Here is a 72,089-nt window from a genome sequence, read left to right as displayed (position 1 = left end):
CTGTCCAAATATTTCTATCTGGTCTCTGATCCATGTTTTTCCCCCAGTACTCCTTTGTAACATTCCTATCTGAACTCAATACACTCAAGTATTGTTCTCTTTGTTGTTCTTGTGCTTGGAACAAGCTGGGCTTTCTTCTTTTGCAAGGTGAGAGCACAGAGCTCCTGGGTCCTTTTTAGGTCTTTTTGTCTGGATATCCTAAGAATTCATGGGGCATTTTCTCTGTCCTCCTTCTCTGAAAAAAGAATATAAAAATTGTCCAAAATATAAGCCTGCATTATAAAAGATGCCAGGGAGCAGTAGTTCACTGTTGGATGCTATGGTGTAAATACTGTACAGTTATTGTCAGATAAAATCAATATGAAATGGTGTCAGGAGTTTTCAAAGACGAAACTGCATTGACTGACTCACAGCATGTAAATTGGTGGGGAAAATTCTAATTCGACATTGAACCATGTAAGAATATACAAGATGTGACCATGGAAAGAATGGTTGTATTTGTAAATGAATGGCTGTTGTAGTCTCTGATCTACAGCAGCTTAGGAGAAAGAGACTTGGAAGAGAATGTGTTCAACTCTAATAAAAACTACAGGAAATCAGGCTAGAGAGATAACTCAGAAGGTAAAAGAACTTGCTGTCCCAGCACAAGGGTGTAAGTTTGGATAACTGTGAAAAGCTGGAAATGACTGTGCATATACCTGTAACCCCAGAGCTGTGGTATACGGAGATAAATGAATCTCTGGGTTTTGCTGGGTTGATGCTATTTGAGTTTAAGATTCCAAAGAGATAAGACACCAACATGAAAGGAAGCATGACAATAAGCCACAAGCTTGGGGACAGAAGCTGGAAACTCAGGGCTCATATCTTTATATTTAAGCAGGAATCAGAGAAGGAGAACTGGAAGTGACACAAGGTTTGATCTCTCTCAGTGATATACCTCCTTCAACAAAGCCATACTTCCTAAACTATCCCAAACAGTGCTACCAACTGTCATTCAAACCACTACAGTTTTGGAAGAGTGTTATAGTTTGGATCTTGAATGAGGCCTGAGTCCAGTGCAAGGTTCACAGGTAGTTGGATCATGAGAGTTTTATCCAAATCTATAGGTTAATCCACTGGAAGATTCCTAACTACCTGGATTCCTAAATCCAATAATGAACTATTGAGAGCTGGTGAGAACTTTGGGAGGTAGAACCTAGTTAGAGAAAGTAGGTGATTGCAGGGGTGTTATTTTGTCCTCCACCCTCCTAGCTTTCTCTTTGCCTCCTGGCTATCATGAGATGAATAATTTTTCTCTACCTCGTGCTCTCTGTATACTTATAATACTTTCAGGTCAGTTTTTCTTCTGTTTAAAGAATTATGTTTTTACTTATTTAAAGAGAAAAAGAACTTGTTATTTTTTAATGAGCACTAGTTTAATGAAACTCAATGTTGCAAAGCCATTTAACGCTTATCTTTAAACTATTTACAAAGCAAATACAGAAATCTGCTCAAAAGCATGTGTTATAAGAATCTATATCTTCAAAGGGAAAATCTAATTTACTTTACTTGCTGAGTGATTTTTTTGATAGGTAAGAGACTCATAGGTGTTATTGATTCTGAAGTCACTGTGTGGTGGACACTTGCTGCTCACAAATAAGCATTTCAGGGACTTAGTGAGAGGAATAATTTTTTTTTCCTGTAAGTAACAGGACACTGTCAGGGCTGAGCTAAGTGCCTGCCCATCTCAGAAATAGCTAACAGCTTTATAGGATAATAAAGAGAGAGCCCAGAGTAAAACAGGAGGTGAATCAACAGTGGCAGAAAGGTAGCCTGAATAATATAGTGTGTGAATGAAAGACCCACAACGTGAGGACTCCCCCACGTTCTGACTCAGGAGAGGCGACACCCCAAAATCACCAACGAGAAAACGGTCTTGTTGCAAATTGCAAGAGGATTTTTATTCAAGAGCGCTCTCGGGCCCACGGTCATACACCATGCAGGGGTAGAGGACTGTGGCGCCCCGAGTAGCTGAGTAAGGGGGTATTTAAAGGAGAAAAACCACAACTCAAGGAGGTGGGAAGGGCGTTGTTGGAAAATACCAAAAAATACCAGATAAGAGTCACAAGGAAGTACAAAGTCACAGGTGTCACAAGGAATACCTGGTAATTGTTAACTCTCAAGACAGTTTCTAAGAGCCCCTAACAATAGCACATTTGCATTGCAGCTTCCGGTAATGGCCAGGGTGACTTTCTTTGAATGAATACTCCTTGAACTCAGGAAGTGGGTGGGTGGAGGAATGTCACTATCTGTTTTATGATTAGCATACCTTGGAGCACTGAGTTTACTACTCTTTCATGAACTGAATCTGTTGGTTAATGGATGATATTTATCTTTCAACTTATTTATTATGCTGGGGGCCTCACTCAGGACCTTGGACATGATAGGCAATGGTTCTTTCAGGACATCACTGACTTCAAAGAATGACTGCTTGTTTTTGGAGATGCTCCCAGGTACAAACTTCCATTTATGTACAATTATGGGGCCATCACAGTCTTTTCAGATTGCTTTCTTCAGGCTGAAAGCTGCCTTGGTTAACAGTCTAGCCTTAACATATTCAACAGGATAAGTTAATGACAAAACTTAGTACTACTCAGCTATTAAAAACGATGAATTCATAAAATTCTTAGTCAAATGGATGAAACTAGAAAATATCATCCTGAGTGAGATAACCCAATCACAAAGGAATACACATGGTATGCACTCACTGATAAGTGGACATTAGCCCAAAAGCTCCAAATAACCAAGATCCAATTCACAGATCACATGAAACTCAAGAAGGAAGAACAAAGTGTGGGTGCTTCAGTCCTTCTTAGAAAGAAGAACAAAATACCCATGGGAGCAAATATGGAGACAAAGTGCAGAACAAAGACTGAAGGAAAGGTCATCGAGAGACTGTCCCACCTGGGGATTTATCCCAGATACAGTCACCAAACTCCAACACTATTGTGGATGCTAATAAATGCTTGCTGAAAGGACCCTGATACAACTGTCCCCTGAGAGGCCCTGCCAGAGCCTTACAAATACAGAGTCAGATGCTCACAGCCAACCATTGCACTGAGTAAGGTGTTCCAAATGAAGGAGTTAGAGAAAGAACTGAAGGAGCTGAAGGGGTTTGCAACCCCATAGGAAGAACAACAATATCAACCAACCAGACCCTCCAGAGCTCCTAGGGACTAAGCCACCAACCAAGGAGTACACATGGCTCCAGCTGCATATGTGGCAGAGGATGGCCTTGTCAGGTGTCAATGGGAGGAGAGGTCCTTGGTCCTATGAAAGCTCCATAGATGCTCCAATGTAGGGGAATCAAGGGTGGGGAGGCAGAAGTGGGTGGGTGGGTGGAGGAACACCCTCATAGAAGAAGGGAGAGGGGGAGGGGATAGGGAGTTTTGGGAAAGGGGGAAACTGGGTGCGGATAACACTTGAAAGATAAATAAATTGAATAAATAAATAAAATATAGGGAGCTTTTATGAAGGAGATAAAGGAAAATTCAGAGAACAAGTGCTATGAAACATACTCTTTTATTTTAATTATTTGATCTACTTGCATTCTATAAGTTGCCCCCCCTTCCTGGTACCCCTTCCCTGAGTTCATCATCCCATCCCCCTGTCCCCTCCCCCACTCCTGCCTCTGAGAGGATGCACACCCCAACCCCCATCTTACTTCCACCAACAGCTCTCTTCCCTGGGGGATCCAGTTTCAACCGGATTAAAAGCTTCCTCTCCCACTGAGGCCAGATCAAGGGGCAGTGGGGGGTGGGAGTAGGGGGATTGGGAGTGGGGTAACATAGATGATGACAGTTTCTGGGAGATCTGAGGAGTCCAGGTTAGTTGACACTGTTGTTGTTCCTATGGAGTAGCCATCTCCTTCATCTCCTTCAGTCCTTCTCCTAACTTTTCCATAGGAATTCCCTACCTCAATTTAATGATTGGCTCTAAGTATCTGCATCTGTCTCAGTCAGTTGCTGGTAGAGCCTTTCAAAGGACAGCCATGCTAGGCTCCTGTCTACAAGCACAATATGGTATCAGTAACAGTGTCAGGGTTTGGTATACAAGCATGGAATGGATCCCAAGTTGGGATGGTCACTGGGTGGTCTTTCTTTCAGTCTCTGCTCCATTTTTGTCTATGCCTTTCCTTAAGACTGAAACAATTCTGGGTTAAAAATTTTAAACATGGGTGTGTGGTCCCCTGCCTTAACTAGGGGCCATATCTATCTACTGGAGGTGATTTTTTTCACATTCCATCTCCCTACTGTTGGTCATTTTGGCTAATGTCATCACCATTGAGTACTGGTAGCATCTTCTGTCCCCAGGTCTCCGAGCTTTTCTAGAGATTCTCTTTGTCTCCCACTCCACACTGCTGATATTTCAATTCATTCTCCTGGCCCCCCTGGACATCTCTCCTGTCTCTTCCCATAACTGATTCTGCCCTGTTCCCCCTCCCCCTCTCCTCTTCCCTCTCCCCTCTTCTACCCAGGTTCCTCCCTCACTATGCCTTCCATGATAATTTTGTTCCACCTTCTGAGTGGGTTTGAGTTAGTTATTCACACTTGGGCCTTCATTCTTGTTAAGCTTCCTATGGCCTGTGAGTTGTATCATGGGTATTGTCTTAGTCAGGGTTTCTGTTCCTGCACAAACATCATGATCAAGATGCAAATTGGGGAGGAAAGGGTTTATTCAGCTTACACTTTCATACTGCTGTTCATCACCAAGGAAGTCAGAACTGGAACTCAAGCAGGTCAGAAAGCAGGAGCTGATGCAGAGGCCATGGAGGGATGTTCTTTACTGGCTTGCTTCCCCTGGCTTGCTCAGTCTGCTCTCTTATAGAACCAAGACTACCAGCCCAGAGATGGTCCCACCCACAAGGGGTCTTTCCCCCTTTATCATCACTAATTGAGAAAATGCCTTACAGTTGGATCTCATGGAGGCATTTCCTCAACTGAAGCTCCTTTCTCTGTGATAACTCCAGCTGTGTAAAGTTGACACAAAACTAGCCAGTACAGGTATTCTGACTTTTTTTGGCTAATATCCACTTATCAGTGACTACATACCACCCCTTCTCTTCCTAACCCTCTGTCCCTCCCTCCTTCTACCTCCCTCCCTCACTATCAGGATCTAACAGCACCTCATGCACCTCTGAACTAGAAATAAAGAATAAATAAATACTCCAGTCAATAAATGGGCAGATGAACCTAACAGATACGTTTTAATGGAGTCCATGGGTGGAGAAGTGGTTCACTGGTTGAGTGCATGTGCTGCTCTTGCAGAGGACCCAAGTTCAATTCCCAGTGTCCAGCTTGCAACCACCTGTAACTTCAGCTCTAGAGGATCCAATGCTAAATTCTAGATTATGCGGGTATTTGCATTCACGTGAACTTACACACACACACACACACACACACACACACACACACACACACACAAACACACTTTTAAAAACAGTAAAATAAATCTTTTAAAAAGATGGAGTAAAAGTGGCTAATAAATACATCAGCAGAATCTATGTTCATATACTTGTCACTGAAGAATAAAAGATAGATAGATAGATAGATAGATAGATAGATAGATAGATAGATAGATAGATAGATAGAATGAGTAGATACATACAAAGAATTAGTGTCAACTTCACAGTACCCTAGGACATTTTTGAAGGTACCACTTGGGTTCATTTTACTCTTGGTTTTTAAAACTAGATGAATTCTCCCCAACCCTGGGTTTCCAAGCCTTCTTCCTTTTGTTCTTTGTAGGCTGTTGTAACTCATCCTCCAGATTTCAACTTAAATATCAACATGCCCAGGAACATTTCCTGAGTTTCCCATCTGGAAAGTTAATGGTTTGTAATTATATATATTTTTGTTTGCTTATTTGCTTTTTATCCCATTAATGATAGATCAATTAATATGCTCTGGACATTGCAAAAAAAATGCCACACAGATTATTTATTTACTCACAGTTCTGAAAGTTAGAAGATGGAGAGCAAATTATGGGGTTTGTTCCCTCCCAGGCTTGTCTTCTTAACTTGCAAATGGTCAACTTCTTTCTGCATCTTCACATTGTCTCTAAGTATATGTTTCTGAGTCCAAATTTGTCCTTTTAATAAAATGACCAGTCATATGGGATTAGGGCCTACCCTTATTTTCTCATTGTAAGTTAATTACCCATATAAAGACCCTGTCTCCAAGTACAGGAACATTCTGAAGTTCTAAGGGTTAGGATGTCAACATACAAATTTTAAAAAGATACATAAGGAATATTGAAAAATTCTCACTGCCCAGTTCAGAGCCCAGTTCAGAACCTAAAACAGTGTATGGCATACAATAGTTTATTTTTTTCTTCTATTTTTTTTTATACAATAGCTTCTTAACAATGGTTAGTAATATGGAAGAATCGTTTGTCATAATTAGGGTTTTACTACTGTGAATAGATACCGTGACTGAGGCAACTCTTATAAGGACAACATTTAGTTGGGGCTGGCTTAGAGATTCAGAGGTTCAGTCTATTATTGTTAAGGCAATTGCATGACAGCATCCAGGTAGGCATGGTGTAGGAGGATCTGAGAGTTCAGCATCTTCATCTGATGGCTGCTAGAAGACTGGCTTCCAGGCAGCTATTATGAAGGTATTAAAGCCCATGCCCACAGTGACACACTTCCTCCAACAAGGCCACATGCACTCCAACAAGGCCACACTTCTTTTTTTTTTTAATTTTTTAAAAGATTTATTTATTATTATATCTAAGTACACTGTAGTTGTGTTCAGATGCACCAGAAGAGGGCGTCAGATCTCATTACGGATGGTTGTAAGCCACCATGTGGTTGCTGGGATTTGAACTCAGGACCTTTGGAAGATCAGTTGGTGTTCCTAACCACTGAGCCATCTCTCCAGGCCACACTTCTTAATAGTGCAACTCCGTGAGCCAACTTTATTCAAACCATCACACTATTCTTCCCAAATTGTGGTTCTTACATGCTGGGAAATTCTTATTCTTTCACATTTATTCTCTGCACATTGACCACTTGTGAGTTTCTGCATTAATCACCATGTAGTACTGCTCAAAGAAAATTTTCCAATAGGTCTGAGAGCTGCACCAATAAATAAGTTTAAAGATACAAATTTAAAGAACACTTTATACTATGATCATTTAGCAAAACCATAATAGTAGGCATACACATTACTTTTCGCATATCACAGCCTTCCTGAAAATCTCAGGTTGGCATATTAGATTATCCAAATTACAAGATAATGGGGTTTTAAAATGGAACAGCGCTTGGGATATACTTTAGTAGCCGAGTAATGCTATAGCCTGTGTGAGGCCATCTTCAGCACTGAAAGACAAAGGTGATAGAGGAATTTAAAAAATCGACTTAAAATTTGAATTTAAAATTTTTTGAAATGCAAGTTACCAATTTTCTGTATAAAATGTATACTCTAGACAATTGCATTTAATAATACTAGGTGCTTTCACATTTACCGACACTTAGACAACTTTATTGAATTCTTGTCAGTTTGATATGTAAAAGGTAATGAATATGCCATCCTCACTTTTGCCTATGCTTTATTACTAAAGAAGTTAAGCTATGTGTAAAAACTATTAATATAACAATCTTGTGAGTTACCGTTCCATGATATTTACTAGTTTTCATTTTGTTACATATATTTAATATAATATTTTTATTAATTTTTGATAATTTCATACTATGTGTTTTTGTTGTATTCACCACAGACTCTTTACCTAACCACTTCCAGATCTATGTCTCAGCCTGTTCCAAGTTCATATCCTCTGTTTTTATAGTATAGTCCACTGATTCCAATTTGTACTGCTCATATATTCATGAGTATGAGGCCATCCCCTGGAGGTTGGTAGGTCTTGCAGTGGTCACGCTCTAATTTATTCATATTCTGTGACCAAAGTATATGGTATTTTCAGCAAGAGAGTCTTACTATCTAGTAATAATGGACATACAAGAATGATGTCAGAAGTCTATATTGTTTGGAGGGTCGCCAGGATAATGTTGAACAGTTGGACTTTATTTTGAATATACTGGTATCAATTTGACTTCTCTATAATCATTTAACCACATTATATAATAATTATGTTTTCCTCAGTAAGGGAGTAGAGCCTGAAGATCATTTTCACCATCTATGCCCAGATATTTGCTTTTTTGATCTTATACAGATCTTATGCCAGTAACCACAGCTGCTGTGTGGATAGTCATGTAATATCCAGAAGGCATCATTTCACAGCACACATTCCCATTCTCCGGCTCTTCTGCTGTTCCTACCTTCTTTTCTGTGATGCCCCCTTATCTTGGTGGTAGTGGTGATTAATATAGATGTCCTGCTTAGGACTGAGTACCCAATCTCTTATTCTCAGCATTTTGACTAGTTCTGCATCTTTCCCTTGACTCTTTCTCACAACATAAAGAAACGTTTGTGACCAAGGTCAAAAGCAACTCAGATCTGTGTATATAAATACAGGAATTTAGGAGGTGCTTTGATTGCTATAACCATGGATATATCTCTTATTCTTCACTAGTCAGTCCCACACTTATTTACTTATAGGTAGCATTAACTATCTAGATATAACATGCCCCCCCCAAAAAAAAAACAGAAAGAAAGACATGAAATGGTAAGGGAAGTGTGTTTGAGAAGTTATGAAAAAAATTTGAGAGAGGTAGATATGATCATATTTTTGTATACATGTATGAATGTCTCAAAAATAAAGAAAAATTCAACATAAATAAGTATAATTTTAAATGCCACACCTATCATAGAGTAAATTCTTCTCATCTTTGCCCCTGGAAAGTCTGTTCTGAACTTTTACTTTGTTACTGATTTGTTGATTTAGTTCTGCACTGGTCACATTACTATGTCTTTATGATATATTTTTATTAATTTATTTTACTGATTTGTCTATTTAGTTCTGCTTTGCTCACATTATGTCTTTAGGATATATTTTAGCACTTGGCTTCAAAACCCTTCTCATTCCTCTTTCAAACAGTTTGTTTCCTTTGCCTTACAGAAGCTTTGCAATATTATCAGGTCCCATTTGCTGATTTTAGAGCATAAGCCATTGGTGTTCTGTTCAGGAAAATTTCCCCTGTGACCATGTGTTTGAGGCTCTTCCCTCACTTTCTCTTCTATTAGAGTCAGTGTATCTGGTCTACATGGAAGTGCTTGATCCACTTGGACTTGATCTTTGTACAAGGAGATAAGAATGGATCAATTTGCATTCTTCTACATGTTAACAGCCAGTTGAATCAGCACCATTTGTTACAAATGCTGTCTTTTTTTTTTCCACTAGATGGTTTTAGCTCCCTTGTCAAAGACCAAGTAACCATAGGTGTGTGGGTACATTTCTGTATCTTCAATTCTATTCTATTGATCTACCTGCCTGCCACTGTACCAATTCCATGCAGTTTTTTTTTTTTTCACTATTGCTCTGTAGTACATCTTTAGGTAAGCGATGGTGATTCCCCCAGACGTTCTTTTATTGTTGACAATAGTTTTCGCTATCCTGGGTTTTTTGTTATTCCAGATGAATTTGAGAGTTGTTCTTTCTAACTCTATGAAGAATTGGGTTGGAATTTTGATGGGGATTACATTGAATCTGTAGATTGCTATTGACAATATAGCCATTTTTACTATAATTATCTTGCTAATCCACTAGCATAGGAGATCTTTCCATCTTCTGAGGTCTTCTTCGATTTATTTCTTCAGAGACTTAAAGTTCTTGTCCTACATATCTTTCACATGCTTGGTTAAAGTCACACCAAGATATTTTATATTGTTTGTGACTTATTGTGAAGGGTGCCGTTTCCCTAATTTCTTTCTCAGCCCATTTATCCTTTGAGTGTAGGAAGGCTACTGATTTGTTTGAGTTAATTATATATCCAACCAATTTGTTGAAGTTGTTTATCAACTGTAGGAGTTCTCTGGTGGAATTTTTGGGGTCATTTAAGTATAGTATCATATCATCTGCAAATAGTGATATTTTGGCTTCTTCTTTTCCAATGTGTAACCCTTTGAGCTCTTTTTTGTTGTCTAATTGCTCTCGCTAGGACTTCAAGTCCTATATTGAATATATATGTGTGTGTGTGTGTGTGTGTGTGTGTGTGTGTGTGTGTGTGTGTGTGTATAGAGAGAGAGTGGGGGGCAGCCTTGTCTAGTCCCTGATTTTAGTGGGATTGCTTCTTCAAGTTTCTCTCCATTTAGTTTGATGTAGGCTACTGGTTTGCTGTATATTGCTTTTACTATGTTTAGGTATGGGCCTTGAATTCCTGATCTTTCCATGACTTTTATCATGAAGGGATGTTGGATTTTGTCAAATGCTTTTTCAGCATCTAATGAGATGATAATGTGTTTTTTTGAGTTAGTTTCTGAAGTGAATTACATTGATAGATTTCTGTATATTGAACCATCCCTGCATCCCTGGGATGAAGCCTACTTGAACGGTGAATGATTGTTTTTATGTGTTCTTGGATTCATTTTCTGAGAATTTTATTGAGCATTTTGAGTCTATATTCATAACAGAAATTGGTGGCAACCAACAGATCGGAAAAAGATCTTTACCAATCCCACATCTCATAGAGGGCTAATATCCAATATATACAAATAACTCAAGAAGTTCGACTCCAGAGAACCAAATAACCCTATTTTAAAAAATGGAAAACAGAGCTAAACAGAGAATTCTGAACTAAGGAAACTTGAATGGCTGAGAAGCACCAAAAGAAGTGTTCAACATCCTTAGTCATCAGGGAAATGCAAATCAAAACAAACCTGAAATTCCACCTCACACCAGGCACAATGGCTAAGATCAACAACTCAGGTGACAGCAGATACTGGTGAGGATGTGGAGAAAGAGGAACATTCCTCCATTGCTGGTGTGATTGCAAGCTGGTACAACCACTCTGGAAATCAGTCTAGCTGTTCCTCAGAAAATTGGACATAGTACTACCAGAAGATCCAGCAATACCTCTCCTGGGCATATACCCAGAAGAAGTTCCAACCAGTAATAAGAACACATACTCCACATTGTTCATAGAAGATTTATTTACAATCACCAGAAGCTGGAAATAACCCCTGAAAATAACCCAGATGTCCCTCCACAGAGGAACTGATACAGAAAATGTGGAACATTTACACAATGGAATACTTCTCAGCTATTAAAAACAATGACTTCATAAAATTTGCACACAAATAGATGGAACTTGAAAATATCATCCTCAATGAGGTAACTCAGTCACAAAAGACCGAACATGACATGTACTCACTTAAAAGTGGATATTCGCCATCCCAAACCGGAACGGTATTGTGGATGCTGGGAAGTGCTTTCTGACTAGAGCCTGATATGACTGTCTCCTGAGAGGCTCTGCTAGAGCCTGACAAATACAGAGGAAGATGCTTGCAGCCAGCCATTGGACTGAGCATGGGTTTCCTGATGGAGGAGTTGGAGAAGGAACTGAAGGAGCTGAGGGGGCTTCCAGGCCCATGAAGGGAGCAGCAGTGTCAACAGGTCAGACCCTCCCCCACACAACCCCGGTCTTCCAGGGACTGGACTACCAACCAAAGAGACTACACATGGAGGGACCCATGGTTCTGGCTGAATATGTGGCAGAGAATGGCCTTGTTGGCATCAGTGGAAGGAGAGGCCCTTGGGCCTGAGGGTGTTCAATGCCCCAGGGTAGGGTAATGTAGGGCAGAAAGAGGTAGTGGGTGGGTGGGAGGGGAACCTCCCTCATAGGGGCAGGGGTGGGATAAGATAGGGGGTTTCTGGAAGGGAGACATGGAAAGGGGAAAACAATAGAAATGTAAATAAAGAAAATATCTAATTAAAACCAAACCAAACCAAAAAAAAAAAAAAAGAATAAAAAAATCCAGTTTGTTTCTTCCTGTGTATTTACTCTTTTTGATAAGCTTTAATAAAATTTTTAATCATTTTATCAAGTTGAACATTAAGTATTTGGTTTTAATCTAGAATAGAAATGTACTATATTTATAAGACAAACTAGAAAGAATTAACACTTTACTAATCATAGGCTTTTGTAATAAGTTGTATGTCTATAAACGTTTTGGATTTAGCACTGCTTTTTGTTTGTTTGTTTGTTTGTTGTACATTTTGCCCTTTTCTTAAGATCATTGGTAAATATGGTAGTTTGTGTTCATTCTGTGAATTAACTGATACTTGTTTTATTATGAGTGTATATTAATTGTTTAAAATAATGGAGTTCATTGTGATAGCTATACACATGTATAGAAAGTACTTTTATCTTATCCACTCCTTGTTATCATTCTGTATTCCATATCCTCCATCCCTTTCATCTTTCCTAATATTCCCTATTCTACTTTCATGTTTGTATTTTACAGACTCCACATGTAAGAGTAATTGTATTTCTGAACATTGCTTATATTTTAAAACTCTCTCTCTCTCTCTCTCTCTCTCTCTCTCTCTCTCTCTCTCTCTCCCTCTCTCTGCCTCCCTCCCTCCCTCCCTTCCTCCCTTCCTCCCTCACTCCATTTGTGTGTGTGTGTGTACCATTGTACGCACATTACAGTCAAAGGTCAGATTAAGTCAGTTGTCTCCTTCCACCTTTACATGGTGTAGTAGCTAATCTTGTTTGTCAACTTAACTGGCTCTGGGATCAACTAAAAAATGCAACCAGACGGGCGTGGCGGCACACGCCTTTAATCCCAGAACTCGGGAGGCAGAGGCAGGCAGATTTCTGAGTTCGAGGCCAGCCTGGTCTACAAAGTGAGTACCAGGACAGGAAGGGCTACACAGAGAAACCCTGTCTCAGAAAAACAAAACAAACAAGCAAACAAACAAAATAACAACAAAAAAATGCAACCTACTGATCCTTCTCAAGAAAGACTTTGTTTGCTTGTTTCAGACAGGGTGTGAAAGTATGTGGCATTGATTAGTCTAGAACTTCCTATGTAGAAATCTGCCTGCCTCTACCTCCTGAGTACTATATTATACTTGGAAGTTTTAAATTTAATTGTATATGTAAATCTCTGTATATTCAGTATTGGTACTGGTCAGAGGCATCATAGATATCCTTGGAGCTAGAATTACAGGTAGTTGTGAGCCAACATGTGTTCTGGGAACCAAACTTAGGTCCTCTGCATATGTAATACATGCTCTTTCTACCCCGCCCTTTATTGGATATTTTCTTTATTTACATTTCAAATGTTGTCTGTTTCCAGGTCTCCCCTCCAGAGAACCCCTATCCCATCTCCTCTCCCACTGCCTCTATGAGGGTGCTGCCCCACTAACCCACCCATGCCAGCCTTCCCACTCCGGCATTTCCCTACACTGGGAAATCAAACACCCACAGGCCCAAGGACCTCTCCTCCCACTTATGTCTAACAAGGCCATTCTCTGCCACATATGCTGCCTGAGCCATGGGTCCCTCCAACTGTGTTCTTTTGTTGTTGATCCAGTCACTGAGAGCTCTGGGGGGGTCTGGCCAGTTGACACTGCTGCTCCCCCCATGGGGCTGCAAAGCCCCACCACTCCTTTAGTCCCTTTTCCAACTCCTCCATTAGGGACCCCACGCTCAGTCAAATGGTTGGCTACAAGCATTCGCCTTTGTACTTGTGAAGCTCTGTCAGAGCCTCTCAGGAGACAGCTATATCAGGCTGTTATGCCCTTGGGGACATCCTTGGTCAGATTATTTGAAGTATAAAGGCCTACCCTAAATATCCTTTTTGCCAATTTTCCTTCAGTTTTGCTGGAAAGTTCATCTATCCTGTTGTTGCTGTGTTCCTTCAATAATATTAGAACTTCCCTGAGCTTCCCATGCAGACTGAATGCCAGCAGCTCTCTAGGAATCCTCCAGATCTTTAGTTCTAGAATAGGACTGCTAAGACATTCATCCTAGAGGACTGAACAACTGTAGGGTCTTTTGTCTCTTCAGTGTGAGACAGACATTGTTGAAATACCAATACAATGTTATATCAGTCATTGTAATAAAAAATGTTAACATATACATTCATAATATAAATTCTGTTTCTTCAGAGAATCCTGGTTAATACACATGGGTTCCAGTAATCTAAGTCAGGCTTTCAGGCTTGCACAGCAAGTGCTTCTGTGGGGGTGGGATGTATAGCAAAGCTCTCAGATCAATTTATATTAACATCGTGATAGGAAAATCCTTTGGCTTTGGCATTTCTGAATAGAACCTTGATATGCTTCATGTGAATCAGCTTTGCTTCCCATATTATTCTGTTTGAGTTTACACTGTAGAAAAGCCCACTGCTATGGCTTTTCTATAGTGAGAACTTTTATGTTACTTTGTAGAATTGGAAGCTATCTTGATTCATGAATTGCAGTTAAAAGCCTGTTGAAACTAGGTCTAAATTTGTTGTAGCTTTGTCTTTTAAGAAGGATAAATTACACCTTGGTTTCTCCTGACTTGGGATGAGGGAACTATGCTTTATTGTCCTATACCCATCCATCATTGTCTGAGAATTGTAAGGTCTAATGGTGTGGTATTGGTGAGGTTAACCCCCTGTTACTTCCTGCTCCAGCACCTGTGAGCAAAGTGGCTCTTATACACTTTAGTCAGCTTCGCCTAATACAGCTATAGAATTTAGCATGGGTTCATGTTGCTAAAGGAAATCCAAGAGGTCCTGAGCAGAGCAATGGCATTACTGAGTTCAAGGTGGATTCTCTAGTTGTTAAGTCACCTTCTCTAATGGACTTTCTTTCAGGAAGACACTAAATTAAAACAAACAAACAAGCCAGGTTTCAGAATTTTAGAGATTACTCTCTCAAAATGACTTGTAACAATTAATTCACCAGTCCTAGAATGTTTTGGTAGGTGGTAAGTAGCTTAGTGATAGGGTTGGCATCCTTTTTTGAAAACCAAGAAGCCACCTAACAAGGTGCATGTCTGAACACAAACAATCATATTATTTTTGCTTTGAGCTGAGGTCTGAGAAAATGATGGGTGAGAATAAGATTTGCTCAAAATGATTTTTCTTCTGTATTGGATAGATATGAGAGAAATGAAAAGCTTAAATTTTCTCTATGTAACAGATTCAGAATGGCTTTTGCCTAGGAGTTTTCAAGGCTTTGATCACTAAAAATAACTCAATAAAGGACACAAAATACATTGTTTCAAACAATATCAGAAAATGCAATAAAGTAATAGGTGTGTAAATTAGCTATATGCTAAAATATAATTTAAAGAAAGTCTCCAAATCCAGAAGACTTTAATTCTAATAAAGCTTATTCATATTTCCTGTTTCATTCAACACATACATACTAAAGAATTATTATTTTATTCTCATCTCCATAGTGAGGAAGCACTCATTTGTCTTGTTCAAACATAGTATATAACCTTAAGAAACAAATTACACATTTAGGATGTAGCAGATCGAATTTTCAAAGAAGACTGCATATATTGACCTCCTCTTATTTTGAGACAAGGTTAAGCCAGGTTCACCTTAAACTGCTACATAGCTGAGGATGAATTTGAATATATGAACCTCTTGCTTCCACCTCCCAAGTATTAGAAATATAGACATGTGCCACCATGTTGATTCTTCATGCTTTTCTTACAGTATGATGTTGACAGTTCTCTACTGAGTGGTAGCATCTGTTTCCTTCTCTTAAACCTAGGTGGACTTCGGTAACTGCTTTAATTGATAGAATATGTTTAAAGTACTACTGTGTGACTTCTGAAGTCACAAATGTCTCCGTATAACACACAAGCTCTCTCTCTCTCTCTCTCTCCCTCTCTCTTGCACACACACACACACACACACACACACACACACACACACACACACAGCATTTATATTTAAAACTGAGCCACCATGTTGCAAGGGTATCAAGATTATGTAGAAGCCACATGGATATATTTCAGCTGATGTTCTCTGGAAGAACTACTTAGCCGATATATGAATGGACAAATCTTCTAAAGAATTCCAGCCTCAAGCCGTTGTTCTATCCTAGATGAAACCTAGGCATCATTGTGTGGATGCCATCTGTTTATAGTGTGTTCTTTGTGAGTTCCTGACCCATAGAATCTACAAGTGACACTAAATTGCCATTGTCATTTTGAACACTAGATTAGTGGCCAACTTCCTGAGATGTGTATTAGTAATTCATTGTTCCTTGTTGATTTAAAACATAATTACCATATACTAGATTTCCAAATACACAACGGGTCTATTTATGAACCCATTTATATTTCATCATCTTGTTTTATAGTATCTATTGAATAATTATTGCTTCATTTTTTACTATTGTATACTCTATAGAGTATGCCCATGCACCTTAAAGACAAATAGTCAAAGATAGACCAAATATATGACAGTGGTTCCACAACATAGTTTCACATCATGACACTGTGGTTATCTTAGTTTTTTGTATGTTCATGCTGCACAAAGTCCAAATCACCTAATGAGACAGGCCTCACAATATGTTAAATGCTATTAAGTACTTCAATACTGTGATAGTAGATAAATAGCTAATGCTACAATAAAAAACTCAAGTTTCTGTTGTTTTGTGCAACAAAGACTTATTTCACTTGTACATGAGGGCCACCGGTGGGTCACTCTTTTCTACAGGTAATTATATTCTTCCACATGGAGATTCAGTGGTCTAGGCTGCTTCCATGTTGTGGTGCCACTATCCTCATGTATAGCTTCCAAATTACCCAAGGAGTTTGTGCTCAGGTTGTTGAACAATTTCATCTGGAAGTGACACCTTTTCTGCCCAATGGCAGAATTAGTTATATTGTCTCATCAATAATGAAAACAGATGGTTATTGAGTGAGTGACATTATGTTTTTCACAAATTACATAGATATTCTTCTCATCCATATATTGGTCCTGAGAGATTTTAAAATTTAATATATTGAATTTTGGGGTCTTTTTTCTATAAAAAATGGGATTTTAGGGAGACATAATAGTGAATTTCTGTAGTCTTTGCACTTAAGAAATGGAGGCAGGAGAATATGGAGTTCAATGGCAACATCATCTACAGAGGGCGCTGAGCAAACCTAAGATAGCGACCTTGTTGCTAAAATCAAAACAAAGAAACCATAGAGTATTTTTCATTGGCACAGGTGTGGGAACTAAAACAAGGAGGGACCTAAATGGTTCCCTACTTAATAAAATTAATTACTTTATCTATCTAGGTAATTATTTTGGAGCTTGAGCCTTGCACATAGTAAAAATGAGTTCTACCACTGAGCTGTTCTCCCAAGCACGCAAGTTTCTATTTTATACTGTTAGAAGTTTTCATTTAATTCCTACTCACCAATACTTTGTAGTTCTTAATGCTGTTTTGTGAATAATTATTTAATATTTATTTCATTTAGCATAGGCTACAACCAATTCCTAAGCTTATACCCCAAAACTAACAGTGCTTTCAAATTTCCTTATGGTTCTCCTCTCACAGTCATTGCTCAGTTTCTGAAGTACTAGTCTGAGAATATTTGACTTGAAGCAGAAAGTAAAGCACATGATGTGAAGTTCTCAATAATTTAACAGTTCTTTGGCTTCAGAAGAGTAAAAGATAGCTCTATGGAAGATAAGATAAAATACATCATTAAATAAGGAGCTTCTCTCCAAAAAGCTTTGGAATGGTTACATAATTTTATTTGGAATCTCTGAAACAGTAAGCAATATATGGACTTTTATCAATTTCTTTCTGATCTGGCATACAGTTCTCCTTAGTGGAGGGAGGGAGAAACTTGTGCTTTTAATATTTATGTGCCCATCATCGCTGATATATGAGAGTATAGAAATATCCCTCCATTGCCTTGGGACATGACTCTCATTCAGTAAATCAGGTATTCTGAGGTTACATGGTGCTTGCATGTTTCTTTCATTCTGCCTGTAATGGAAGTAGACCTTAGTACTGTGCAAGACTATTAAATATTAATTGACACAATCTGGAATGAGGCCAATTTGTGTCCCTTTTCTCTTTTATAGTTGCTCTTGAAATGATCTACTTTCAGAGCTCCCAAAGGCATCTACCAGGTTGAGGATGCCCACATAGGTATCTGCAGCTTAGTCTCACCACTAAATCCCTAAGTTCCATCCACTCCTCCACTTGAGTATGTGGTGGGCATTTATTCTTCTTTTTTTTTTTTTCTTGATTGAGTTGAGTCTTGTATGTAGCCTGGGCTAGTTTTGAACTTACTGCCAATGCTACATAGCCCAGGTTTGCTGTGAATTTATAACTCACTTGCCTCCAGCTCCCAATTTCTGAGATTACAGGTGTACACGACAATGCCTGCCCTTTAACAATTATTGATTTCGCCTCCATCCTTGTGACAAATGCCTTTACTTTTTCTTATTTCTCTAGATAGAAATGTGATTCAGTCCTTTGTTTTGAATAAAAGCCTGTAGATTCCAGATTCCCCATTTCCTCCTCATGTATCATAAAGCTAGCCCATTTGCAAGTTCTTCATAAAATTTACATTCAGAATCTTTCCAGAATCCAACAACATTTCACCACTCCACCACTACTAGCCTAATCCAAGTTTTCACTAAGAGGTAAGTATTAATTTGTCCATGAATTATCCCATGCAGAGATGGAATTGGCCTCCTGCTAATCTCCATAGAAACTGGCCCAGGCCCATACTTAAGGCAATCAATCTTGGTCAGCCCTGAGACTTGGATCTCAGCTTTCCAAGCACAGCAGCTGGGATAGGGGTTGGTGCTTCTCCAGTGATAATCACTGATGTGGTAAATCCTGTTGTCAGCTCCTCTCCTAGCTTCTACAGCATTGGAAAAGGAACTGTTGGAATTGAGTAGAATAAGGCTCTGATATATTATAACATTATTATATTCAATTCCCTAATTAAGCCAGAGAAAAGACTGGCAAATTAGGAATGCAGTCCAGTATCACTGAATCATATTCCTTATTTTCTTCTGTGATTCTGGAGATTCAAGCATTCTGCTACTGAGTTATACTCTTTGCTCTCAGAGTCATATTCCTATAACATACTGGCCTCTTATCACATCAGGGAAGAAATTTCCCCTAATAATTCAGCACAAAAGTCCTGTGTCACCAAATTTTCAATACTCTTTCAATCTGGAATCTAATGTAAAAAATGTAAAGCTTCTTCTGAGTGGCAGAAGCAATGGAGAGCTCACATGGATGCTGTGAGCACCAATTCAGTGACCTGATCTATTAGCCATCTAAACATCTGTCTGCATTGTACAATATATGAATAAGTTGTCAAAATCAGAGCTCTTGGCTCTGTTGCCTACATATAGTTCATTGCACTCACATTTTTTTTTTTTTTTTGGTTTTTGGTTTTTGGTTTTTGGTTTTTGGTTTTTGGTTTTTGGTTTTTGGTTTTTGGTTTTTGGTTTTTGGTTTTTTGAGACAGGGATCCTCTGTGTAGCCCTGGCTGTCCTGGAACTCACCGTGTAGACCAGGCTGGCCTCACTCATATTCTAATTGGTCCTATTTTCATTAAATGGAACCACTATTTGTTCAAACCAAAAAGCTAACTGCAATCTCCACTATCTCTTCTCCTAATTCAAAAATTCAATCTATCAGCAACTTCTACAACTTTTCTCACTTTTGAAATATAGCCAAAATTTTACCACATTGTATTGCATTGACCTTCAAAGCATAGTGCCTGTTTATACAAAGGGCCTAAAGTCATTGTCAGTGTGAATCATGTCATCCTCTAGTTCACTTTCCCCAAGGGCTTCTAATCACAGGACTGATTCTCCAAATGACCATAGGTTTATCCATCTCTTGATTTTTCCCCTTGCTTTTATTCACTTTGTTTTAGCCACAGTAGTCTGCATTCTTGATCTTGAATCTGCTAAGCTTTCTGACCTTCCAAGATAGCTTCCTCTGCCTGGAATTGTCTCCTCACTTTTATAAGAGCTCTCTTGTGTCACCCATGTGTCCACTCAAATATCGCTTCCTTTTGTGTAAGTGCCCATGCATCCCAACTGATTAAATCAAACTTCTGTATCATTAAAACATTCTGAAATAAGTTATCTTTACAAAATTCTAGAGCTCCATTGGTCTTTTTAGTCTTGGGCAATTTTGACGTAGCTGAATTAAGGATGCAAACAATACATGGATCCCTATGAAAGAAACAGATAATATTCAACTTCATACACCAGTAAGAGGTATCAATAGAATATTTAAATTAAGATTTCTTGAAGGTAAGTAGAAATTATTATTATAAACTTCTATTGAGTTAACCAATATTTGAAGCATGAATTAGAAAAAAATCACTCATTTGAATATTAGTAGAGAAGAGAACTAAGGTGTTGAAAAAATGGGATGACAGAATTAGAATGGGTAAGCATATGAAGACTAAGAGAAGAAATCTCATAGATTGAGGAATAAGACCATAATAAAATGGACATGACAGTGTCTAAATACTAACATGGAGCTTATCAGCAGTAGAGCAGAGTCCTATGCTTGACTTTATTTCTCACTTAAATAAATAAGGACTAATTTTATAACTGTAATATAACAAAATAGCATACATTGTTGGAGGACCTGTTTTCTCCTTAACAATATATAAAATATATTTATACAAAAATATAAGTCCCCCTTTCCCCTCAAATGTTCTTTGGACTACCTTGAATCCTAGGATTTTAGTTATGTGTATAAAGTTATTCATGATCTTTCAGGTCTATTTCTGAAAAATCTATTGAGAAAAAGAAGGATTAGATAAAACTCTTGATGTTTCTTTCATGCTAACAATGTTGTTCTTTAAGCAATTTCTACAAAGGTCAAAAGATGCTTAAATTTAGAGCCCAAAGTCATTTTCCTTTCGATATCATTTTTTAAGTCAAAATACTGATTTATGCCTTTGATGAGATGTGCAGTATGTTGTAAGAAAAAGAGTCTTCTAGGGACTTTGATGGAGCTCATAAAATGGTAGAGAAGATGCCAAGAGATATTATTCATTAAAATTTGTGCATACCTAGTAATTTGTTAGTTCAAATGAGTGCTCTAAGTTTGTTTACTGAATTTATGGACTGAGTACATTTATAATGGCTAATATCTGCTCTTTGGAACAACCTGAATCGTTGTTTTGTTTTCTTGAGTCAGTCTCCATAGTATAGTAACCTTAGGAGTGATAGAAGATGTGCATGCTTTGTTATGTTCTTAGGTTATTGTTATTATTTTTTATATACCATATTTTTAGACCAATTTTTAATTTACAGAAAAACCTAGTGGCAGCTAAAGAGAGTTCTCATATGCTACCTACAAATCAGTACTGTAGTGACAAATGATTTGCTGTTGTTACAAATGATCACCCAACAGTGATATATTATCACCCAGAGTATACAGTTTACTTTAGGTTTTGTTATTGATGTTGTCCATCCCATGGAGCTAGACAGATTCACTCACCATTACACTCAGGTGCATAATGATGGATATCTATAGTATCACACAGAGTAGGCTCCCTGGTCTGAATCTCCTCTGCATTCCATCTATTTAGCCTCCCCTCCCTACAACAGTCGTGGAAGCCACAGTTGTTTTCATTGTCTCTACTGTTTTGCCTTTTCTGGATGGCATGGGATTAGACGTACACACTATGGAGCTTTTTCAGAAAGACACCTTTTACTTAGTAATACACATTCAAGGTTTTCAATATCTTTCAAGGTTTGATACATTTCATAGTGAACTACCAAATGTGATACCTGATAGGTTCCTGATACCTAGTAAGAGTTTTAACCTAAAGCATTATATTTCTTCCAGGAGAGGCCTTTTTTTAAAAAAAATTCTATGATCAAAAATCAAATGCAACAAAAATAGTTCCTGAATTAACTAGTTTACTGTAAGGCATGAGAAAGAACAAACAAAAGATAAACAGGCAAAAGTATGTTCATGAAAACACACAGAGGGGGAGGGGAAGAGGGAGAGGGAAAGGGGGAGGGGAAGAGGGAGAGGAGTACCAGTTGATCAATCAAGCACCATCAAGGCATGGCAGCAATTGTCCAGGTCAAGGCAACATTATAATATATGTTAATTGTTAGCACCAACCAAGTGAAGGACTTCTTCACTCCCACAGGCCTTTAGTGGCCAATCCAGTTAGGAGTTAATATTCAGAGAGTGCAATTAGTGAGATGTATTCACAATGTACTGGAATTTATACTCCCAGAAATTAAGTGGAGTTTTAGGTGTCAATTTTGGCACTAACAGTCTCATGTACACATTGGTACATAGTTGTCAGTGGGTTGTCAGCCAATTGTCATGGTGACTATCAGCCAGCCATGTGACCCAGTAACAACTTGTTTCACAAAAGAAAACTCAGAATGGAGTAAGTGCCTTTATAAAGAAGCATCATATTACTTATAATTGAAGTACCAATTTACTTAGATTTGCTACAATCACAACATGGGAAAATGCACCTTACTACAATTACTCATTCCTTTCTAGTGTTAACTTGTAGCATATGGATATACTATAGTTTATCCATTTAACCCTGAAGGATGTTTGATTGCATTCAAGTTTGACAATTACAAATAACACTGTTATGAGCATCTGGGGATAGGTTTTGTGTCCGAAGTCTTTAGATCATTTGATGAATATCAAGAAGTGTGACTGCTGGATTGCCCAGTAAAACTATGTTTAGTTTTGGAGAAGACTACCAAACTATCTTCAAAAGTGCCTGTACCAGTGAATGAGAGCTCATGATGCTCCAGAGCTGCTCTAATATTTGGTGATGCATTGTTGTCAATGCCTTAGTTTTGTTTTTTTTTATTTTTAATCATTTAATAATATGTATCATGTTATTATTGATGTGCCTTTCTTTTTGTATTTTTCTTCCTTCTTTATATATCCACAAGGTATGTAAGTCCTTAGAACTCAACTGTTCACCATTGACCTATATTCCCCAGCCCTCTCATTGCCATTTTCATTTGCAGTGTTCTAACAACATATTATGTAGATCGTTTTTCATATTATTAGTATCTATCTAAGTATATACTTGGCTATGATATCTAGTCAGGTAGTTGGCTACTTTTTGATTATTGTTAATTTTTTGTTGCTTAATTTAAGATATATATATATTCCTTTATAAGATGTGTCTTTTATAAATATTTCTTCTCAGTATGTGTCTTTTCTTCTCAATTCTCCTATCAGTCTTTTTTAAAAACAGAGTGTTTCAATTTTAATGAGGTCCAACTATGAATGAGTCAAGATATTAGTATAATGAGAGGAGTATAAAAGAAACTCACATTTCTGGGCACAGTTGTATATGCCTGTAATCCCAGTGCTATGGAGGAATTACTGAAGGACTGTCATGTGTTTGAGTCCATCCTATTCTATTTAGAATGACACTATCTCAAGGAAAAGGAGGTGAGGGGGAATGTTAACCTTAACCAAGAGTAATGATGTATGAAAAGGCCACATAGAAACCCACTGATTTATAAGCAAGCTACAGATACAATTAAAAAAACAGAGAGAGAGAAAAAGAAAGAAACAAGGAAGGAAGGAAGGAAGGAAGGAAGGAAGGAAGGAAGGAAGGAAGGAAGGAAGGAAGGAAGGAAGGAAGGAAATATACTTAGTTTCTACCCTCCACAAATTGTTTTAATTATTGTGGATTACAATCTCAACATCAGAATTTTCAAAGCTCTCCATTCAACTCTGAGGTTCCCAAGCACAGATCTAAATCCACAGAAACATTTGTCTAGTTTCAAGCAACAGCATTTTATGATTAAAAACAAAAACAGCCCTGGAGAGATGGCTCAGCACTTAAGAATGCATGCTGTTCTTACAGAGGACTTGAATTCAGTTCCAAGCAGACACTTCCAATGGCTAACAGCCACCTGTAACTCTGCCTGTAGATATTTTGATACCCTTTTCTGGGATCCTTAGGCACTTGTATTCAGTTGTATATGTACACACACACACACACACACACACACACACCTAAACTCATTTTTTTTCTTGAAAACATAACTTTCTCCCTTCATTTTCCCTCTCTATCTTTGGCCTTTTCTTTTCAGTGTTATAGAATGGAGTTCTAGTGTTCTTCCCTAAATTCACACCCTTCCCTTGATGGGATTCTTCCTTTTTGGAGGTGAACCCCATCAGCCACTTGATTTAAATGTTTTTTTTTTCTAGGTACACAAGCTGGCAATGCACAGTTTCAGCTCTGAAGTAGTACCTGAAAAAAATCACTCTTGAATATCAAACCATCATCTCTATGTTCTACATTTCAGTTTCTGTGTCCTTGAAGAATGTCAAGTCGAGCCTGTTCTGAACTAAATAATGATTTCAACTCTATACTCACTAATTCTGTATTTCTTTCAGTATACACTATGGGGTAGGAATCACCCTTGAAGCTTCTTTAAAAAAAATCACCACAAACATCCAAATCAGAAACTAGTTTTCTGCATTCTCCTTCCAAAACATGTTTAAAATCTGACTATTTCACTCTGGTTTTAATGCTTCAACTTTGATAAAAGGCCATTACCTAAATTTGACTGGGAGACTTCAATGGCCTCTCCCTACTCACTCCTTCTTTCTCCCTCCCACTGTATCTTCTCATGACTCATCTCTACCCAGGAGCCATAGGGATCTTCTGGAGATACAAATCTTTTTTTTTTTCAGTCCACAAATGAATTCTCCTTTAATTGCAAACAAGCAAACAAACTGTATACATTTTTTAGGGTGACTATATCAAAGCACCTCTTAATGGGTGGTTTTAATCAATAGAAATAGAATGTCTTGCAGTTCTGGAGGTTAGAAGTCTGAAGTCACTGTGCCAGAAAAGCCATGTTGACTTTGGCAACTGTAAAGGAGATCCTCCCCTGTTGATTCAGATTTCTGAGACTTGCTGGTAATCTTTGGCACTCCTTGGCTTGTGGCTACCTCACTCAACTCACATGACCATCCAGTCCCTATATGTCTTCACATCATCTCCCTTCTCTGCATTTCTGCATTTCTGTCTCTTGATCTAATAACAACTTCTCTTCTTCTTCTTCTTCTTCTTCTTCTTCTTCTTCTTCTTCTTCTTCTTCTTCTTCTTCTTCAAAAAAAAAATAAAATAAAATAAAATAAAATAAAGACGTTAGTAATAATGGACCAACACCACTTCATTTTAATTTGATTACCTTTGTAAAATCCCTATTTTCAAGTAAGTTCACACTCTGAGGTGTTAGGGTGAAGACTTCAGCATATATTCTTGTGGGAAAACACAGCCCATAACAAAACCCCAAACTGTCAATTTTGGCTTACCCAGCTTTACGTTGGCCTCCCTATGCACAGGTTCTGTATCCATATATTTAATTAACCCTGGAGAAAAGACATTAAAAAAATAAGCTTAATGTTCATACTGAGCATGTGTGGTCTATTTTATCTTACCTTTAGTTCCTAAACAATATAATAATTATTTACATGCCTTAACATTGTTTGGAGTTATTATAACTAATGAAGATATTATTTGAAGAAATATATATATATATATATATATATATATATATATGCCAATGCTATAGCAATTTTTGTAAAAGATTTGAGTTAGCATCAATTGATTTTGCTACTATGTAGATACTGAAGATCGACTATATATAGCTTCTGCCTTCATCTCTGACATTGTCCAATCAATTGTTCCTCTCATTCTGTTCAACTACCCTGGCATTTCTGCTACTACAGCTTGCTTTTAGCATTGAAATACAAATATCTCTTCCATATAGAGAACCACTCAGATCATTCTATTAAGTTACGCCTGTGAGTTAGTCTATCTCATTATTGCTTCATTTTTCTAATTAACATTTGCCACAATCTGAAGCCACCCTGTGTACATATTGTCATGCATGTTGTGGCAGATGCTACTAGTAATCTATCCAGCTATCATTTATTTTGTCTATGGTTAAAAATCTGACTACACACTCAACTGTAAGCCATGTTCTGGTACAAAGGATCAGGCCAGTGATGAAAACTGTGCTTACATTATCAGAAATTGTTACTAGACCGGATCAAGGCCAGGGCAATGTGATGTAAAAGAAAGACTGATGTTTCTGGATATTTCTTCTTCTTAAAGCATGCAAAGAACAAACTCTTCTATTTTCCCCTTGGCACCTACATTTCAATGTGATTTCTAGAGTTCTAGCAGCCATCTTGATTCCATGAATTGACCAGCTAAAAGGAAAACAGAAGCCACCAATGTTATGATGGGAGAGCAAAGAGCTTGGGCTTTTTGAGGATCCCTCTAACTTCAATAAAACTGCAGACTCTGATCAAAAATTGTGCCTGCAACTTTTATGTTAGTTTGACGCATACTATAATGATCTGAGAGGAGGGAACATCAACTGAGAAAATGCCTCCATAGGTACTACTGTAGGAAAACCTATAAAGGTATTTTCTTAACTAGTGATCAATGAGGGAAGGCACAGCTCATTCTGAAGGGTGCCACCCCAAGGCTGGTGATCCTGGGTTCTATAAGAAAGCAGGCTGACTAGCCATAGTGAGTAAACCAGTGAGCAGCACCTCTCTATGGCTTCTGCATCATCTCCTGCCTCCAGGTTCCTTGATGTGGATGCATATGCCAAATAAGTCTCCTCTTCCCAAAGTTGCTTTTGGTCATGGTGTTTCATCACAGCAATAGTAACCCTACCTAAGATAATTATCATAAATGTCCTTATGTTTTAATCCATGAATACTTGCCATGTTTGTCATTTATCTTTAATATTTCTTTCTGAACCATACCATTCCACCACAACTCTGGATACTTTATCTTTGGCAACAATGAAACCCTGGGATGAGAACACAGACAGGTAGTGTACTGGCTGGTTTTGTGTGTCAACTTGACACAGACTGGAGTTATCACAGAGAAAGGAGCTTCAGTTGGGGAAGTGCCTTCATGAGAATCAGCTGTGGAGAATTTTCTCAGTTATTGATCAAATGGGGAGGGCCCCTTGTGGGTGGTGCCATTTCTGGGCTGGTAGTCTCGGTTCTATAAGAGAGCAGGCTGAGCAAGCCAGGGGAAGCAAGCCAGTAAAGAACATCCCTCCATGGCCTCTGCATCAGCTCTTGCTTTCTGACCTGTTTGAGTTCCAGACCTGACTTCCTTTGATGATGAACAGCAGCGTGGAAGTCTAAGCTGAATAAACCTTTTCCTACCCAACTTGCTTCTTGGTCATGATGTTTTGTCCAGGAATAGAAACCCTGACTAAGACAGGTAGCTAGGAGAATTTTTTTTTTTTTTTTGAGATTTCAAAGTTTATTTCCACTTACTTGGTTTTGCTTTGGGACAGTGACTATGCTTTTTGGAAATCAGTTCTTATCATAAAAGAATAGTTGAAATTCGGTTAGTAACCTAGATACTCAGAAGGTTGTGGCAGGAGTCAGGGGGAGCCTTGCCTGCATAGTGAGACTGTGATTCAAAATAAGAAGTAAAGGACTGAAAATGTATATCAGTGGTAAAGGGCCCCAAAAGAATTGCTGCTGAGTGAATGCAGTGGCAAGTTGAATCACCTGTCTGTATTCCTGTTGGCTGCTTAACCTTTAGTGCTCTGCCTCAGTTCTCTTATTTATATCTTCTGTTCTTTGTCTCAGATTGCCCTCTCCTCTGGCTTTGTTTGTTTCTCTGCTTGTTTGTTTGGCAGCATCATTGGGAATTGATGACTGACTGGACCTTCTACATGGTCAGCAAGAACTCTGCTCCCAATTTTTAACCTCAGTCACTCTGCTCTCCTGTTGAACCCCATCTGGCCTCAATTTCCTAGCTTAGCTTTATGTTGTTTATCACATCTTCCTGGCTCACTACTGCATACATTTAGGCCAAGTGAAGATGACTGGATATTATTATTCCACTAGCTGACCTTGCTCCTCTACTTCCCACTGTGTACCTTGAAAGCTTAAACCCAAAGGAGGATGAAAATCCCTCAATGGACCGCCTCTTTTGCTTTTCTTGTGGCTCTGATCACATTCTACCAGGCAGTATCTTCACAAGCCAACATTTTTTTTACCATACCATTTCATAAACACCTTAAAAACTGGGTACACATCTTCCCTTTATTTCTCACCTCCACTAATAGTAAGACTGCTTAGGGAACACCTGTTACATCATGGGAGCCACATAGCATAGTGAGTGGCTAAGCCTTGGCCTTTGAAAACAGGAAAGCTGGAGATTATACTTGCCACCTGCTTGCTGTGCCAACCAAAGTCAAATCACCCAACTTCTCAGAGTCCTTGTTTTCTTCATTGGTAAAATAGAAACAAGAACAGTATATAGAGAACTGGGTATCTTTCTAAAAGAAATAATACATATGGAACATTTTGTACAGAGTATAGCAGAGAGTAAGCATCCATTAGGGGATTGCTATTTTTATTAACAGAAATTTCCTAGATGAATGAGATTTATATCTGGGAGGGCAAAAAGATTAGTACTTTCATAAATAAATATAAAATTTGTGCCTAATACTCTGTGTTGGATTGAGAGCATACATATACACACACATGCACACACAGATGGGTGCATGCATACACACACACACACACACACACACACATACACACACACACACATAAATACAAACAACACCGTGTACCTTGTTATATGCCTATATAAGAATTTTGTTTGTATCAACAGTGTCATAGCAGAAACTATAACAGAGTTGACAATGATTTTGAACCTATTTATTTTTGAAGATGTGGTAGCTATGTGTCTATGTATTAATGGTGTTAGTTTCCCTAAATTAGGAAAAATGGCAGTAAGGACAGGACTTCTGGTTACCAACCTCAAAACTGACTCTAGCTAATTAAATCACAAAGGAATTTATTGGCATGATTATGGCAGGGCCAGGGTTAGGTTGTAGTTCATGGAGTCATCAGGAAAGCTCTGTAACTTTTAGGTTCATAAATGGTGGTCAACACAATTACAGCAGAAAAATATCAAACTGCTAAGATTGCCCTCCCATAAGCCTTCTGTCCCCAAGGCCACCCACTGTCACATTAATGGGTTCTGTTTTCCTTAACATTGGCCTGCTGCAGCCCCCAGGCTTTCCATTCCAGTGTGACCACAGAGAATAATTTCTAAGTGTCTGTATGCCTTGTTCATTTTTCCTCATTCTGTCTAGTGAACTGCATGCAATCACACTGGACTCCTCCAGAATGGTTTGATCCTTTAAGTCTGCAATGAGGAGGTAGGTCCTGTCTCCCACTTGCCTTGGGCTTATATTCTGGAGGAGTATTTAGATGATGGGTAACTTTTTTCACTGTCCACTAATACACTTAGAGAGAAGCAATTGGAAGACAAAATCAGAAACAAAAGACTCAAATATGATCCCTCAAGGCAGGGGTGTAGTTCAGTAGCAGAGTGCTTTCTTAACATGTCTGAGTCCTGTTTCATCTCCAACACTGGGGTACGGATGCCTTTGAAGACTATCCCCTGAGATATCTCCTTCTTTCCACCCCAAATGTATATGAAATAGTAGCAAGAGAATTCCCATTCTTTTGCATAGATGGAAATTTAAAGGAAATCCTTCTTTCTTAGCAACATTTATCATGGCCAGTAAAGTACTGCATGACATACTGACATTTATAAAAAGCTCACTGATGTGCTGAAAATAGTTGCTGTTGCCAGATACCTATTGGCAGGCTTAGAAACAGGTCCCCTGGAGCCTGATGGGCAGAGGCAGAACCTCCCTTTGAAAGGCACAGATGGTAATCTTTGCCATCCCTGACAGAGTAAAGCAGGAGGAAGCCATGGGGCTCCATCTGGGAAAGAGCCAGTCTTCTGAGGCCAAGCAGTCAATGTGTTTGCACTCTTTACACTTTCGGTGGTAATCTTTTAGAAGGGCAGATTGTAGAAGGCTGGAAAATTCCATCCAGGAAGAACCACACCTTTTAAGTTGCTTCAAAGCAGATAGGGCAACCCTGAGAACCCCTAGGCACAATATGGCAAGATGGAGCAGTAAGCACATTCTGCCAAAGGTGCTTAGGAAATCTTTCTTAGGAAAATGAAGAAGCCAGTGGCTGTCAAACTCTGATATTTGAAAGTGCTGATGATCTAAGACTTTATTTTCCCTCTGACTCTGATCTACCTAAGTAAGCCAGAAAATGTATTCATGACTGTTTCCATGGCTCTTACTCATGGACAAGTCATAACCCCTTGAAGACTATTCCCATTTTTAAAGGTCCATTTATCCTTAACTCTCAGAAGTAGATTTTGTGTCTGGTCCCAGGTAGACAGGGCTTTTCTGATGGAACAAAAGAAAGTTACTTCTTAAAAGATTGAGGCAAAGCTGAAAAAAATTATACACCTCTAGTAAAACACTAGTAGCTGTTTGGAGTAATGATTCTGTGGAACAATACAATTTGGTTATCAATTTATTAATGAGAAATAATCAGATACAGCATGACATGAAGGTTTGGGAATCAGAAATTAGCTAACTGGAACATTTTTTAAGGTTTATGAAATATTTCCATTTTAATAAATTTTCATAGAGACTTCATTCCTTAGTTTAAGTTTTCATCAGTATTAATAAAATAAACTGTTTTATGTCTGAACCTACCAGACATTAAAACAATTATAAATGATTCTTTGTATTGTCCTCTGGTTTCTAAAATTGGTGATCATTTTGTCTTCAAGTATTTTAAGGGCAAGATTTGTGCAATGTTTCCCTTTGTGGCCCCAAAGCTCTTAACAGGGCATTATTCAGCAGCAGGTGCTTAACCCACACACAGAATTCACCTTTGTCTCTTTTCTACTAATTGTGATGTAGTGGGTTGGCCTTACCTTTTAGTAAGGAGTCATGGACCAAACATTTTGCCCTTTGTTTCTAAATGTATTACAAAGTTTTGCTCCAAATGATGTCAGTGAAGGCACTTATTAAAGTGCCACAAAGAGCTGAATCGCATTTATGCTGCTAAAAATCATTTAATGGATGAACAACTTGGAAAAAAAGAACTCTCACCACCCACGCACATCATGCTAAAACAGGGTAGCATTTTGCACTTGCTTCTCAGCTTAGCCTGAGAAAGACTGCTGATGTCCACCTTTCCCTCCCTTAGCATTTCAACTTCATCCTGACCAGCTGCTTAATCGTTAAACAGAATGCCACCCTGTCTTTGTATTTCCAAAACCGTGTGTCTCTACTGCCAACTGCACATCTTTATAGCAGCTACATGCTCGCAAAAGAATTAAACTCAGAATATTCATGTAGCCTCTTATTAGTGTACAAATACAAAAACATAATGGGGGAGGGGGAAGAAAACTTCCGTCTTCTATGCTGTTGTTCTCATCTTAAGATGCTCCATGGAAAAGATCCGAGCAGTGGGCAGAGGCTGTGAGTCCCCGATAACGAGAGCGCCTAACATTTCCGTGGTATTCCCATTTGCTAGAGCGCTGCTGCGGCCACACGCCTGATTGATATATGCCTGCAATGGCACTTTTCCATTTGACACTCTCCCTCTCTCTCTCCCTCTCTCTCCCTCTCTCTCTCTCCCTCTCTCTCCCTCTCTCTCCCTGGGTCGCTTAAACAACAGTCCTAACTTTTGTGTGTTGCAAATATAAAAGGCAAGCCATGTGACAGAGGGACAGAAGAACAAAAGCATTTGGAAGTAACAGGACCTCTTTCTAGCTCTCAGAAAAGTCTGAGAAGAAAGGAGCCCTGCGTTTCCCCCAAGGTAAGCAGGCAAACAAGCGCTGACGGCTTGCCTAGGAAATTACTTCTTTCCAAACTCTGCCTTTCATCCTTCTTGCAGACAAAGAGACAATCTTTAAATACCACTTAAATTTGCATCACTTTAATTTGCATTAATCTGTAGCATGCTAGCCTTGTGGAGGGTTTTGTTTATTTGTTTGTTTGTTTTAAATGAATGTGTCTTTGAAGTCTCTGACAGGAAGCGTCCCAGAGAAGCTCGAAAATATCTTTTGGCTTGATTTCTTTGCAAACTCTGCGTAGTTAGATGTAACTTTGGAATGGTTCTTCTATGTGACACCATAAAGGGGGACGGAGAAGCAGCAGTTGCCGACTTGCGTTTGTGGAGTCCTGTATCTTCCCTACCGCCTTCATCCCACTTACAATGGGGGCACTATTAACGCAGGAGAGTCTGCGAGGTTAAACGTGCACTATTTACTTTTGTTAGTCCTTATGTATGCGGCTGATCTCCTGCCAGGGCTGTGCCGGGAGTGCTCAGAATGACTTCAAACAAAAGGCAACATTTATGCCTAGCTTTCAGTGTCACGCTGCTCCTTTTCACTCTTCTCCTATCCCGCCTTGGGACTTTGCTTCCATGGATACATTCAGAAGTGTCCGGGAGCGATGAGGATGGATTTACTGTATGATTTTGATTGGGCAAAAAGTCTGAGGAAATGCATGCTGTTTGCCTTGGCCTTATTGCAAGGGGTTATTTTTAGTAGTCGGGTTGTCCCTGCAGCACGACCAACAATTCAATACCCAAGAAGTGACCAGGAAAGGATGCTCCTGACAGCACAGGGACCAGGACCTGGAGGAATGACTCCTACAGACACCTGGGGAATATGCAGAGGATTCTTTCCAGTTCCTGAATGCAAGTTCTCTCATTAAATGAACAATTGAGCTGTAGGAGGCCCGGGCATAATTCTTGAGGGACGGGAAGTTTGATTGTGTACAGAATGTTAATGACTCAGAAAGCACAGTAACTGAGGCTCATTGTAATGGACAAGCCCAGATAAGCCTCCGTGAAAGAGCACCACACACACACACACACACACACACACACACACACACACACCCCTTCTTAAGGATCAGGTGCAGAAAAAGCAATCTATTTGGCAAGATGAAAATCCCTTATATTTTGTAACTGTCATTCCTAGCAGATATGGCTATTATAGAGCATGTTTCTCTCCATTTCTAATATTAGTGTGTTTTAATTACAAGGTACAACATGGCAGACTGTTTCAAGACAACATTAGCTACCAGGTGCACATAGAAACACAGAGATGCTGTGGTGTCAGCCAAATACATCAGGAATTGTAAACTGTCTCAGTATGGCATTTAGACTTCATGAAAGTATCTGCTCACTTTCTTTTCACTAATTTTACTCCTGGAAGTGAACTTTAGGGTTCTGTTGGCCAGCTTTCCGTGGAACACAGGGCACAATTTATGGGAATTTCCCCCCTGACTTTCATAAATAGCTAGCCCAAGGAGCATTGTTGAATAAAATCAGGCATTTAAATGAGGGAATTCACAACTGCTTCGCTAATCAAGAAGGGCTGTAAAAAATATGTATTGTATTGCAATATTTTATGACTTAAAAAATACTGCTGTTAGCAAAGCATTTAAGTGACTCAAAACAATTTTCTTAAACTGTTATTCAGACCATTATGTGAAAGTGTTTGAACACAAATGCAATGTCGTGCATCATTTCTTTTAAAATACATTTGGTTCAGGTAATGGGAGAACTATCTAAGGCCTTCTTATTATGACTGTATACTGAGCAGCTGACACCCACAGATGGAAATATGCCTGTGGAGTTCTCAATCTTAATTTGAGTTCCAATGACACTGTCAAGGGAAAAATAAATCATTTTTCAATACATTTAACAATTTCCAACTCATTTATTTTCCTAGGACCTTGAAAAATGACTTTCTCAGAATTACAACCACCAAAGGTGGCCAGAGACTGTTACTGTCTCGAGAACTCACAATTTCAGTACCATTGTTCTTCCTGGTTAATAATTCATTCCATCATCTTTTTGATAAATATTCCTTAAGCTTTTGCAATGTCCCTGGCACTATGCACGTTCTGAAGAATACAAAGGTGATTGGGACATTTTCCCATAACTTTATTTTTGGTCTGTATGCTCTTTCTGATTGAATCTGGGAAGAGAAATTAATGGGCTTTGCTATTGGGTAATTGGACAAGAACTTTCTGCTTATTAAGAACCATGTAAAGTAGCTGCCAGTGTTTCTAGATTTACTTAGAATACTTATTAACAGATTTTCTATTTATAATGAAGGGGCTCTGCTCCTTCTTGGCTTTTTTCCCCCTAGATCCTGAGTGTACCACACTCACACAGCTAATATGGACAGGATTTTTCTTGGGGTGGTGGTTGAAACCATCTGGAAAAAAAAATGTAACATATCCTTCCTCAGTTCTCTTGAGCAGCCTCTGGAAGGGAACTATATGTTATCTCTATCAGAAGATGGGTGTGAGTCACCTCCCCAGCAGCTGACATCAGGGCTGCTTCATGAATCACTGTATTAGAAACATGCACAGAGGAGGATACCGTCACTCTCTCCCATCACTTACTGGTCCTATTCCCTAGACTGAGGAAATCAGTGACCTCTGGGCTTCGCCTAAATTTAACAGAGCACTGGGATAAGTAGCTGGAAATTGTTCCTCAAACCTAGGTCTCTGTCTGAGCCACACACAGTGCTGCTTTCCAATAAACCAGTGTAAGTATCTCACCCCATGCTTAGGTTACTGGGGCTGGAGGATGAGAAGACATCAAGAGCATCCTTGATTTGGGTGCTTATTAGCACAAAATGCATTGTGGTGGGATTGCTTCTGACCCTCTAGGGTGTCTGACTTATCCAAGCTAAGCCACATCTTCTTGGCCATTGGCCTTTGTACATATGTTCATTTCTTCCCCATGACTGTCAGTTAATGACACCATCCTGCCAGGCCAACAGGAACAGAGGGCAAAGCAGGGCCATGGGAGGGTGGGTGAACTCCAGGGCCCAAATTGCTGTAGCCTGTCTTGGCTGTGATCAGCTGTCATTTCCTCTTCGTGTATGACACTGTGGAACATATTAAAATTTCTCTGGGATGGTATGTTTGGAATTCCTCTGATGCCCCACCTCACCAACTTACCCGGACAATAAAAGCAAGGTTGTAAGCCATTGAACAGCTGACTGGCTATATATTTCCCCTCTTTCTTTCCCATAATCTAATACAGAAAAGAATCCAGTTAGACTGGCAGTGCCATGTCTGGGTACTTGTTTCCTGCAATTGCTTCCTCCACCTCCTCCTCCACCACTGCACACCATGAAATCTTCCTGGGTGGCAAGTGGCTTCTTTTGTTTGCCACTGCTCTTAGCCCGCCCTTTTCCCTATGCCTGATCTCCTTCTATTGTGAGCTGCTGTTAGTTCTGTTTTCCAGACAGCCTGGGTTCTGTTCCATCTGGGGAGAACAGCCCATGAGGTCTCCTCATCTCCATAGTATTCCCAGGATGTCATTCTTGGCACAGGTTCTTCTACGCAGATAGGATATGGGGGCTTTTTCTAGCCCTGAGACTGAACCCACTCACAGAGAAGAGCAGCCACGTGGCTCGCCAAGAGTGGGGCTGGAGTGACCCGGGTTGGCAGAGACAAGCATACCATCACAGTGACCCGGACATCTCTGGCAAAGGCCTTGGGGGTGGGAGTGCTATGGGAATGCCTGGATGCACTTTGGCCCACATTAAGAGAAATGTGGTTATTCTGTTTTAGACGGACAGACAAGTGACTTGGAACAAAGATCCCCAGATCTTTTGGGCCTTTCCCTACTCCCAGGTTCCTCAAGTTTCTCTCCTGTCTCTCCTCCCCAAACAGAAGGGAAAAACAGGGCTCTATTTGGCCAGTAGAGACCTGATGCTGAAACCCACTGCTTAAAGGAAGGACGGAGGAATTCCTTCTGAGTTGATTGCACTAAAAATGTTCCTTTCTTCCTTCCTTCCTTCCTTCCTTCCTTCCTTCCTTCCTTCCTTCCTTCCTTCCTTCCTTCTTTCCTTCCTTCCTTCCTTCTTTCTTTTTTCCTTTCTCCCTTCATTCCCCCTTTCTTTCTCCCTCCCCTTCCTTTCCTCCTTCTCTTCCACCCTCCTGTTTTTTCTTCTTTTATTCCTTTCCTTTCTCTTTACCTCAGAAGAACAATTTCGTTCCTGAGTTTCAAGCATAAGGTACTGAACTTTTCAATTAGAGATTCCCATTAAGACCTTTATTGTACAGCATCTCAAAAGATGCTGCAAATGTACTTGGGAGCAAGAGGTATTAAAGAGAAATCCACAAGGCAATGTCCTGTTCTTTTTCACTTCCTGGGAACTTTAGCCATCTTTTCCAAATTAACTAAATCAATGTAATAGACACAAAAGGCAAAAAATAACAGTTGAATTAAATTGAGCCTTTTACAATTAGTTTGAATGGAGACAGGGGGGGTGAGGGAGGGGGAGGGTGAGGGAGAGGGAGATGGAGGGAGGGAGGGAGGGAGGGAGAGAGAGAGAGAGAGAGAGAGAGAGAGAGAGAGAGAGAGAGAGAGAGAGAGAGAGAGAGAGATCTACCCTTCACTGCCAGTTCTTGGGCTTAATATGAATTATTCCAAACAAGTCCCTAGGCTAGAGGATCTATTTAAAGAAGCCTGGCAGCATGAAGAGAGAGGGTAAAAATACAACCACTCTTTTGTCCATCAAAGGTTTTCTTTGGGAGGACATTAAGAGCATTTCTGTTTTCCTGTCTGCCTCTGCCAGTGGCAGCATTCCAGCTGGTGGTACCCACTCCTCACCCATCAGGTCAACAACCATGAACCTCTCTGATTCCAGAAGAAAATCAAAGCTCAGGAATTCTTTAGAAACTCTCATGTGTGGGCAGTGTGCAGGGGAGGCTGGGCCTGGAATGAATGCATGCTGGCTAGACTATACAGGTTGACTGGTGAAATTCACCCCCCACACACTTTTTCAGTCATTTCGGAAGATTGTGCCATTGTGCTGGCGGCATTGTCTGCCCTTCTATTTGCAAAACTTCCTTCATGTGTCTCTGACACTACTTTGCTTTGGCTGACTACATCATCAGAGTATCTATGAGCCTGATGCTTAGGTATACAATACTAGGTGTCTCACTCTCTGGACCATTTTTAGTGGTTAGAACCTAGTAGCTTAGAAGAAGTTTACAATCTGAAACAATTACTTTTCTGTTAGAAAGAGTGCTGACTCAGAAGATTCAAAGAATGGGTTAGTTCAGTTGGCAAAGCACCCTGAGTGTTTATAATCAGGATTTCTTCCAATTGAGGTCCATTTCATCCGCGTGTCAAAATCTGGACACGAATGCTGACTGGTAGCTTGGTATAAGATTTTCTTTTTTCCACAAAAGCAAAGACTTATTCAGTCAATTTGCTCTCTTCCAAGGCCTGGCTTGTTCCCAACTTTTTTTCTTTTAAGCCATGGTCCAACCGATTGCAGTATCCTTTAAAAATGAGAGGGCAACAGGTTAAGACATTCAGTGGACCAACTATCAGAAAATGCTAAGAAGTGATCTTTCTTTAGCACAGTAGGCCCAAACCTGGAGTCTTTTTCCATCCTTTCATCCATAGGGTATAAAGAGAAGAGACAAGTAATAGAAGAAGCAACAAAAGAAATGAAGAAAAGATTATTTTTTATGTTAAACTTGGCCACTGCCCTTTCAGTTTTTTCAAATAGTTCAGTTTCATAAAGGGAAAGTTTCATTTCCCCTACTGCCCCGCCCCCACAAGATGGGTTTGAAATAGCCTTCTTTATGTGAAAAGTGGTCAAACCTCCAGGTAAAAAACGTCCTTAAGCTCAACTTTAGATAAAAATGTATACACTTTCCTAACATGGACATGATGAATCAAAGAAAACAAATCCTTAATCAATTTCCAATTTATCCTTAAAACTCAGGGGCATACTTTGGGGCTTGCTACATTTCTGTGATCTCTTACCCCTCCTTAGTTCTGAAAACAGGCTCCTTTTCAAAATTTAAGCCTTTCTTTTAAGATTCAGGGTCCAAAGACAGGAGAACCAGCAGTGCTGAATCAAACCAAAAGACAAAGAGAAAGCCCACATCCCAACAACTGCAGGGTGAATGGCAGCATAGGAGCCATGATTTTCACACGCTGCTTGTGCTTGTCTTACCCCTTTTCATGCAGGCCAACATCCAAGAGTCTTCCGATCTGAAATCGGTATTCAATCCCATCATGGAGCAGAAAAGGCAAATTGTATGAGCAATGGAAAGATTGAGCTGTGCTTATTGTTTAGGGCCTATTCCTTAGTGAGGACCCTACAGCTGTTATGTGAGATCACTCCCCTCCATTCCAGAATGTGGTTTCCTGGTAAGGAGATTGCAATGCAGCTTTAGAAACACTTTGCTAGACACTTTGAAGAAAAGCCAACACACTAATTTGGCTTCGGAGCAAAAGGGAACTGGGATTGAGTTAGGACTGGTCATCTCTCTTCTTGTAAGACCATGTTACGGCCAGCAGTCAGGGACAGAGCAAGAATTGCATTATGTCAGCATGTGGGTCCCCAGAACATCCTTTCTTTCTACAGGATGGGTGCATCTCTAGCAAGACTGTGTCCTCTTGGTTGGGTTTCTCAAAACTCTTGATCCCAACACAGTGTGTAGTATTTGGCTCAGATCACACTTCCTTAGGATGGAGTGAATAATATATAGGGAAACCTCCCTTCCTAAAATTGTGCTATTTAGAAAAAAAAAAGTTGTGCTACATTTGAGGCATCCAGAATCACTTATTCTTTTCTTCTGTTACTGCTGAGGCATCTCCTCTGATTGTGTGTGTGTGTGTGTGTGTGTGTGTGTGTGTGTGTGTGTGTGTGTTGTTAACTAATTATTTTATTTATTTACATCCCAAATGTTGTCCCCTCTCACAGAGTTCTTCCCTATATCCCCTCCCCTTTGCCTCTAAGGGGGTGTCCTCCACAGGGGCATCCCTCCTCTCTGGTATAACAAGTCTCTACAGCACATCTTCTCCTACTGGGTCCAGACAAGGAAGTCAGTCCTCTGCTACAGGCGGCCTCAGATCAGCTTGTGTATGCTTTTTGGTTGGTGGCTTAATCCCTGGGAGCTCCTAGGGGTTCAGGTTAGTTGACTCTGTTGGTCTTCTTATGGGGTGTTAATCCCCTTCAGCTTTTTCAATCTTTCCTCTAACTCTTCCATGGGGATCCCTGGTCTCAATCCAATGGTTGGCTATGAGTATCTGCATCTGTCTCAGTCAACTGCTGGTAGAGCCTCACAAAGCACAGCCATGCTAGGCTCCTGTCTGCAATCACAACATAGCATCAGAAATATATGTGTGTGTTCTTATTGTTGTTTCATTTAGTTAGTTTGTTTGTGTCATTTCATTTTTAGACATGAGCTCATGTAGCCCAGGCTGGTCTTGAACTCACTATGTAGCTGAGGATGATTTTGAACTTTTTATCCTCCTGCCACTGCTTCTCGAGTGCTGGGATCTGGGACATGCATCAGTTAATAATGTGCCCAGGGGTTTTTTGTTTTGTTTTGTTTTTATTTTTGTTTTTTTTTAATTAGGTATTTTCCTCTTTTACATTTCCAATGCTATCCCAAAAGTCCCCCATACCCACCCCCCACTCCCCTACCCACCCACTCCCCCTTTTTGGCCCCGGCATTCCCCTGTACTGGGGCATATAAAGTTTGCAAGTCCAATGGGCCTCTCTTTCCAGTGATGGCCAACTAGGCCATCTTTTGATACATATGCAGCTAGAGACAAGAGCTCTGGGGTACTGGTTAGTTCATAATGTTGTTCCACCTATAGGGTTGCAAATCCCTTTAGCTCCTTGGGTACTTTCTCTAGCTCCTCTATTGGGGGCCGTGTGACCCATCCAATAGCTGACTGTGAGCATCCACTTCTGTGTTTGCTAGGCCCTGGCATAGTCTCACAAGAGACAGCTATATCTGGGTCCTTTCAGCAAAATCTTGCTAGTGTATGCAATGGTGTCAGCGTTTGGAAGCTGATTATGGGATGGATCCCTGGATATGGCAATCACTAGATGGTCCATCCTTTCGTCACAGCTCCAAATTTTGTCTCTGTAAATCCTTCCATGGGTGTTTTGTTCCCAATTCTAAGAAGGGGCAAAGTGTCTATACTTTGGTCTTCGTTCTTCTTGAGTTTCATGTGTTTAGCAAATTGTATCTTATATCCTGAGTATCCTAAGTTTCAGTGAGTACATGTTGTGTGAGTTCCTTTGTGATTGGGTTACCTCACTCAGGATGGTGCCCTTCAGGTCCATCCATTTGCCTAGGAATTTCATAAATTCATTCTTTGTAATAGCTGAGTAGTACTCCATTGTGTAGATGTACCACATTTTCTGTATCCATTCCTCTGTTGAGGGGCATCTGGGTTCTTTCCAGCTTCTGGCTATTATAAATAAGGCTGCTATGAACATAGTGAAGCATGTGTCCTTCTTACCGGTTGAGACATCTTCTGTATATATGCCCAGGAGAGGTATTGCTGGATCCTCCAGTAGTACTATGTCCAATTTTCTGAGGAACCACCAGACTCATTTCCAGAGTGGTTGTACAAGCTTGCAATCCCACCAACAATGGAGGAATGTTCCTCTTTCTCCACATCCTCTCCAGCATCTGCTGTCACCTGAATTTTTGATCTTTGCCATTCTGAGTGGTGTGAGGGGGAATCTCAGGGTTGTTTTGATTTGCATTTCCCTGATGATTAAGGATGTTGAACATTTTTTCAGGTGCTTCTCTGCCATTCGGTATTCCTCAGGTGAGAATTCTTTGTTCAGCTCTGAGCCCCATTTTTTAATGGGGTTATTTGATTTTCTGGAGTCCACCTTCTTGAGTTCTTTATATATACTGGATATTAGTCCCCTATCCGATTTGGGATAGGTAAAGATCCTTCCCCAATCTGTTGGTGGTCTTTTTGTCTTATTGACGGTGTCTTTTGCCTTGAGGAAGCTTTGAAATTTTATGAGGTCCCATTTGTTAATTCTTGATCTTACAACACAAGCCATTGCTCTTCTATTCAGGAATTTTTCCCCTGTACCCATATCTTTGAGGCTTTTCCCTACTTTCTCCTCTATAATTTTCAGTGTCTCTGGTTTTATGTGGAGTTCCTTAATCCACTTAGATTTGACCTTAGTACAAGGAGATAGAAATGGATCAATTCACATTCTTCTACATGATAACCGCCAGTTGTGCCAGCACCATTTGTTGAAAATACTGTCTTTTTTCCACTGGATGGTTTTAGCTCCTTTGTCAAAGATCAAGTGACCATAGGTGTGTGGGTTCATCTCTGGGTCTTCAATTCTGTTCCATCGGTCTACTTGTCTGTCACTATACCAGTACCATGCAGTTTTTATAACAATTGCTCTGTAGTACAGCTTTAGGTCAGTGCCCAGGGTTTTATATACACTACCAATTGAGCTACATACCCAGAATATCACCACTCTGCTTATTTTTTATTCCCTGTGGATGAAAAGATAGAACAGAACTTAGAGTTAAAAGCTACTGGTAATTTCTGTCACCTTAGAAAGGTTACCATTGAGCATTTTCTGACAGTTCATTACCACATCAGTCATACTTAATGGTTTTGTGGCTAGATTTGCAGAATAATCTGAACACCCCAGAGGGAAAGAAGATTTAACACAAAGGTACTTCCCCATACGGTTAATCAAATCTAGTTATTTCTAATTTGTGGGGAATTTATATTCTAGAAGTCAATTATTTACATCAACTATTTAGAACTCAGAATTAGTAGCATTCCAGAGGGAACTATAGAAGGTCACAGATGTCTAGTAGAGGATCCCATTGCCACAGTCAATGCTCCTTTCTCTTAGACAAGTTCAGCCCAAGAACCCTTGGGACAGAGGTTCTACAGAGACCTTATCAAACAGAGGGACTTATTTTTTCATCTCCGGAGACCGCATTAATTCATATCTTCAAGAAGACTTTGCAGATACAACCTTCTATCCTCTCTTCTGTGCCAGAGCCCTGCACATGGCCCATTAGGCTCTTGGTAACTGGATGCAGCTCGATATGGGACTGTGGAACATTCCTAAGAAAGGAACTGACAGGTAGAATTTAGCCTATATTATCACCATTCTCAAATGGAAGAAGTTCTTTGATTGTTCTCTTCTTCTATTGATGCGTTGGATGAGATTGGAACAAAATAGCACAAACTCACTCAAGAAGAGGCTCATTCAAGAATTCAATGTCAGCTTATTCTACATTGTGAATTTCAGGCTATCTGGGACTACATAGCAATACCATGATTAAAAAGAAGCAAAGCAAAAACAAAGAAAGATATTAATAATTTATGAACTACATTTAGTAAATCACAAGCACCAAATCAATTGGATATTGGAAGCTATTTTTATTTCAGGCCACCCAAATGGCCTCATGGAAAAGAGCATTCTAGTAGTTTGGCGTCCTGTTTGCTCAGGCACTTCATTAGAATGTTCTTGGAATCTTGAGTGATCATTAACTCATTGAAGAAGAAAGGAAGTCTTTCTGTAAGATTTCTTGGGGGAGTATGTAGTCCCAGAGCAGTGCTATATAGTCTGAGAAGCTTGCGAAGAGTCAGACACGATTAGACATGGACAAAGCTATGAAGAATTACAACCAATTAACTTATTTTATAGATAAGAATACTAAGTCCCAGAGAAAACAAATGACTTGATAAAAGCTCTCAGAGACAATCAAGAGAAGGGATGATGCAGCTTGAAGATTATCAGGTCAGCCTCACTTCTACTGAATCAAGCAACAGCAGAATGTTTGTAGGTCTCAGAATGCAATGAAATAGTTATTTGTTGTTTTTGGACAAGTGAATGTATAATTCAGAGATACAGAGCTCTAATAACACAGGCTAGCAAAGGTCTGGGGAAGGAGACATGATGGTGCAGGTAAGTGGGAGACTGGATCACAACGAGAGCTTTCTTTCCTCACAGATGGCTCAAGGTCAAGAGTTTTAGTACAGTCAAGCTCAAGGTCAAGTCCTCCCACTGTACTTTCTGGCGAGGTTGTGAAACTGTTGAAATCAAAGTCAGACAAACACACACACACACACACACACACACACACACACACACACACACACACACGGGTATAGCCCATTCCACAGTTGGCTCATTGCTTCTTCGCACCAAGTTATTTCTATTGTCAGACATTTGTTTGAGTGCCCTTATCTACTGGGACTGTGATATATTGCTTCTTTCCCTGGTTCTATTCTTCTTCCTCCTCTTTTGCTTTCCTTTCCTCCTTCTTCCATAACTTTCTCCCCTTACATACTTACCTGCTGCTGTGAAGCTCTGCTACAGATGCAATACAGGGGGAAGAATGCAGTGTCCTATCACAGAGCAGGGGACCCTTATTTAAAGGCGAAGCTATTTTCCTCATCCACCTAAGGTAGCACTGTGGTGGTGGCCATTGCCTCTAACTATGCAACAGACACTCTGAGATGAAAGGAGCAAGAGTCCTATTCTTCTCTACTGACCTTATGGCTGTATCCTGGGAGATCCAAGTGGGATTACATCTTTTCCACTAAGTACTACTGCTTCAGGGTCAGTCATCCCAGGCTTGGCTTCTTGGCTGCTACTCCCATGCTGCTAGATAGAAATAATCTTAAACCATTCAGTGAGTTCAGGAGTGCTTTATACAATCCAATATGCTGTTTACAGTTTATAAATTCAGTGTCTTGGGAAGTAGCGCCTGACTTATTCTCCAAGGCATCTCGTTGACTAGATCCCATTGGAATTCTTTGGGTTTCGGGGAAGGGGCTACTTAGCACTTTGTACTCTCTGAATAAAACCCAGAATTTCTTATTTTTCCAATCCTTGCATGAAGCAATATCAAGTAGCAAGCTTTCTTCTAGCCTTATAGTTTTAATTTTCTTCCCCTTTTTATATAATTTATTTGTTTCCATGTACTGTAATAATACAGGGGTCTTCATGTATTATTGAGTAGCGGTACACATCTTTAATTCAAGCACCCAGGAGGCAGAGGCAAATGAATCTCTGTGAGTTCAAGTCCAGCCTGGTGTATAAAGAGTTCCAGGACAGCCTGAAGCAGTTGGGTCTCTGTGAGCTCAAGGCCAGCCTAGTCTACAGAGTGAGTTCCAGGAGAGCCAGTGCTACATAGTCCCAGAGAACAAAACAAAGTTACAATAAATAATAAATATTTCTGTCTTATACACTGATTACATTCCAAAGTCATTATATTTTACCTCCTTCACTACATCGTCTCTGAGATGATGCTGTGCATACTGGGTATAATTTATTTGATAAATGAGGATTATCAATGGGCCAGAAAATTAAAATGAAAAACAACAGGCCCAGACTTGTTACTTATAACTGTGGTGACCAAAAGGAGCTATCTAAGATAGGACCTACTTTTTCCTCTGACCTTTAGCTTTTTAATTTGCTTTTGTTGCTGGGCATTTAACTCTGAGCCTTGGCATGCCAGCTACCAGCCCCTTGTTGCCCCAATCCTTATGTTTTAACTGAGTACATGGTAGATGCTCAATACATAAATATATGTGTTGAATAAATGTTTGCTGAAAGAAACAGGGAAAGAACACTTGCCTATTTCAGGACTGAAAACAGCTCAGGAGAGGATAGATATAGAAATACTGCCCTCCTTTGCCTCACAAGTAGGGCAAAATCAAGGTCGACCTTGGCACATGACACTTGTCTTAGCCTGTTGATGGAATCACTTGTGCAAAGCTAGAGCTTTTCTCTCTGCCAGGCAGAGGTCAGTCCTAGAGTGAGTTGATCCGTGGGCACAGCACCATCTCTCACCCAGGAGGCTTCATTATTATTTCAATGAGGATGACAGGTGGGGAAATCTGGGCACCAGTTGTTCTTTTCCACTGGTAGCGTTTGGAGGGTAACTCCAAACTGGGGCATGCTGGCCTACGTGCTTCTCCTGCAGCAAAGAGCTCTGCACTGGAGCCATGAGAACGTGGGCTCTGTCCTGTAGCCAAATTCAGGTCTCAGAGACCATACCAAAGCATAAAGCACAAAGGGTACACAGGACTACTGAGTTCTCTTGTTCAACTCATCATGGGCTGCCTGGCTGAGGACCTAAATCTTGATCATCAGCATTTGAGTTTGCTACACATGGCTTAAAAATAGAACAAATGAATTAATTTAGTTTTAAGAAAATGCTAGAAGCTCCCATAAATCTGATATATGCTAGCCTGGCAGAAAGCAAGGAATCCAGTGGTGATGTGAATTTTCTTAATTCCTTAATCCCCCCTTGTACATCCCTGCTCACAGTGCAGATACTGGTTTATATACACTACAGTTTGACTCAGTGGTCCTCCTTTCTTAATCTTTGTTTTTACAAACTCATCTTCAGCACAGCAGTGCTGGTTCATTCAATTTGTATAGTTAAAGCAAAACCAAAATGCAACACGAATCTCAGCTGTTGCTAACTGTTGTGGTGCAGGCCTGTAATTCCAGCATGCCTTGGGATTTCAAGTTGTCTACTTAGTGAGAGTCTGTCTCAAAAAAACAAACAAACAAATAAACAAACCATTGCTTGGCTGGAGAGATGTCTCAGTGATTGAGAACACTCATTGGCCTTGCAGAGGACCTAGATTCATTCCATTAGCAGAACCTACATTGTGCTTCATAATCATAAACAACTTCATTTCTAAGCCATTTGATGACTGATCTTCTCTAGCACCAAGCATACACTTTGCATAAAAATAAATAAATCTAAACAACAACTACTACTACTACTAAAACAAATCCTAGTGTTACATTGTAAAAAGCTCACCTTTGTGTTTTAAAGGTTTGATGAATTTTGAGTCTTATCATTGCTTGTATTGTTATTTCAGTGTTAATAGAAAAAAATGAAGAAAAATATCATGACTCATATGAGTGTAATGGAAGCAAACATCTTAATAGTAGTAATAAAGCAGTATGTTCTTTGTCATTTTTCTGTCACTAGAAATTTTTTCTATTTTTTTCTTTTATGTATATGGATATTTGGTCTACTTGTATGTCTGGGCACCACTGTGTGCTTGGTGCCCAGGGAGGTCAGAAGAGGGTATCAGATGTACTGAAACTGGAGTTACAGAAGGTAACTGAGCCTCCATGTGGGTGCTAGGAATGGAACCTGGGTCCTCTGGAAGGGCAGTGTTGGTAACCACTGAACCGCCTCTCCAGCCACCTTTTGTCTTTTATAACTAGTTGTGAGAACAATGTTTCATGTCAAAACTACAAAGCAGTTCACAGGACTCAGGATATAAGGTTCAGTCAGTAACATAGCTGCTGCTCAAACATGGGGACCCCTGTAAGTTTAGACCCCCAACACCTATATCAAAGCTCATGTCTATAACCCCAGCACAGAAGGTCTCCTGGTGTTCCATGGTAAGATGTGAAGTAAACAAAAGCTCACATCTTCAGCTCAGAAACTATTTCTAATTGATAACCTCTGTCAAATGAAAAATTAGTTTTCTCCAACAGTCTCACTAGGTATACACACCACACTTAACACAGGGCCCATTCCCAGCAATAGATGGCCAATTGAAAATGAATTGAACGGTATTTTTGGAGTTTGTTTTGTCTCACAAAGATTTATTTGAGCATGGTTTTTAGCCATTATGGCTTGTTTCCAAGTTTGTAGTTTTGCAAATGTGTATGTTTCTCCATCTATATGTGTTTCTTGTGCTTTTTCTGTGACTCTCCCCCCCCCATTTGTTTGTTTTATCTTATTCTGGTTTGTTTGTTTTTATTTTATCATTATTAGTTTTAAGATACTCGTTTGTTTTCTAATGAGAAAGAGCAAGAAAAGGTGTTTTGGGTGGGTGAGGAGGTGGGTAGGATCTTGGAGAAATTGGGGAAGGGAGACTGTATAATAATACATTTTATGAAAAAAAATCAACCTTCAGTAAGAAAAAAGGTTCTTCTGCAGCTTTTCCTCATTGGGATACTTGGGTACATGCTTGATCCATTTTAAGGAGAGGTCAATATGAGCATGTACATAAAGGAAAGTGGTGCAAGGCTACCTGTGAAAGGACTCTTCTAGTCTTATAAATTACCTGCTGGATATCGAGATGGAGATGGTAGTAGCCAAATCCATTGCTATTCAATGCTGCCATTTTGGAAGAGGGGGGACAGCAGATGCCATTGCTGTCAATTCTTTTATCCTATAGGTGAGGAAATGGACTGGAAGAATTTAAGTGATCCATGAAAGATGCCACAACTGATTAATGGTTGTGACTTAGTCCATGTGGGTCCTCTCACTATTGGTCCCTGCCCTTCCTGCAATTTATAGGACTTCCCAGAGACACAGACTCTCAGCCTTTGATATTGCCAGAGATGCTCCACTCTGAGCTGATTCTATTGCCACACCCTTTCCCACTCAGAATGGCCCACTCTACACGTGCAAGCTGGCTTATTGCAACTAAGTTAGTCTGAAGCCAGACACTATTACAGCAAAATGAATTGGCTTATACCACCTTGAACTTCTTATCTTGATCACAGCAATACTTTACCCTGTTTATTCAGACTGCTCATGATAGGAAGTTAAAGAAAAACTTGTACTATAAACAAAACAATCAAGCTTTGATCTGAATTTCTTTGAAATGTTTTCTTTAATTACTCTATTCTGTTGGTTTGGGATGTACCATTAGGTTCTCTCAATTTCCCCAAATGTTTGAAAATATTTTTTAATATTATGTGTTTTCTGGTATAATGAAAAGCATCAGTGAGGTAATTTTAGTAGATTCCTAAACTCAGGTCCTTTGACCAGGAGGTATGTTTAAAGGACAAAGCAAATTTTAGAAAAATGAGTCCAACACAATATCACTTTAACGATGTCTCTTCTCCAATGAACACATTTTCAAATTACAGTGTGGGCTTCAGCTACAAAGATTTTGTAGAAATGTGTGACTCTTGGGAAAAACTCATGCACTGCCTTAGCAACGCTGGAGGCCAGTGATCATAATTCGAGTTTAAGATGCAATTAGTCACTGATGTTGGGTGGCAAGGGCTTAAAACAAAAACAGGATGAGTCCTAGAGCACAGAAGTGGAAAATGAGGTGGGTGGGTATAGAATGGAAAATGTGCTCCCTCAGGCCATGGACTGTGTTCATTAGAACTGACCTGCCTTCTCTCTTGCTCTGGAAGCTGATGCTGATAGAAAAGCTTTGAGAGAATCTGAATAAACCCTCCTGCCCCACAAACCAAGGACAAAGATGAGACCACCCAATTTAGTTATCCTCTGGCCAGAACCACATATTTAATCTTGTCCATGGGCTCAAACTATTCTTGCTCCTAGGCACAGGGACTCAAGCAATTAAAGTGAACATATGTTTCCACTCAACCATCATGTCCATTTCTAAATGGTCATAAATATGTAGCATAAACACAAAGGTCAGGGGACATGAAATGGATGAAAGCATAAGCCAGTAAGGCTCCAGAAACCAATATTCGTCACCCCAAATGGCATGGAAATGTTTGACTTCATATCTCTTGTATTGCATCCATATTTCTTGGTATATATTTCTGGGTAAAATCATTTCTGATTTCATTCCAGCTGTGCAGCACATACTGCTGTGATCGGTTGCAAGTGAAAGAAGCAAGAGAAATTCCTGCATACAAAGGACAATGACAACCAGAAAGCGGCAGCCCTATCCTGCTCTGGCCTTGAAAGGGACTGGATCCTAGGAGGTGGCAGCATTTCCAATCTATTGTCCTCTGTCTCCCTCTGCTGTTTTTCTGGAGGAGTTTCCCTTTACAACAATGAGAAATCATGTACTAGCTGCATCCATTTCTATGCTCTCCCTGCTGGCCATAATGGGAGATACAGACAGCAAAACAGACAGTTCATTTCTGATGGACTCTCAACGCTGCATGAGACACCATTATGTCGATTCTATCAGTCACCCACTGTACAAATGTAGCTCAAAGGTAAGATCAAGGTCACTCCAAAGCCTTTGGAGGATACCCTTCTCCCTCATTAATACAAGAGCAGTCATAGTTCCTTGTCAGGGGATGGAGAGCTACGACCAGAGCCCAAACTGGAGCTCTATGACTGGCCTGCAGAACTTACAAGGGAATATTTCTTTAGAATTTTCTCACTATGCTTTCCACTTCTGTGTCTGTAATGGAACATGTGTGAGCTTATTCTGTTGTGGGTGTGTCTTACACCACTGGTTGGGAAATTCATGAGTGATAGTGTTCCTTTTTAATAAAGAAAAATAGGGGCTGGGAATAGGAAAAGTTGGGAAATTGAAAACCTCAGTTTAGATCCCTGGCATGGTGGTACACATCTCTAATCCCAAGACCAAGAAAGCAGAGACAAGAGAACCCATGGGAACATGCTCACTAGTCAGTCTAGCCCAAGTGACTCCAATAGTGAGCTCCAAGTTCAGTAAGAGACTGTCTTAAAAAGTAAGGGAGCAATAGAGAACCAAATCCTTAACCAACCTCTGACCTCCACAATCTGTGCACCATGTGCACATGTGCAGGAACATGCACACACCACATATGCAAAAAGAAGAAGACACAGAGCCTTTCAATTGTCATAATTCCCTTTACTTCCATCAACAACAAAAAGAATGGGGAATTTGTGGAGTATGATTGGACAATGGAGCATATTCTTGGAGGCTGTTCACACAGTTTTCTGAACTACCCCAGAACCATCTGGGTGGTCTAAACCTTCCTCCCTGTGTCACACTGATGTTAAAAATGACTTCACAACTAAAGATGGCAATTTGATCGCTTCTCATTTTATCTTGTTTAGCAGTTCCTACTTACTGGCAGTGGGTGGAGTGTTTCTTGCACAGGTCATCTGTGACTTGGTACTGTGAAGAGGTGTGCAAAGTAATAACATACTAACGGACCACCAAGGGTGGCTACCACATAGACCACCCAGAAGGGAGGCACAATGGAAGATGGAATGGGTCCTAAATGAGAGTTCTCATGACCATCATTGCCCCAGTCACATGTCTTAAATTTGTCCACACAGTAAATAAGACTTTGTTTAGTTCAACCTCAAACAATTTCCACTTTAGTCCTGAGACTAAAACAACAAAAACCATTTAAACATTCTCATATGTCAAACCTTTTTAAAATTAGCAATATAGTTAAGAATTTTACAAAATTCTATCAACCACTAGAATTAAGGTCATAGGAATCAATCTCTCCACTCTCCATTTCAAAGCATGCCTGCTTTTACATTTTCTATAATGTCTGTGGTTGTAGCCCAAGGAAGATCTTTAGTTTGAACGCTTCAAAAATTCAGTTAAATCAATTTCACCATTGTTCTAATAAGACCTAGGACTATGGGAAAAGAAATGGAGTTTTTTTTTTTTTCCTTCAAGAAAATGTCCTGGATCTTACTTATAGTTGAGGGACAAAACCAAAGAGAAATCATTAGACAAGGATAAATTCTGATGAAATTCCTTCTTGAAAATGGAGAAATTGAGCTGGAGTAGCCACCAAGGGGTAGGAGTGGGACAATCTTGCTTAGGTTTATTTTAGCACCACAGAAGCATAGAAAGCACTAATAACAACTGCAACAACAACAGCAACAAAGATAAGAGAAGCATCTTTATAACCACAATTGTTTAGATGTTGCTTCAGAAGCAGATGCCACAGCACTGATATCTAGTATTTAATTCATGTATGATTTCTTCCTTTGTTGAACTGTGCTTCATAATCATGTTTCTTTAGAGAAAGCGACAGACAGACAGACAGACACGGACACAGACACATACATGGACACGGAAACAGACACAGAAACAGACATAGACAGACAGACAGACAGACAGAGATGGGGGAATTCAAATTTAAAGAAAGCACCATTGTGATGAAAGGCAGGGTTATAGAAAATAGTAGAATAAATAAAAAATTGAAAGTGGAGAGCACTTGCCTAGTATGTGTGAGGTTCTAGGTTCCAAACCCAGAACCAAATAAATTAAAAAAAAATCTGGGAAGATAGGACAAAATGATGGAAGACCACCTTAGCATGTTAACCTCAGAGGGAAAGAGTCAAGGAAGAAATGTCCTTAACTAAATGTCATGAGGTTTGAGCATGACTTTTAGAAATGAATTTTAGTCAATTGTTATTCACCTTTGCTTCTTCCAGAGCACTACAGTAAATAACAGGGCAAAGATTGTGATGATAGAAGAAATGTTTCTAATTTCATGGGAACAATTTGTTTTCAGACATCCAAAATGACCCCAAATGTAGCAATGGTTTTATGTAAATGCTGCTTGTAATTATTAACCTTCCTTCCTTGGCCACAAAAAAAAAAAAGATGTGTCTGGCACAGCTTCAGCTACCAGACTCTTTCTGGATTAAATTTTCTGTATGTATTCAGGAAGAAAATTATTTCCATTTGGAAATATTCTATAGTTCTTAACTTTTCCAGACTCAGAATGGTAGTCTCTCTGATGATCCTGTTTTCCTTTAGAGATTGGGAGAGAAATGTTAGCCTATGTCCAGAAGGAAGAGGTCAGGGCAAATTTTATAGATTTACCAATATTTTTTCCTCAATATCATAAGCAAGAACATTATTTTCTGGACATATGACCATCCCTTCCCCTATCAGTTAATATTCTTGACATAGATTTGTCAAGTGGGTCTGGCCTCCTGACTACATGAAAGGCACACGTGGCCCAGGGAATGAAGCACACTGGCCCCAACACCTAATCAGTGTCAGTCACTTTACACCATATATTGTAATCATTACCGACACATTGGCCATGTAGGTGTTGTCATCCTCATGCTACAATGATGGAAACTCACAATCCACAAGAAAAGACAGATTAGGGTTCCTGATGCTCTGAGAAGGGCAATGTTATGCTTGGAGGCTTTGTTTTTCCACTGCCTGATTCCTCGTATTGAAAGAATGTATAAAGAACACAGAAACTATTGTATAGAATCCAGACGTAGCTATCTATAGTAGTCATTCATATTCTATAAATGTTTTCTAGAAAAATAGAAATAATGGATAAAGATTTTCTGGGCACTTTTAATGGGACTTTCTGTATTTTATGGCCATGAACTTGCATTTGGCCAGTTTTACGTTCTGTCACCCTCCTCCTAGCAATTCAGTAAGGAACTAATAATACTCAGGCAAGACTGACCCATCAAGAAAGACAGGATAGCCACTATTTAGATTATATTTGGGGCTTTTGTTAGTCATTGATATCGTATGATGTTAAGTCCAAGGGAGGCTAGGATTGGCAAGCTCATTCCCTCTCTTCCCAATAAACTACATTTTCATACAATTCCGAGTAAAAACTATGAAGCAAATCTTCTGAAGATCTGCAGTTGGAGGAAATTGTCTGTCTGGGGAAAGTTGAAGGAACTAAGGCATTCCAGGCTTGAAGGTAGCTGAGATCCTGTCTCCAATTCTCACTTCACAGCTTTCCAAATGGGTGATTTCTGGAAAACCAAGTTGTTGTTTGGTGTTTCAGTTTCCTCCCCTGAAAAAGAAGCTGTTTGCCCAAGGTCATGGGCATGTATGGCCATAGTGGTGATATCTGTAAAGCAGCTAGCACAGTTTCTGCCATATACTAGACATGTAATAAATGCTATTGTAACCCTGATGATGAAGTTGTAAGCTAGACAGGTGTTTCAACCCACTTTTCTATTTCAGTCACTATTAAGACTTCAATAACTGTTGGGATCCCTGCAGCCTTAAAGGATTAGAAAAGTGAGCCCCATATGGCTCTGTTGGATGTGGGAGGGGTGGGGGCGAGCAGAAGAGAAAAGTAAATGTAAGCCACTGTGCAGGGTGCTAAGAGGGAGGATCAAACAAGAACAGACTCTACAGACTGCCTTCTGTCACTAGGTGAGTAGAGGATGTGCAGGGATGAGTTCTGACCTCCACTAGACAAGGGTTTTCAAGAACCTGGCTTGGCAAACTGGCTTTATGGGTGTTTGAAGCCCAAGTCTATGAAAATAAGAGATGATGGTGGTCACAGACAAGGGGTTGAGCCAGGTTCTAAGGAGCAGCAAGAGGTTGGAGTGAGGCATACTGTTATGAGTGAGATGAAACAGCAGCTGGTGAGAAAAGAAGAAAATTGGTTGAGGCGATAAAGGTTATGAAAATTCTCAGAGAAATTGTGAAGGAGCTCTTAGGATGCCCATGCTATCTACTGTTGCTGTCCCAAATGCTCATAAAAAAATGATGGTCATTAGGAATACAGAATTTATAGCAAAATTGATAATTTGAGAAATGTGACCTGATTTTTTTAAAATAAAAACAAATTTATACTGAATGCTTATTATGTACAGGCCTCATAGAAGTTGCTAGAGACAAAAATAAAGTGGGAGGAAGACAGACAACGAAAAGTTTACCCTTCATAATGCTTCTAGGCTAACATGATATAGGAAAAGAAAATGTTCTGTATGCAAATGCCTCTTCACATGTTTCATTTATGACATAAGTAATAGTAACAGACAGGCATTGGAGGGAGTAGAGTTGCTACCCAAATTTTCAAGTCTTACCACCTCCATACCACTTTGTTCCCTGGTTGTCATTTTGTTGTTGGCCTCATCTTGGCACAGACTCTTTAAATATTGACCTGGTTTCCTAGAGATAAGCTGAACAGTCATGTCTTACTGCTGTTAGTGAGGGAGAGGTGTGGTGGAAGTGGTGTAGATGAATTTGTTCTTGATGTACTATATACTGAATAGTTAAGATTGACAGAAGTACAGGGTGGATGACAATAGTTATAAGACTGGAAGAATGTGACACCTGAGGCAGCCATGGGATATGCAAACTGGCTAATACTGGTTCATTCTTCTTGTGCAGAAAACAGTTATTTGAGAAACAGGGGCCAGGCCCACTGAGGTAGATCCAGGTCCTTTAATCCTAGAGATCTTGTCCTTCCATGTGGACTGGCCATGGGGCTTCAGATCCTGAAAATGTCTAGTGAAATCCCAATTAAGCTAGCTTGTCTTCAAGTTGTCCTATATTGAAGACTTGACCATTTATGGAAAGCTAATATCCTGATCCATTATGGCTATGTCTCACTGTATGTCTTAGTGGGGTATGATATTCTACACTATCTTTGGCTCTTCTTAAAGTTTTCCTTATCCATGGGGCTCTCTAAAGACTTCAGTTTGGGAAGTGGCTGTATAATTGCTTCAATCTCCAGTAGATAATCTGGATTAGGGAGCAGTAAATTTTGCACTGTGCCAATGTGGGAAGCAGCCCTTCCATGTACTGGCAGGCATGGGAAGAAGGAACTAGAGAAGATCATGAACTCTTGTTGTCAGTGAAATGGGGCTAGAAATGGGGCTAGATACCAGAGACAGGCCTTTATGTTACTGATCTATGGCATAATCCAATCAAACCTGTTTAGGATTTTTATTATCTTGCTTATCAATTTGAAGAACAGACTGAATAGCATCAAAAGCTTTAACAGAATCAGAATACTTTACAGCATCCAGTTTCTCTCTGCCTTTGTGACCTTACAAAGATAGTAATGTTAGACCAGTCTAACTTATTTCTCCCTTAGTCCTTCTAGTTTTTTTTCTGCTAGTATCTCACATTTCCTTCATGGTTGTGAATTGATTGTTGAATTTTCCCCAAGTATTTCTTTCAGTTAATGATGTCAGTAATCTGTAACTATCAGGAATTATCTTTTCGAAATTTTGGAAAACTGTGCTAGCCATTATCCTTTTATCAATGGATGTTTAATTTTGCCCCATAGGATGATGCCAGAGATCATCTCTAGTGAATCTATAGTATTAACTGGCAGTGGCCAAAATATTAAAAATTTCTATAGCATCAGGAATCAAGCTACCTCCTTACATCTCACTCATGCTTTCCACTCCTAGGATTCTAGGATGTTTGGATGATATGAGCTGCCCTTTATCTTTGATGGGCAAACTCCTGTGTTAACACACACTCAAAACATCTTTTCTTTTGGTTTAGCTCAAACTTTTTTGGAAAAACAGAGCAAACAATTCCACCTGCTCAGTATTGTAATTCAAACTAACAATGGCCGGGTGAATTCTTGCATATTCTTGTCATTTTATCTCCTTAGACAATTTGATGGTTTTGACCTAGGCATGCCAAGAGATGTATTCAGTATCTTTCCTTCTTTACCTATGATCTCAAATATGGCATGCTTGGGATTCTCTTTCTTATTCTCTGTGTGCTCAGGAGTAGTCCCCATACCTAAATGCTTTTCGGTGTAAAACCTCCAAGCTTCCTTTGTTTGGAAAGGGTATTTTGAAATTTTTCCCTGAGTTCCTTATCTCTACTCCTAGAAAATTCAAAGGAGCCTTTTTCCCAGCTCCTTAAGCTGTATGCAAAGTATATCATGTGTACATTTTTTGAGGATAATTTTGATACATTTTAATTGGAGTCTTCAATTTTTCATATTTATTTATGTTTATTTTGTATGCATCTGTGTGCCTGCTTATCTATATGTGCATCACATAGGTGCAGGTGTCTGAGAAGACCAAGAGGGGGTGTTAGAACCACTGGAATTGGAGTTCACAGGATACTAGGAATCTCGTGATTTAGATGCTGGGAAGAAACCCAACAAGTGGTCTTAACCGCTGGTTCAGCCAGCCCTTTAATTGGAGGCTTCTTGCTATAAAGAACACATAGGCTCTGATATATCAGTTGAAATATTTGGGAATGGAGAGGATCAGGGAGAATTTTCTCTAAATCACTTTGAAGATAGATGTACATAAATTGTATAAATGGCAGGTATAAAATACAAGCCAGGCATGTGGCTCACAAATATACCCCATTTCTCTATTTTAATTTCTTCTCCTAAGTTGCAGCAAAATAACACTTAATTTGTGCCTTCTACAGAGACCATATTCCTTCTGTTTAGCTAGTTCCAACTGGAACAACCCTACCCTGACACTCTTCATTCTGTTTAATTGTAGATTTCAACCTAAAGTGATTTTCAGCTTGTTGTTGTTGGTATAACTACAATACATTTGGGCAGTGGTAGACACCATACAGAAGAAGGAACTATGGTGGGGTTTTTAATGGTCATGGTGGTTTCTTTTCCCTCCCTCCCTCCCTCCCTCCCTCCCTCCCTCCCTCCCTCCCTCCCTCCTCCCTCCTCCTCCTCCTCCCTCCCTCCCTCCCTCCCTCCCTCCCTCCCTCTCTCTCTCTTTCTTTCTTTCCTTCTTTCCTTCTTTCCATCTTTCTTTCTTTTTGAGGTTATGTGGTAACACAGACTAGTTTTGAACATACTATGTACTTGAAGATGACCTTGAACTCCTGATCCTTCTGCCTCTACCCAATAAAAGCTAAGATTACAGGTGACTGTGAAGTGCAGTGAGGGCTGAGCATTACTTAACATCTTGAAAATCTTGGGTCCTCCTAAAGGAGTTTAATTCAAACTGGTATCAGACAGGATAGTGTTGACTGGCTTCTCACCAATCCCTGGGATTGAACCCAGAGCCTTGTGCCTTCGTACCAAGTGTTCTACCACTAAGCTACACCACTACACCACCTTAAATGCTTATTTTAGGTTTACCAATAGATTCTTAAGTGTGACCAGTGACTGGAGCCACTAATCCAACCCAGCAAGAATCAGTAAGGAGTGTTGAGGTCTTTCAAAGGATGCTGTGGTAGCCTGAATTTTTAATAACTGTACAGAGTAACCACCTCCCTTATTTCTCCAGATGGTGCTCCTGGCCAGATGTGAGGGGCACTGCAGCCAGGCATCACGCTCTGAGCCCTTGGTGTCCTTCAGCACTGTCCTCAAGCAACCTTTCCGTTCCTCCTGTCACTGCTGCCGACCCCAGACTTCCAAGCTGAAGGCTCTGCGTCTGCGCTGCTCAGGGGGCATGCGACTTACTGCCACTTACCGGTACATCCTCTCCTGTCACTGTGAGGAATGCAGCTCCTGAGACTTGCTGATGATTGGCTTTCTGACTGGCACAACCACAGGAGCAGTTCAACCTGCCAGAGACGGACTGGCAAGAAAAGAGTTAAGGCAGATAAAGATGGAGCAAGTCCCATAGGATTTTGCATATTCTTGTCCTAAAGACTCAATGTGCTTTTGACAGAAAGTGACTCTGGGAACTTGCTTTTCATTCCCATCTCCTTTCCCTGGAAGAATTTCTTTTGGTTACTTTACAGATTCAGGCATTTCCCCTGTTGGCTCTAATTGTGGTTTGGGTGCCTGACAGCTCTGCATTAGTGGGAAAATGTGGGGCCCTGTGCAATAGCATGTCAGGCTGTTCCTATTTGGTGCATATTAGGGAAAATTTTACCTAACTCTCCTTAGGAGATCTTTGCTTGTTGTTTCCCCTGGTCATTTTGGTCTAAGATTTGCCTCTAAAGTTTCCTGGTTTCAAGATCTGGACACCCAGTCCATGGATGTTTAGTGAGGCTTACTCACAGCCAGCTAACTGCTACTAAAATAACTAACACATGGGTTCTTTTATGTGACAGCGGGACTCCTGACCACTATAGTAATTATTCAGAAGTGACTGAGGGGATATAAATGTGGCAGAGGAATTTATAATCTGAAGCCTTTTGTGAGGAAGCAGGCTTTCACACATACACACTCAGGTGGATCCTGCACTGACTCTGGAGAAGGCATACATTATACTTGGTGTGGAGAACACACCATACTCATAATTGAGCATTAGTCAAGCATGTAGGAATCTACTTGTGGGTGTGCAATAGCTTCAGCCATATCTTAGCTATATCCACCTGTCTATGTGAAGCTTGTTGCCGTAGTGGTGGCCCGACTTATTGTCTGAAATTTTTGTTTCAATATATTTTTGGTCCTCGAAGCTCAAATTTTGAAGTCTCCCCATGTTTTCAAATAAAAATAGAGTACCTTCAAATTTTTGTCTGTGTTATTATTTCCTCCTCTTCATCCTCCTTTCTGCTCCTCCTCCTCTCTTCTTTAATATCCTTCTATGATGCGGATATAAGATCCATGTAGTTACCGTTTGAACATCTACAAGGATGTGGTACAGGTATGGACAAGAAAAGAGAAATGAGTTCCAGAATGCATGATGGGAACCTAAAAAAAGTAATATACTGTGGTAGGTGGGCTTGGCTGTAGGTCTCAAATTTTAGCACAAAAGCTGATATGATAAGGCTTTCTTAGGTACCATGGTGTGAAGTAGAGATATTTCATCCTTTTAATCTCTTTACTTTTCTCAGAAAAGATAAAGTATCCACAAGTCAGGGTAACAGATCCAGCAGGACAGAGTTCACAAACAACAGTTTCTGTACCATTTGAAGGTCTGTGCTCTAAAGCTAATGGTACTACTATGATCCTCCTCAGCACTTCAGGAATCATGACATTGGAATAGTGTTATGTCCACTACAGGCACCTCAATGTGAACCCTACCATGAAAATTCAGTTTCCAGGGCAACCTTGATATCACACTGTCCTGATCAACCAGAAATGACAGTGCTCCCCACTGTTAACACAACTAACCTGTGAATTATTTTTCCTGCAAAAATGATGGTTTTCTACACTCTTCACTCTTTGGTACCACTTTCACATGATTTTATGAAAGCTAGCAAGGTTTAATTTGTATTCATGACTTTGAAACAGAAAAAAAAAAATACCCTGAGTTTGATTTTAATTGTCATCCTGATGGTGATGGAGCCAGTTCACTAAACTGGAAGATGTCCTCATCCTGAAAGCAAATTTAAAATAGTAGTTTGGACCACTATATTAACAGAAAAACTGTCATAGAAAGGCCTAAATTTAACACTTAAAGTTATGTAGTTATAGTACCTTCTCTTTTGATTAAGGTCTTGCTATGTTTTCCAGGCTGGCCTTGAATTCTGAACCCTCTTGTCTCAGCCTCCAGAGAGCACTGCCACACCCAGCTAAATGGTTATAATCCCTACCAGATAATGAAAGGATTTATTTCTAGCCAGAGTTGAGGATTTCTTTCATGTTGCTAATCAAAAATAGAAACAACTGGAGAGATGACTAGGCAATTATTGCTGTTTCAGAGGACAGGGGTTTGGACCTCAGCAACCACATCAGGTAGCTTACAAATGTCTGTAACTTAAGTTTCAAAGAATTCTGGCTTCTGTGGGCATCTATCTATACACACACAGACAGACAGACAAATAAAAAACTAAATATTTTTTAAAGTAGAAATGGAACTTTTGGCTTTAAAATGTTTCTTCTTGGGGTTTGCAACTCCATAGGAAGAAAAACAATATCAACCAACCAGATCCTCCAGAGCTCTCAGGGACTAAACCACCAATGAAAGCATACACATGGAGGGACCCATGACTCCAGCCGTGTATGTAGTAGATGATGGCCTTGTCAGGCAACAATGGGAGGAGAAGACCTTGGTCCTGTGAAGGCTTAATGCCCCAGTGTAGGGAAATGCCACAGAGGGGAGGCAGAAGCAGGTGGTTGGCTGGGGGAAGCACCCTCATAGAAGCAGGAGAAGTGGGGATGGGATAGGGGTTTCCAGAGGGGAAACCAGGAAAGGGGATAACATTTGAAATGTAAATAAAGAAAATAGCCATTTTTTAAAGTCACTTCTTGGCTTTGAAATGTCATTTGACTCTGAATGGCCATAATATAAACGAATAAAATGCAGTCTTTATTTGATTTTTAGGCGTCTAGACAATAGCAGGAGGGTGTCATGTGACTCATATCTTCTAATTCAGCCAGAAGCCATGGGAAAGGCCAGTTTAAATCTGATTACATGGGCCACTATTAAATCTTCTTGCATAATAACCAGAAAATAATGGGGACATTTAAAGGCCTTTAGCAAGAATCCAGCATCCTCTCTAGTTATATGGACAAAAAGATTCATCCAGAAGTCCAGAAACTTGGATTTGGAACTGGAGACCAAACTCCCTGTTCACTACAGTCATGGATGCTTTCCTTCCCTACCCCAGTGAAGAGCACCTCTTTTCCTCTTTATTTTTAGTATCTTTCATGCTTAGTAAAATGGGTAAGCTAGAAAAGAGTATGGGGATACTGAGTGAAGTTTAATGGCAACATAGCAAAGCTGAGAAAGAACAAAAAAAATTCTATTTTCCCCTAAAGACTTTAAAATGGCCCTGGGAACCCAGAGAATTGACATGTTATTGGATATTAAGTTACTATGGAATTTGTACTAAAAATTTTAAACATATTTAGTTCTATTTTAGTGTTTACCCCTAAGGATGGAGAAAGAACCAAATGAAAACATTGATCACTTATGAGCATTATTCCTGGAATGCCTAAGGAATGCTTGCTTGCCTTCTCCATTTACTATGCACGAGAAAAGGAAATGAAAATGCGTTAAAATTTTTGCAGCTTACATCTTAGAAATTTATATGTTAACGCATAGCACTGGAGCAAAAGATTGTAAATTGATCCAACTCTCATCGTTTATGAGCAGTTAATCACAATAAACTACTACTGCAGTGAAAGAGAAGGACCATTATGAACTTATATGATTTTCCTCACATCCTGGCTTCCCAGACCTATTTCTTACGTCATCTATGTATAGTAAGCTATTGAACTTTCGCCATAAATTTACCATGAAGACAAGCCAACTTTTCTTTGTTCTGTTGACTTGGCAGTTTAATTTCTCTTAAATTCAATTGCTTACTAACCTACCCACTACACTATTTGTTGTTAGATAGAGCAGGCTGTGTGTATTTGGGCCATATGGCTCTTAGAGTAAGTATATTTCTTCATTGTGACTTAGGAGGAATTAAAATATGGAATTACCTTTGGTTACTTCCTCAGGCCCTACTGAAACATGACCCTTGAACACATGAGCTTCCTACTATATAAGACCAAGTGTGTTGGCACCAGGAGATATGAAGATGGCTGAAGAATAAAAATTAAGTCAGAGAAGAAAGCATATCCTGCTGGTGGTGTCTCCTTTGTGGCTCTTAAGGAAAAGACATCCTGGTAGACATATTCGGTTGCTCCTTTTAGGAGATAGAACAATGGAGCATCTTGGGATTTGGAAGAGTTTCAAATGAAACTGTGTGGAAACATCAGAGGAAGAGCTTTTTCCTTAGTAAAAAGCTGTGTCCATACACAAGCAAGTATCCAGCCACAATTAGTGAAAGACAGCATTCCATAAGAATATAACATCTCATGCCAAAATGTCTATGCTGTCTTCCTGTCCCCTGTCTTCCTATAAGTTACAGCGAGTGAATAAAATATTTCAATCTACTCTAGAGTAGCACAGGTATTTTGTTTGATCCCAGGGAAAATACAATTTGAAATGTCTTGCTAAGATCACTCTGTATCCCCAAAGATCAATTACAGTGTTCTACATGTCAAACAGAACACTTGAACAACTATAGCAAACATGGAAGTGCACTGACCAGGTTCACCTTTAAGGAAGGATTTGTTACCTCACTTGTCAACATCCCAGAGGCCTCCTCAGCTTCTTTTACACCTTTCTCAAGAGTATGCTCTTGAAAGAAAAGAAGTTTATCTAGTGCCAGACAGAGGTCTGGCTTCCTTGGCCCAATGAAGGACAACTTTTATGAATAGTACTGGCTCCAGACCTGACCACATGTTTCCCTTTGTAACCATGTGTCCTTCTCTGTTCAGAAGTGTTTATCCTTAATAAACAGCAACAGTACAAACTCCATCAGTAACTATTTTTAGAGAACCCATCTAGTCTCATTGGGTGATATTTAAGGATTCAAGTCAATATTTTGAGCTGGGTGTTGTGCCACATGCCCATAATCCTAGGACTTGGAATGTTGAGGTAGAAGGCTTTTGAGTTGGAGTCAAATTGACCACAGAACAAGTTGAAAGCTTGCCTTGGCTACTTAGCAAGGCTTTGTCTCAAAACAAACAAGCCTACAATCAGTCTTCTGATATCCTTCAAATGCAAGATTTAAAAGTGTGTGCTATACCCAACTATTTCAGCAAGACTACTAAATACCAGAGAGATTGAAGGGAGAAAGTCACAGTCTTGCTATTATTTAAAAAGGAATAATTGTATGTGTCTGTGCATGGGGGCACAGTCATCCACAGAGGTGAGAAAAAGGCATCAGATACTCTGGAGCTGAAGTTACAGGGGCTTGTGACCCACAGGATGTGGGTATTGGCAATTGAACAGAGTCCCAGAAATTGTTGTTTTCTTCAAAATGATCACTAGAACTAATATGGTTATTATTATCTCAAGGTGTAGATAACTTGTCTGTGCAGAAATATGTGTCCTCACAATAACTTGAGAAACTCTATCTTCCTATGAGAACTCACTCATTTTCTAAACCCTGTTTGTGGTTTCTAATAACTAAATTTTTAGAAATGCATTCTTGCCAATCTTTTATATAATACTTTATGTATGTATTTATCCCCTTAATTCTATTTTATCTGAACCCCTTTTGTTGTTGGGGCATTCCCTTCTCTTTCACTTATTAGATTCTACAACTGTACTTTATGACTCTTTAGGCAGCCATTATTGGATGAAACTATGTAGTAGCAAAAATTTAATATAGACTCTTGTTTGAGCAAAGCACAGAATGGTAGTCCAATGCCGATCATTTCTATACAGTTTGGGGTCCTCTGTCTTTTTACTTTCGAAAACATGCTCACATCACTGACCAATGCTATGCTCTTGATTCTTCTTGCAAGAATCAAGATGCAAAAAAGTAAATGGAGATTTTCACTTGTGTTTACTGTTTCAGGAACCAAGATAATATGAATTTCTCGTTTTCCACTCATCCCTCAGTTCAAAATTCTCCTCACTGAATACTAAGAAAAAAGATGGGAGTTTGTTCTGAAAATGGTAGAAGAACATCATAAAAGAAAAAAAAATCATTATTTTTTGTCTTTTTTTTTAAGTGCTGGGAATGGAATACCAGGTCTTGCACATCCTAGAAAGGTATTCTATCCCTGAGTCACACTCCTAGCCTCAATTTTAGAAAAAAACATTTACCAGTTATATAGCTAACAGGAGGTTTTTGTCTAGAATATAGAAATAGCTCAAAATATGAAACATTAAGAAAGAATAAATCTAATTAAAATGTATATGGATATAGACAGAAAGTTCTCAAAAGATGAATTACAAATGGCTGAGAAACATTTTAAAATATTCAACATCCTAAGCCATCAGGGAAAGCTACTAAAAACAATGACTTTATGAAATTCTTAGGCAAATGGATGGAACTAGATAATATCATTCTGAGTGAGGTAACCCAGTCACAAAAGAACACACATGGCATGCACTCGCTGATAAGTAGATATTAGTCCCAAAGCTCGGAATCCTCAAGATACAATTCACAGACCATATAAAACCTAAGAAGGAAGCCCAAAATGTGGATGCTTCATACTTCTTAGAAGGGGGAACAAAACTCTCACGGTAGGTAGAAGGTGGGAGAGACATGGGAGGAAGAGAAGAGGGGAGGGGTAAGAAGGGGATCAGGATCGGTTATGCAAGATGATATACAGAGGGTCAGGAATTTGAACAGAGGTGTGTAGCAATGGGGGTGATAGGGAACTGGAGGTAGCCACCAGAAAGTCCCAGATGCCAGAAAAGCAAGAGGCTCCCAGGACCCAACAGGGATGATATTAGCTGAAATGTCCAACAAAGGGAGGGAGAACCTGTAGAGACCATATCCAGAGGTTAGACAAGGCCCCTTGTTGAGGGATGAAGCCACCCACTCATCTCCACATTTTTAACCCAGAATGGATCCTGTCTACAGGAAATACGGGTATAAAGTGTGGAGCAGAGACTGAAGGAAAGACCATCCAGAGAGAGCTCCACCTAGGGATCCATCCCACATACAGACACCAGACACCTAGTTTAAGAAAAACAAAAAAACAAAAAACAAAATACCTACTTTGAGATTTCATCTTACTCCAGTCAGAACAGCCAAGTTTATAAAAAGCAAATGACAGCAGATGCTGGTGTGGATGTGGGGAAAGGGAACACTTATTCACTAGTGACAGGTGTACATACTGTTACAACCAATATATAAATAAGTGTGGAGATTCTGAAAAAAAAAACAGAAATAGACATAATATGATTTATCTGTACCACTTTTAAGCATCTACTCAAAGAACTCCCTATCCTACTATAGAGATACCTACTCATCCATGTTCATTGCTACTCGCAGGGGTGGTTCTGATGCTAATGTCCTGTTTTCCCAATTGGTTCTTTTTTTTATTAGGTATTTTCCTCATTTACATTTCCAATGCTATCCCAAAAGTCCCCCATACCCTCCCCTCCACTCCCCTACCCACCCACTCCCACTTTTTGGCCCTGGCGTTCCCCTGTACTGGGGCATATAAAGTTTGCAAGTCCAATGGGCCTCTCTTTCCAGTGATGACCGACTAGGCCATCTTTTGATACACATGCAGCTAGAGTCAAGAGCTCTGGGGTACTGGTTAGTTCATAACGTTGTTCCACCCATAGGGTTGCAGATCCCTTCAGCTCCTTGGGTATTTTCTCTAGCTCCTCCATTGGGAGCCCTGTGATCCATCCAATAGCTGACTGTGAGCATCCACTTATGTGTTTGCTAGGCCCCGGCGTAGTCTCACAAGAGACAGCTATATCAGGGTCCTTTCAGCAAAATCTTGCTAGTGTATGCAATGGTGTCAGCGTTTGGAGGCTGATTATGGGATGGATCCCTGGATATGGCAATCTCTAGATGGTTCATCCTTTTGTCTCAGCTCCAAACTTTGTCTCTGTAACTTCTTCCATGAGTGTTTTGTTCCCAATAATAAGAAGGGGCAAAGTGTCCACACTTTGGCCCAATTGGTTCTTAATTTATCAGTAAGGTGCCAGGGGCCAATTGCTGGGCAGAAGGAAAGAGGGTAGACTTCTGGGTTCACAGAGGATAGGAGGAAATGCAGAAAAAGTATAGGGAGTTTTTGACAATGCTTCACAGGGACAAAAGTGACCAGCCATGTATGATCTCAGGTGGGATGGCCATAGGCCCCTTTTCCAGGTGGGAGGTTAGGGATGTTGAGTTGAGTAACTGAGCAACTGAAGCTGAGGGCAGATTTAGGGTGCTGAACTAAGAGTATTGGGAAGGGCACACTAGCTGTGGGAGATTAGTAGTACCCAGCAACTGAGCCAAGAAGGCAGGTTAAAATTGAGCAATGTGTGTGTGTCTGTGTTTTTCACCCACAGATCCAATATTTTCTGGGCAGGTGCTGGTAGCATGATCCACAAGGAGCTTAAATCAGGGTTGCAAAAGCTACATGCTACATCTACTCAATTCACAATAGCCAGTAAATAAAAACACCTAAATGTTCATCAACCAATGAACAGACAACAAAAATGTGCTACATTTACACAAAGGGATAGTATTCAGCTTAAAAAAAAAACCTATGAAATTTACTGGAGAGTAGGTGAAGGTTAAACAATTATTCTTAGTGCAGTAACCCAGAAACTGAAAGAGATGTCATACTTTCATCTGTAGATGTTACCTTTGGATCTTTCAGATATGTGTGTTCAATTTGGAATACCTATAGCCTTTGGGGTGGGCAGTCAAGAGAGAGGAGATAGAACACAGTTGTGTAAAGGATTAAAGGGAATAATGGAGCAGAAATTGTGAGAAGAGAAATGGAAGAACTGTGTAGAGAAGGGAATATGGGGAATGGATAATTAACACTAAAGGCTTTTTGAAAAAGTCACATAAAACATACTAATATAAGAGCTTCCTAAAGTATATACATACACATAGATAAAAGAGTTTTAATGCCATCACCTACAATGGAGGAGACAATAGCCAACTGTATAGTTTGTGCTAGTAAATACAAACTCCAATAGCCGGAATGAATTATCTCCTTTTGAGCTTTTGGCAAATGAGAGTACATAGAGCACCCCCCACATCCCCTAAGAATTATAGTGTTCATACTCTTTGCTACCTTTCTAAACTTGATGGTAAAACCTTATTCTTGAAGACATCATGTATTTGAATCACAGAACATAGAAATCAACCTGGTACTCACCCAAACATCTATTCATACTAAATAGTTTCATTGCAATGGAAGGGTATCAGATACATCCTAAAAGGAGAGAGAAGCAATAAGTCATATCCAGCTGTGAACCCTAGAAACTGCAAAAATGATTATCTTGTCAAGATATACCACTGGCACAATAATGGCAAATATTATGAGAATAAGCAACCACTTTCTGACTGCATTTAAGGACTTCTCTAACGGGCTGCATGTCTGCCTTGCTGCTGGGGTGGCCAAGCAAGCTCAGCCAGCAAGTCGCTTAGGGCAGGCAGAACACAGTCCATGATAGGGGCCCCAGTCCATGTTTCTCCGGATGAAAAACAGCGGGTCTGGGATGGATGCTGTGGTTTTCAGTCCCAGATACTGCTGAAGTACCCTGGAGAGTTGCCCTCAGGATGTCTACATGCTAAGCAGGCAGGGGATGGTTGAGCCCAGGAGGAGGTGGGGGAGAGAATCCAGTTTGGTTCTGAGTATGGAGGGGCTGGAAGAGGCACGAGGAAGGCCAACCTTCATGGAGATCCATGAAGACAAGTCAGTCCTTGCTTGCCCAAATTGCTTTATCTGATGGCATATGTGCATGGATACACTTTACTCAGGGTAAACCAGGGACTAAATACTTTATTTGGGGAGGGATGCCCAGGAAGGGAAGCTCATTGGCTAAACACTCTGGGCCTATATAGATATCTCATTAGCATAAATGTTAGCAGCATGCACAAGAAACAAGCAAAGTCAAGCCAGACAAACTTCTAGCCTAGCAGGGAGAAGGTAGACATGAAATCTGGGAAGCTATTGGCATTTGATAACTGCCCAGAGAGAGTGTGTCAGTTTTCTTTAATGATGTGATTCCCTGGTAGGTAGAGTACATGCCAGGTCAGACTCCACTTCCAAAACTAGTTTGGCCATATAAACTGGATCCAATGGGGACAAAAAAGAAGAATAGAAGGCATAAGAGGAAGAGAAAACTCGAAGTTGAGTGGGTAGGGAATGAAGGGTGGAAGGGTGATTGTGAGAAGAGTTGAGGGAGGGTTGGATATCAGCAAAATAGATTGTATGGAATTCTTAAAAATTAATGAACACATTACCTTAAAGAGAGAAAACAAGGGGAGGTGTGCAGGTACAGTGTTGTAACTTCAGCACTGAGGATGATGACTTTGACAAACGTTTGGGCAATGCAGTGAGCTCCAGGCCAGTTTGGGATACACAAAAAGGATCTGTCTCAAAAACTAAAAAACAAACAAAAATCCCAAAACAAAACCAACAAAAAAGTCCACAAGCAGGCAAAATTAATTTTAATGTTAAAATGTTGCTGCTTCAGTCTATCATCTCATATTGTTATTTCAATATGTAATCAATGTGAAAGATAATAATGAGACATGTATTTTTATAGTAACTCACTGAAAACTGGTAAATATTTTTTTCCATTTTTTATTAGGTATTTAGCTCATTTACATTTCCAATGCTATACCAAAAGTCCCCCATACCCACCCACCCCCACTCCCCTACCCACCCACTCCCCCTTTTTGGCCCTGGCGTTCCCCTGTACTGGGGCATACAAAGTTCGCGTGACCAATGGGCCTCTCTTTCCAGTGATGGCCGATTAGGCCATCTTTTGATACATATGCAGCTAGAGTCAAGAGCTCCGGGGTACTGGTTAGTTCATAATGTTGTTCCACCTATAGGGTTGCAGATCCCTTTAGCTCCTTGGGTTCTTTCTCTAGCTCCTCCATTGGGAGCCCTGTGATCCACCATTAGCTGACTGTGAGCATCCACTTCTGTGTTTGCTAGGCCCCGGCATAGTCTCACAAGACATAGCTACATCTGGGTCCTTTCAATAAAATCTTGCTAGGGTATGCAATGGTGTCAGCATTTGGATGCTGATTATGGGATGGATCCCTGGATATGGCAGTCTCTACATGGTCCATCCTTTCATCTCCGCTCCACACTTTGTCTCTGTAACTCCTTCCATGGGTGTTTTGTTCCCAATTCTAAGGAGGGGCATAGTGTCCACACTTCAGTCTTCATTCTTCTTGAGTTTCATGTGTTTAGCAAATTGTACCTTATATCTTGGGAATCCTAGGTTTGGGGCTAATATCCACTTATCAGTGAGTACATATTGTGTGAGTTCCTTTGTGAATGTGTTACCTCACTCAGGATGATGCTCTCCAGGTCCATCCATTTGGCTAGGAATTTCATAAATTCATTCCTTTTAATAGCTGAGTAGTACTCCATTGTGTAGATGTACCACATTTTCTGTATCCATTCCTCTGTTGAGGGGCATCTGGGTTCTTTCCAGCTTCTGGCTATTATAAATAAGGCTGCTATGAACATAGTGGAGCATGTGTCCTTCTTACCAGTTGGGGCATCTTCTGGATAAATGCCCAGGAGAGGTATGGCTGGATCCTCCGGTAGTACTATATCCAGTTTTCTGAGGAACCGCCAGACTGATTCCAGAGTGGTTGTACAAGCCTGCAATCCCACCAATAATGGAGGAGTGTTCCTCTTTCTCCACATCCTCGCCAGCATCTGCTGTCACCTGAATTTTTTTTTTCTTTTCTTTTTTTTTTCCATTTTTTATTAGGTATTTAACTCATTTACATTTCCAATGCTATACCAAAAGTCCCCCATATCCACCCACCCCCACTCCCCTGCCCACCCACTCCCCCTTTTTGGCCCTGGTGTTCCCCTGTACTGGGGCATATAAAGTTTGCAAGTCCAATGGGCCTCTCTTCCCAGTGATGGCCGACTAGGCCATCTTTTGATATATATGCAGCTAGAGTCAAGAGCTCCGGGGTACTGGTTAGTTCATAATGTTGTTCCACCTATAGGGTTGCAGATCCCTTTAGCTCCTTGGCTACTTTCTCTAGCTCCTCCATTGGGAGCCCTATGATCCATCCATTAGCTGACTGTGAGCATCCACTTCTGTGTTTGCTAGGCCCCGGCATAGTCTCATAAGAGACAGCTACATCTGGGTCCTTTCAATAAAATCTTGCTAGCGTATGCAATGGTGTCAGCGTTTGGATGCTGATTATGGGGTGGATCCCTGGATATGGCAGTCTCTACATGGTCCATCCTTTCATCTCAGCTCCAAACTTTGTCTCTGTAACTCCTTCCATGGGTGTTTTGTTCCCAAATCTAAGGAGGGGCATAGTGTCCACACTTCAGTCTTCATTCTTCTTGAGTTTCATGTGTTTAGCAAATTATATCTTATATCTTGGGTATCCTAGGTTTGGGGCTAATATCCACTTATCAGTGAATACATATTGTGCGAGTTTCTTTGTGAATGTGTTACCTCACTCAGGATGATGCCCTCCAGGTCCATCCATTTGGCTAGGAATTTCATAAATTCATTCTTTTTAATAGCTGAGTAGTACTCCATTGTGTAGATGTACCACATTTTCTGTATCCATTCCTCTGTTGAGGGGCATCTGGGTTCTTTCCAGCTTCTGGCTATTATAAATAAGGCTGCTATGAACATAGTGGAGCATGTGTCCTTCTTACCTGTTGGGGCATCTTCTGGATATATGCCCAGGAGAGGTATTGCTGGATCCTCCGGTAGTACTATGTCCAGTTTTCTGAGGAACCGCCAGACTGATTTCCAGAGTGGTTGTACAAGCCTGCATTCCCACCAACAATGGAGGAGTGTTCCTCTTTCTCCACATCCACGCCAGCATCTGCTGTCACCTGAATTTTTGATCCTAGCCATTCTGACTGGTGTGAGGTGGAATCTCAGGGTTGTTTTGATTTGCATTTCCCTGATGATTAAGGATGTTGAACATTTTTTCAGGTGCTTCTCTGCCATTCGGTATTCCTCAGGTGAGAATTCTTTGTTCAGTTCTGAGCCCGATTTTTTAATGGGGTTGTTCGATTTTCTGAAGTCCACCTTCTTGAGTTCTTTATATATGTTGGATATTAGCCCCCTATCTGATTTAGGATAGGTAAAAATCCTTTCCCAATCTGTTGGTGGTCTTTTTGTCTTATTGACGGTGTCTTTTGCCTTGCAGAAACTTTGGAGTTTCATTAGGTCCCATTTGTCAATTTTCGATCTTACAGCACATGCCATTGCTGTCCTGTTCAGGAATTTTTCCCCTGTGCCCATATCTTCAAGGCTTTTCCCCACTTTCTCCTCTATAAGTTTCAGTGTCTCTGGTTTTATGTGAAGTTCTTTGATCCACTTAGATTTGACCTTAGTACACGGAGATAAGTATGGATCGATTCACATTCTTCTACATGATAACAACCAGTTGTGCCAGCACCAATTGTTGAAAATGCTGTCTTTCTTCCACTGGATGGTTTTAGCTCCCTTGTCAAAGATCAAGTGACCATAGGTGTGTGGGTTCATTTCTGGGTCTTCAATTCTATTCCATTGGTCTACTTGTCTGCTTCTATACCAGTACCATGCAGTTTTTATCACAATTGCTCTATAGTAAAGCTTTAGGTCAGGCATGGTGATTCCACCAGAGGTTCTTTTATCCTTGAGAAGACTTTTTGCTATCCTAGGTTTTTTGTTATTCCAGATGAATTTGCAAATTGCTCCTTCTAATTCGTTGAAGAATTGAGTTGGAATTTTGGTGGGGATTGCATTGAATCTGTAGATTGCTTTTGGCAAGATAGCCATTTTTACAATGTTGATCCTGCCAATCCATGAGCATGGGAGATCTTTCCATCTTCTGAGATCTTCTTTAATTTCTTTCTTCAGAGATTTGAAGTTTTTATCATACAGATCTTTCACCTCCTTAGTTAGAGTTACGCCAAGATATTTTATACTATTTGTGACTATTGAGAAGGGTGTTGTTTCCCTAATTTCTTTCTCAGCCTGTTTATTGTTTGTATAGAGAGAGGCCATTGACTTGTTTGAGTTTATTTTATATCCAGCTACTTCACCGAAGCTGCTTATCAGGTTTAGGAGTTCTCTGGTAGAATTTTTAGGGTCACTTATATATACTATCATACCATCTGCAAAAAGTGATATTTTGACTTCCTCTTTTCCAATTTGTATCCCCTTGATCTCCTTTTGTTGTCGAATTGCTCTGGCTAATACTTCAAGTACTATGTTGAAAAGGTAGGGAGAAAGTGGGCAGCCTTGTCTAGTCCCTGATTTTAGTGGGATTGCTTCCAGCTTCTCTCCATTTACTTTGATGTTGGCTACTGGTTTGCTGTAGATTGCTTTTATCATGTTTAGGTATGGGCCTTGAATTCCTGATCTTTCCAAAACTTTTATCATGAATGGGTGTTGAATCTTGTCAAATGCTTTTTCTGCATCTAACAAGATGATCATGTGGTTTTTGTCTTTGAGTTTGTTTATATAATGGATTACATTGATGGATTTTCGTATATTAAACCATCCCTGCATTCCTGGAATAAAACCTACTTGGTCAGGATGGATGATTGCTTTAATATGTTCTTGGATTCGGTTAGCAAGAATTTTATTGAGGATTTTTGCATCGATATTCATAAGAGAACTTGGTCTGAAGTTCTCTATCTTTGTTGAATCTTTCTGTGGTTTAGGTATCAGAGTAATAGTGGCTTCATAAAATGAGTTGGTTAGAGTACCTTCTACTTCTATTTTGTGAAATAGTTTGTGCAGAAGTGGAATTAGATCTTCTTTGAAGGTCTGATAGAACTCTGCACTAAACCCATCTGGTCCTGGGCTTTTTTTGGCTGGGAGACTATTAATAACTGCTTCTATTTCTTTAGGTGATATGGGACTGTTTAGATGGTCAACTTGATCCTGACTCAACTTTGGTACCTGGTATCTGTCCAGAAATTTGTCCATTTCGTCCAGGTTTTCCAGTTTTGTTGAGTATAACCTTTTGTAGAAGGATCTGATGGTGTTTTGGATTTCTTTAGGATCTGTTGTTATGTCTCCCTTTTCATTTCTGATTTTGTTAATTAGGATTTTGTCCCTGTGCCCTTTAGTAAGTCTAGCTAAGGGTTTATCTATCTTGTTGATTTTCTCAAAGAACCAACTCCTCGTTTGGTTAATTCTTTGAATAGTTCTTCTTGTTTCCACTTGGTTGATTTCACCCCTGAGTTTGATTATTTCCTGCCGTCTACTCCTCTTGGGTGAATTTGCTTCCTTTTTTTTCTAGAGCTTTTAGATGTGTTGTCAAGCTGCTAGTATGTGCTCTCTCCCGTTTCTTCTTGGAGGCACTCAGAGCTATGAGTTTCCCTCTTAGAAATGCTTTCATTGTGTCCCAAAGGTTTGGGTACGTTGTGGCTTCATTTTCATTAAACTCTAAAAAGTCTTTAAATTCTTTCTTTATTCCTTCCTTGACCAAGGTATCATTGAGAAGAGTGTTGTTCAGTTTCCATGTGAATGTTGGCTTTCCATTATTTATGTTGTTATTGAAGATCAGCCTTAGGCCATGGTGGTCTGATAGGATACATGGGACAATTTCAATATTTTTGTATCTGTTGAGGCCTGTTTTGTGACCAATTATATGGTCAATTTTGGAGAAGGTCCCATGAGGTGCTGAGAAGAAGTTATATCCTTTTGTTTTAGGATAAAATG

At 39.9% G+C, this 72,089-nt stretch overlaps 1 protein-coding gene across 1 annotated transcript; it reads left to right on the top strand.

Moving 5' to 3' along the window:
- The first annotated feature begins 31,243 nt into the window (after window positions 1–31,243).
- On the top strand, window positions 31,244–57,497 carry Ndp (Norrie disease (pseudoglioma) (human)). Its single transcript, NM_010883.3, has 3 exons — window positions 31,244–31,632; window positions 48,237–48,610; window positions 56,322–57,497. Exons 2-3 carry the CDS (start codon window positions 48,443–48,445, stop codon window positions 56,547–56,549), a joined length of 396 nt encoding a protein of 131 aa, NP_035013.1. The 5' UTR covers window positions 31,244–31,632; window positions 48,237–48,442; the 3' UTR covers window positions 56,550–57,497.
- The last annotated feature ends 14,592 nt before the right edge of the window (window positions 57,498–72,089 follow it).

This window comes from Mus musculus, chromosome X (genome assembly GCF_000001635.26).
Source record: "Mus musculus strain C57BL/6J chromosome X, GRCm38.p6 C57BL/6J".
Taxonomy (NCBI): domain Eukaryota; kingdom Metazoa; phylum Chordata; class Mammalia; order Rodentia; family Muridae; genus Mus; species Mus musculus.
The sequence above is the reverse complement of the archived record's forward strand: the minus strand, read 5'-3'. Positions and strand labels throughout refer to the sequence as shown.

Bases quoted from the DNA above. Each gene is read 5' to 3' on its own strand.
- Ndp (NM_010883.3), top strand. From the start codon at position 48,443: ATGAGAAATCATGTACTAGCTGCATCCATTTCTATGCTCTCCCTGCTG. The intron at 48,611-56,321 runs GTAAGATCAAGG...TTATTTCTCCAG, and splicing joins TGTACAAATGTAGCTCAAAG to ATGGTGCTCCTGGCCAGATG.